The sequence below is a fragment of the Lactuca virosa genome, chromosome 8, assembly GCF_052849685.1.
Source record: "Lactuca virosa cultivar CGN04683 chromosome 8, Lactuca_virosa_CGN04683_v6, whole genome shotgun sequence".
Classification (NCBI taxonomy): Eukaryota; Viridiplantae; Streptophyta; class Magnoliopsida; order Asterales; family Asteraceae; genus Lactuca; species Lactuca virosa.
In genome coordinates, this window is record NC_136433.1 from 248,124,008 (window position 1) to 248,196,096 (window position 72,089).

The following is a 72,089-nucleotide window of genomic DNA, read 5'->3' on the forward strand; positions in this document are numbered from 1 at the left end:
TATTGTATTAACGCTTTAATTATTGTTTGTTACTTCAGGTCTATCTGATAAGGCACCGGCCAGTTAGGACAGTCGAAAGGGCAGGATCATTTTAGCATATAGCCGTTCTAGAATCCAACAACCCAAATCGACATGTCTATCCTCTCACCGCTCCCGTAAGTAGTCCTTCAGTAGAATAATTAATAATATTTTTTTATTATAGGCTAAGGGATATACCTAAACCTAATAGAGTAGGCCCTAAACTATAGACGTGCTTTCCTAAGAAAGTACTAGTTCACTATAGTTAATAGCTCTGATACCAATCTGTCACACCTCGGCCGTCGGCGGAAACACCGGGTGGTGTAACGTCATTCCTCGTATCACAGTTATATAACATACCTTGAACAGTACTAAAGAAAATACATACCTTTATTGATAATTGAAAGTTACATAACTGTTTTTCTAGAACCTATTACATAATATCCGACTATAGCATACTTCTTAATGAACAGAAAGGTAATAGTAAAACTCCTCCTGTTCGAATACATACCAGCTTTTCAAGTTCCTGAAAACACATGCATTTTAAAATACGTCAACATAAAGTTGGTGAGTCCACAGGTTTTGACTCCATATGAAAATAATACATTTTCCAAGTTCAAAAGTATAGTTTTGAAAGTATCATTTTGACTCTCCAACATTTAGTATATATATATATTAGGTATAATAGTTTACTTATCAATTAAGTGTTATACCTAAACATTTCTTGACCCTAAGGTATAAGTAGGGGGAAACTTATACTTTAACATTAATACTTGTATACGACAAAGTATAATGTTTCGAACAATTTGCTACCATGAGCCTGTAACTGCTGCTACGACACAATACCTCTGATAAAACACACTCATGATTTCCATGAGAAATAATAGACTCATGATTTCCATGAGAAACAATACACTCATGATTTCCATGAGAACAACATCGTACGCTTCATCGACGCCGGAACAATAACAAGTAAAATGATAGTTCGTCACTTGCTTATGGTTGAGTGTAGCTAACAATCACAAGTGGGGTGGTCAACCCGTATACTAATTATACACGACTTCCTCGCTCACACGGGATTAACGGTTACAGCTCAGAGGATTTCCACTAAGATCCTTAATCTTAGTTGATGAATACAATTACTCATGTAGACTTCGACGGCTTCCTATAGCTCTAACAACAAAAGCATTTTCATGTCTAAAACCCTAAGTTACTAGACTATGCTTTTAAACATTACTCTTAACTTCATATATCATTTAGGCAGTATAACAGCTATAACTTGAAGTAAAACCAGGTTTTATCTTGACATAAAACCAATAATAACAACAACATATAACATATCAAGTTTTATCTTATCATAAAACTAACAATAACAACATATATCATACTAAGTTTTATCTTGACATAAAACCATTAATAGCAACATACTTTATAAATTAACATATAGAACTTCCGAATATAAGTTCGGAACTATATTGCACACAACATATATATTGAATCCTAAGTATAACTCAAGATCCACATTTGTATAATAACATGCTAATAAGTTGATAATAGTTGTATATATTCAAAATATTATATTTAGAACAACTATATCCCGGTTAATATAACTGTCTATGTTGATATCAATACACTATCATATAGACATAATATTATCATGTATACAATATTTAGCATGCGTTTTCCCCCGAAAATATTAGAAAGTGGGGCCGTGAAACTCACCCTAGTAGCGTGATTTTATGTAATCTAAGCAGAAACGGTCAGCGGTACGAGGTCGTTGGGGCTCGGGATGCAAAATGGCCTCCAAAAACGAGATAGAGAGAAGAGTTTAGGTGGAGAAGTGTTAAGGTCGAATTTGATATTTATAGGCTGATTTTTGGCCATTCACAACGTGAACCAAGCATGCTCACTTCGTGAGCTCGATCCTGCTCACTTCGTAGACCCGCCATTTGGTCCCTAGCTTCGGATGGTGTCCCTTTGACTCCTCACGGCATGAATCAATCCTTACTCACATCGTAAACTTTTGGTTTATCAGTTCGTAGACTTGCCATGCGCCTACTAGCTCCGAAATCTGGCCTTATGACTCCTCACCTCGTGAACATCTATGTTCACCTCGTGAGTTCAGTCAGATTAGGGTTTCTGACAACTGAATCTTCAGAAGGTCGTAACTTTCACATACGAACTCCATTTTTGACGTTCTTTATATGCACGCGTAGGTATTTACGAGTACTACAACTCTCTTTTAGACTCCAATAGCTAATTCTAAGTATATTTTAAATTCCTCTTATTATAGAGATTTATATTGTTCGGTTTATCATAACTTCTTCACACGAAGTTAGATTTAGACGTTTTCTATATCTTTGGAATCGTATGGACATATACTTTGAGTTGTATTATAAAGAAAGTTCATATTTGTATTAGAATTTATCATGAACTACATAGTAATATCATCACATTACTAATCACATTACATAATTGGCATAATTACATGTGATTGTTATTGACCTATTTTGACTAGTGTTACATAGTCCTTCACATAACACCCAATATGAAATAATAAGGCTAGGACCCAACAAACTATTTTATAACTTGGAAGAGGGATCCCGTAATCCAAGCTACAAAATATTTGAAGGTAGGTAAATGACGATTTACCAATTTCCACCATGAAAAAAAAAATAAATTATTAAGTTTTAATTGGATTGAAACTCCTAGATCTTTTGAGATTCATTAAACTTTCAATGGCATGTTTAAATCTCGATTGTGCCCTCTCAATTTTGTGACTGGGATGCCGAGGATCACAAACAAGGTGTGAATAACCATGCAAATTAACTTGGTACCCTTAACTTTATCACCTAATCGATGTGCCGGTTAACCACACGCGCTCCACCAATCTATGATAAACATTAAGTTACCCTTTGCCACACATTGTCAGTCCCATGTTAGTGTGCCGGTTAACCACACATGCTCCACTAACGACTTAACAAAGGTGCAAAGTGTAATTTCATGGGTTAGCACCATTTCACATTTTCCTAAGTAACTAAGATTGGAAATTTATAAGTGTTTAGTTACTTAGTTTTTATCATTATACTTTTAATGAAAGGAGAATTAGAGTCCCATCCTACCTGTTCGGCTAACGACCCTCCACCAATCAAGGAAGCGGTGGGTGAGAGTGGACACCCATTAAACTACCATTTTATAGGCAGTAACCTTATACCCCCTTAGAGACTGGCTTCGTGAATGAGGCCTACTAACGGTAAGATTGACTTTTATCTTATACATAAATATAATCATTAACCTTTAATATTATAATAGTATAAGGGTTGAATTTTAAACTTTTAAAATTCTAGGGGTTTTTTGGAATTGAAGTATTAGTGTGTGTGAGACTTTACAAATTCCAAAACTTGAGGGCAAGTTTTGAAACTTTTCAAAACTCTTCAATTTCATAACATATGAGTTTAATGTAGGTTTTAAAACTTTTAATGAAGAGACTGTTGAACATCCATAACTCGAGGACAAGTTATGGAGTTCATAAAGCTATTTATGAGGAACAAGACTCTTCAAATGTGTAACTTATGGTTTTAATGGCACTTTAACTAAAAGGACTTTTGGTTTTTCCATAACTTGAGGACGAGTTATGGAATCCATAAACAAACATCAAGATCATCAATTCAACTAACAAGCATGTCAATAAAAACTATGATCTAGATTAAACTCATATGAACAAGACAATTCAAATCAAACAATTTTCATGTAATTAGCCTGACCATTAAACTAATACAAAACATGAAACTTTTGACAATTATCTTTTGAATTGGATTAACATGATCATTACCACATCAAAAACAAGTTTATAAGTTCAAAAACAGCTTAGGGTAATGTTCCTAGTCCAATTCCAGCCAAAAAACTCGAAAATCTGCATTCTGGGAGACCAACTCGTCGAGTTCTTCAAGGAACTCGTCGAGTTCATGCTTTAACACATGAACTCGTCGAGTTTTTGGCTAGAACTTGTCGAGTTTTCAGTATGGGCAGATTCTTGGCTTTGAAAAATAAGTTGCAACAAGTATAATTGAAAACAGCCCTAGGCTCTGATACCACTGATGCGTTTTGAGCATTCTAACACTCCTAAGGTGTACATGCAACCATAAATACCTTGGATCTATGTTTTCTCTATTATACATGCAAACTTGAAGTTTCCAAGGTATTACCCTAACTAGCATATAATCATAGGTACTTGTATAACAAAATTAGATAGAATTACATACCTTTTTCTTGTGGTTGATTCCTTGGAGCTTTAATAGCTTAGCACCAATAATGTGAATGCCTCAAGTGGAATCACAAATCACTAAAACAACTTGGAAGAACTTGAGAGAATATGGAGCTCACTAAAATCGGCCACACCTTCATATCTCACACACTAGTGCCAATTTTATGAGCCAAGGACTCCTTTATATAGTATGCATGATTAGGGTAAACCCTAATACCCATGACTTTTCACATTACTTAGGATCCATGGCTTAAAATCTCCATGGACTATCCATGGACTTCCATGTAGGCTTAACCCATCCTAAATAATATTAGCCCATACTATATGAGTCCATATTTAACTAGTCTCTTTTTGATCACTAAATTAATTCCAAATTAATTCTTGATCAATACTAATTAAATAATATGATTTCATATTAATATATTAAAATTTATAATATATTAATAAATCATAAATATCCTTTTCTCATAAGTCTATCCATACAAATTGTTCTGGTGAAGTGCAACCCAAATGGACCATGTCGGGTCGGGTCAAGTACATATCAATTATAGTTATGGACTTAGACACTAATCCAACAATGTGTAGTGATTTGTTAGATCTGTATCCCGGTATGTAGGATGATGCTATGTGTAGTGATCTGTTAGATCTGTATCCTGGTATGTAGGATGATGCTATGTGTAGTGATATGTTAGATTTGTATCATGATAGATAGGATGTTGCCATGCTGTTATGATCTATTAGATCGGTATCCCGGTAGATAGGATGTTGTTATGCTTATTGAACTTTATGATTTGTGCTTGCCCGTTGATTGATTATATGTTTATGAGTTATGTATATGTCGACATGTGTATGATTGGGTTGAAGCGGACCTGCTTTGTGCTGAAGGCCAACCGACCCACGATGTCCCGGATAGACTGAAGGCCAATGGGGCATACCAGTCAGGCCGAAGGCCCGGAGAACGGTCCAGACAGGTTGAAGGCCCGGTGAGGCGGTCCAGACAAGCTGAAGGTTCTGAGAGCATACCAGATAGACTGTAGGCCGTAGGGGCGTTCCGGTCAGACTGAAGGCTCTGTGGGCGTACCAGATAGTTTGTAGGCCGGTGGGGAGTTTCAGTCATGCTGAAGGCTATGTATGCATGCTGTTATTTGTATATGTTATCTGTTTGGGTGTTGGTACTTTGAGGGAACTTATTAAGCTTCGTTCTTACAGTTTTGGTTATGGTTTCAGGTACCTCAATAGACTGTGACAAGGTGAAGGCATGACCCTTAAACATCCTCGCGTTTTGGACTTATGATTTCTGGGAAACTCTGATAATGTGAACGTTTTGGAAACTATGATGAAAGAGATTCTGATTTTTAAATAATGTTTTAGGAACAATGTAACGACCATAAAACTCGAACCAATTTAAAACATTTTATTTCATTTCAAAACCATTAGGTTCATACATCTTGTTTTCAAAATAGTTTAAACATCAGAGTATCCCCATAACCACATCACATAAATCATAAAACTTGAGGAGCGGTACGATCACGCCTTCGCCTTGCCACGATCTCCTGAAGTACCTGAAACAATAAACTGCAACTGTAAGCCCGAAAGCTTAGTGAGTTCCCCCAAAGTACCCATACACATATAAACATACATACAACAAAGAACAACATGCAATGGGTCCAATCAACCTTCCGGTTGGAATACCCCTGGCCCTCAACATTTGGGTTGGAATGCCAACATACTACGAGCCCAATCATCCTACCGGGATGGAATACTCTCGGCCCACAACCATCGGGTTGGAATGCCCATACACCTATACATACTACTACAACTACTATGGGTCCAATCATCTCGCAAGATGGAATACCCCAGGCCCCTCAACCATCGGGTTGGAATGCCAATCTACTATGAGTCCAATCATCCTACCTGGATGGAATACTCCTGGCCCACAACCATCAGGTTGGAATGCCCCACCTCCTATCATACAATAACAACTACCATGGGCCCAATCATCCCTCGGGATGGAATACCCCAGGCCCCTCAACCATCGGGTTGGAATGCCAACCTACTATGAGTCCAATCATCCTATCTGGATGGAATACTCCTAGCCCACAACCATCGGGTTGGAATGCCCCTATACTAGCAACATGTATACATAACAGGCAACCACATAACATTCTACAGAATCAACATACTAGGGCCCTATCATCCTACCGGGATGGAATACCCTCTGCTACGGCTCAACATGCATATCCCACGGGTAACCTCCTACCAGCGTACATAAGGCAATACCAACTACAGGTCTATACTCATAACCACTACCCAACTACCAGGGTGCTGATCCAACAGAACTAGCCATCACTTAACTATCCTATCCTCTAGGATACTAAGCTAACAAAGCATATCCTCATATCATTATCCTATCTACCAGGATACTAGCAAGCATATCTTCACAAAACATAACAAGCTCTAAACAACAATTCAAAGGGTCGGCCTTGGTGCCTTAGACCCTTGAGTACAGTGAGGATAACTCACCTGAAACGAAGAACCGAACCACGAAAGTACACACCCGAAGCACTTCTCCAAACTCCAACACCTATTGCCATCAATGGACCATTGACATAAATAACCAATTTACCAGAATACCCTCGGGGTCAAAGTCAAAGTCCTGGCCAAAGTCATCCTTCCTGACTGACTCTACTCGCCGAGTCAACCCGTTGACTCGTCGAGTCCTTATACTCTGAAAACTCTTAGAACACGACTCAACTCGCCAAGTCACCCCAAGACTCGTCGAGTCCAACGATCTCCGAGTCCCATCCTACTCAACTCACAGAGTCACCTCCTGACTCACTGCTTCGAGGCTTAACCAGAAGAGATTGGGGTTCTGCGACCAGACTCGCCGAGTCCAAGGCAATCCTCAACAGACTCGTCGTGTTGTTCTTCCAACTCGCCGAGTCCATGCTTATGTTCATACAACTCGCCGAGTACACCCATGTGACTCGCCGAGTCTCTCCAGTTCTCAATCCATACACTGGCTTTTCGAGCCATGCAGGGGCTCCAATCCATAGATCCACTCTTCTATAGTATAACCCTCACGTAAAGTAGCAAACTTTACGTGAAACCAAGGAGCTATAGGCCCAAAACACTCTAGGGCTAGGGTTTATGACAAAGGGGCATCACCAACAACTCATTGACATAAGCTTTATGACATTCTGGACCATTACAAGCCTAGATCTAAGGTAGCAACCTCAGATCTAAACTCCAACCTCGAAATAACTCTCAATCATACCAAAAATGCCCCAAATCTCATACATAAGATAGATCTAATTGCAATAGAGCCAAAACATCAGCTTATTACCTCAAGGACGACCTCCCACTGAAGAATAGTCCAAATCTCTGCAAATCCCCTTGATCCAAGCTTCTTGATCTTCAAGATCTCTTCACCAAAACCACTTATCTAGGCTCCAATTTGCTTCCAAGGGCTCTCACTCACGATTTAGGGTTTCTGGATCTCAAAAGGGTAGTAAAGAGGCTAAGGGAGGGATATAATGTTCTTTATATAGGGCACAACCCTCGGGATTAGGGTTTTTCTCTCTTCAGCACCAACTCGTCGAGTCCTAGCCTCCGACTCGGCGAGTTGGCCACTTAAACCGTGACCGAATCCCGCTCCGACTTGGCGAGTAAGCAGGCCTACTCGTCGAGTCCCTTTCCTTAATTTACACTTTAAGCCCTTCAATAATACCTTTGGAATTTGGGATGTTACAAACATCGGTTTTCGTAAATATTTCTATAGAAAAAATATTGTTTTGAAAAGTTTAAATTTTTTGAAATTTTTTGGATGTTACACCAAAGGCCCTAAGCCTTATGATGACCGATCTTCGGTTCACATCCTCGAATTAGGAATCGATTCAGAACAGGGTGTTACACTCTTTTTCTTTTTTCTTGTTGAAATCTTGATGAATATTGATCATATGTTGTTGAAATCTTACTAAAAATTTTTGTTTTACCTTTTTTTTCGTTTTTTTTGTTTATTCTTGCTGAATTATTTTTTTCGTTGTTTTTATATTGAATAATGTTAATTTCTTGCTGAAAAATATTATTTTTTACTGAAATATCATTATTTTTTGCTGAAATATCATAAAATATTGCTGAAATGTTATACATTATTAAATTTTCGGAATTAAAAAACTATTTTCGGTATATAAAATCAGTTAATGTTAATTTTTTTAATATCTGCAGCAACATGCAGATGTTAAAAAACAAAGACGCTTCTTATTACAGTCAGCAGCCGTTTAGTCCACTTCTTCTGCTACATAAAGTTGCAGAGTTGTTCTGCAGACTTAATGAATTTTTGCTTAAAAAATCAAACAACACCTAAAAAAAATAATTGTTTAAGGGTATTTTTGGTAATAGAATGCACCCCACTTCTTACTAGTTGGCAAGGGTTCGCTAGTGGACGTGTTGAATGACAGCATATCCATTTTTCTCTTTGAGTTGTTGAATTACCTTCGTGACCTTAATGGACAAAAAAATTTCAAGCTTCATCCATGGTTATTTGTTCACCGTTTTTTGATGAACACGAATTCACTTTTTATTTTTTATGGTAGGGCATCCGGTCATGGTGATTGTGGAAAGGAAGTGGTGGGTGAAATTTTTAAATCTGATTTAACTTTTTGAATGATAATTTAAATTGAAAATAATAATAACAATAAAATAAGGGTAAAATAGTAATTTAGAATCATGAAAGAAAATAAAACTATGCGACTAACCACTCATTAAATACAACCATAAGGTTAAGGGAAGTGATAACACTCATAGCATCTTGTCACATCAGCTTTTTGAATGCCACCTCATTTTGCTCTATTTAGCATCTAATATTAGCATGGTAGGGAGTGGTAACACTCCTAGCACTCCCTTTTTTTATTTTTTTTTAATTTAATCAAATTACTTTATTTTAATACATAAAATTTTTTAGGTACAACTATTAATCAAATTTTATGTTTTTAAACCACCAACAAGTAATATAATATAAATCAATTACATGAAAATAAGTATAATATTTAAGTGCAGGGTCTTTTTGGTAATTTCAGAAACTTGATTTGTAAGAGAAATTAAGATGGGGTGTGATGTGTAAATATGAGATTTGTGGAGGTCTATTTCTATCAAATTCAGATATTCTAATCTTCTTCCTCCCTGGAACTAATTGCAGCGACAAACTCACCCATTTTCCATTTTCGAGCTAAAAAATTGCGATTTTTCCCCAAAGCAAGTGAATAACTCAAAGTTTGTGGAGAGGAGATTGAGGGAGGCAACAGCGAAGGTGAATCACGAAAAAAAATAATAGAAAAAGGAAAGAGCTAATCAGATTTAAGCTCTTCATTCTCTCTTATGTCGTTAGCTTCCTGACGAGTTCTTCCTGGCGTGTCCTTTAGCGAGCCGGTGGGGATGGAATAGCATCTAATAGCGAAACTTTTGGCGAGAGGGGTGGCGAGGCCACTCCCTCAAGCCTAAGGATAAAAAAAACAAAATTCATAGACAAATCCCATCATTTTATCATTTTTTATTTTATATAGCTAGTTGTGAGACCCATATATTATATGAGTTAATTTAAAAAAAATAATAAATATAAATGTCAAAATATTTGAGAACTTTGAGTTTATAAAAAAATAAGAAAAATAATGAATTATTATAATTGAAATGTTTTTATCATTTAAATTTTAAAATATAATTTAAATAAAAAAAATTAATGAATGAGTTTTAAAAACAACAAGTCTGAACCATTTAGACCATCTCCAACTCACCCCCATTTTTTCCTCCAAAAATAGAATAAAAAATGGGGTAAATAGTGTTTCATCTCCAACCCCACTCCATTTTTTACCCCATTTTTAACCCCAAAAAGTATATTCCAAGTATATTCTATTATTCAAACTTAGATAGATTATCAAACACACCCCTCTACTAATTTAGTTTTAACAAATATATAATCTATATTTTTTCATTACATTAATATTAAATAAACAATATTATATTTATAATACACTTATAAATAAATATTATACATGCATTTATAAAAATATTACACATACACACTTTTAAATAAATATTATACATATATTTATATAAATATTAGACATACACACTTTTAAATAAATATTATACATGCATAGATAACATATTTATGCGTTGGAATAAATTTCCCACAAATGATCAACTAACGCATCTGTTAACTACATGTTTATTAGTATATGATATCGTGTTTGTAAGATATATAATTTAACTAAGCTTTTGTAAATACGTTATAGTGTTTCATGATTTTAATATGCATTTCATTTTTTATATGAATTCGACAAATAAAAATAAATTTTATATTTATGATTAATTAATATAATTTATTATATTTCATAATATTATAAATATTAAATATTATATTTAAATTAAATCTAATAGATAAAATAAACTAGAAATGTATAAATATATAAAATCAGGGACTAAACCCGACAACTGAAACTTCATCCCCATATTTGGAGATATGAATAGTATCATCCCATATATGGGGTGATACTATTCATATATCCAAATATGGGGGAGAAATGGGGTAGGGTTGGAGAAGAAGGGGGGGGGGGGGGGGGGGGAAATGGAGGAAAAAATGGCATTTGGGGTGGGTTGGAGACGCTCTTAGATAGCCGTGAAAGACCCATTTTACCCTTGAGGCCTTGACCTCTTCACTTTTCCATTGACTATGACCTCTTCAAAGCAACCACCCTCATCATCAGCGCCTCCTCTCCGGTGTGTCACCCTCACATCGACGCTTCCCCTCCAGCGACTGTGGGTGTGTACAAGAGAGAACTCCAAGAACTGAAGATGCCGCGTAAGACCTTCATGGGTTCATTTTCCCAATTAGGTCTATAAGAGTTCTAATTTTGATTGTGATAATTCGCATTTCAGGTTGCCGCTGCAAAAACAGTTGTGATAATTCGCATCTCTTGTGTCTAATTTGAACTCGCTTCTTTTTTACTGCCTCATTGATGATAATTTCATTTGCATCACTTGTATTGATGATTATTCAAAAGCAGTTACTTCTTTCAAGTGCATTTTGGTTTAGAAATTTAGCAAATTAATACCAACATTGTTCCATTCCTACTACTTGTTATGAAGTTCAGTGTTTCTATGAGAACTCTGAAGTTGACTCTTAACGTTCTTTTAACATCAAAACTCGAGGTTCATACAAAATTTAATACGCAATTTTGAAATTTATACCAAATATCAAAAGGATGAACAGTGGATAACTTGATTTGATTTATGGAAGACACCAGTGTCTTAGTCTCGTGAAAGACACCATTTTTGCTTTTAGTTTTTGCTGTTAACTGCCAGGTTCGTCGGAGACACCATTTCGATCACAATACAGTAAATTTAACCCAAAAAGTAGAACCAATTGCAATTTTATGGCTCAATCTTTTAGGTTCATTTGTGCTTCATGATATGTTCTTGATTTGCTCAATCTTTGTGACTTGATGATTAATTATCTGGAGTATCTTCTACTAGGAAAAGGACTTTGAAACACTGGTTACTACTCAGTACACATGTAAATGCTAAAATCTTTCAGAACTTCATATATTTTTAAACAATCTTTGCTTGTCATAATGTCCCCTTGGTCAAGGTATTGCCAATGCTATTTGTCTACTACTTGCCAAAAAGCATCTAGCTGCCAGATACAATAAACCCCATGCCAAGATCGTCGACCACTACACGTAAGATTTCAAATCTCTTTTCAGTTATCATAAAAATTCAATCTTTTTTACAAAATATTTCTTTTTTTATTCAGATATTATATTCTTGGAGATGGTTGCCAAATGGAAGGGATTGTAAATGAAGCATGTTCACAAGTTGATTGCCTTTTATGATGATAACCACATCTTGATTATTAACTGAAGCTTGATTGGGTTTGATTTGGAAGTTTGATCCTTGTTTGTGAATTTGCTATAGAAAGAGTAGATATTAACCCTGATTTGATTGCAATAACTTTGTATTCTCTTCCTTTTGATGAAAAATGCTTATATATCATTAGATTTTAGAACCCGTCAACTTCACAACTTGTTGGATAGAAAGGTAAAAGTGTCACTTTTATTTTTCAGCACAACAATTTAGAGGTCTAACCAAACAATATATTTTCATTCGTTATTCATTCAGAGCCTCTAAATCATTCGGGCCTATCATTCAGAGGTTGTCAAACAACCCTTTAGTTTATACTCTTTTAGCATAAAAATTATGTATTTTTGTTATTTATATGTTTCTAGTAGTATCCAATATTAATATCAACCAAGAAGATATTAAAAATTGTTATACGTCAGTAGATTCTCTTTATATTCTAAATTTATAAGTTTGTGTAATGTAATAAAGGTATAAACTATTATTGGAAATGGAATGAAGAAAAAAAATATAGATTTAAAAATGAAACCATGAAAATTTTTCAAATGAAAATTAGTATGTAGTTTCTGGATTGGTGGGACCATAATCCCAGCAGATAAGAGCTAACCAATTTTTACAAAGAAAATTCAAAGGGTCCTAATAATCTACAAACCTTGCAAAACTCCTCTCACCTGTTTAGCTTAATTCAAAACTTCAATACAGAATACAACTGTTCTTAAAGAGAGGAAGAAACAAGATGTCATATGCACATGTCCAGATGTTCATGGAAAAGTTGAAGCAGCTGATGTACTGCAATGATATTCCAGTTATCAACAACCCAACAATCATATGTGAAAGGCCTCAATTCCAACTTCTTTATGAAGAGCTTGACTCCATGATCCAAACCCTTTTCAACCACGAACACCAAGATCTACACAACTTTGAAGAAGTCATAAAACTGAAGAAAAGATTCAAAGCTGCAGCTGAAGAGGCAGAAGATATTGTTGATATTTTTCTATCTGCTGTCCACTGTAGAAATAACAGATATTTCCCTAGATCTGATGTCTTTCAGCCCTCTCTCCACCTTGAGGTTGTTATGAGATCAATCAGTTCTATCAAGATGGAATCCATGACTACCCACATCGATAACATGAAGATGGACTCTTCTCTGAAAACTGACACACTGAAAATGCAATCTGCTGGAACTTCCCACAATAGAAATTCAAGGGGTTCGAAGAAATTATTGAAAAAAGTCGTTGTGGGGTTTGATCGTGATGCTGAGATAATACGGGACAAACTTGCTGAAGATCGAAAGCAGCTGAATGTGGTATCTATTGTTGGTATGGGTGGAATAGGTAAGACTACCCTTGCTAACAAAGTCTTCACTGATCCTTTTGTTGTTTATCATTTTCATGTCCGTGGATGGGTCACTGTTTCACAGACATATGACAAGCGGGATCTGTTGATTCAAGTTCTGTCATCCATAGATGATCAATTAGAGCTTAAGAAAGCATCGTACTCTCAACTTCATGAAATGCTGCACAGGAGCCTATACTGTCAGAGATATTTGATTGTCATTGATGATATCTGGAGTAAAGAGGCATGGGATAAGTTGAAGTTGTTTTTCCCTGATCATAACACTGGAAGTCGAATTCTGCTTACTAGTCGTCTCACAGAAGTTGCTGCACATGCAAAATCACATGGACTCATTCATCATTTACAACATTTGACAGAAGAAGAAAGTTGGAAGTTGCTGTGTGAGAAGGTGTTCCAAGGAGATGAATGTCCCAAATGGTTGATTGATCCTGGAATGCAAATTGCAAGAAACTGTCACGGATTGCCTCTTTCTGTGGTTGTGATGGCAGGAGTTCTAGCAAAAGAAGCAAGGAATAAAGATTTGTGGGTAAAAATTTCTTGCAGTGTCCAATTGTACATTGCTAGTGACGAGAAAGGATGTTTGGAAACAATAGCATTAAGTTACGACCATCTGCCTCTTCACTTGAGAGACTGCTTTCTCTATCTGGGAGGGTTTCCAGAAGACCACAGGTTCTATTCACCAGAGTTGCTTTGGTTATGGATGGCTGAGGGATTTATACAAGAAGATGGTAGTCGAAGATTGAAGGAAATTGCAAACGGTTACCTGACGGATCTAGTTGACAGAAATCTTCTAATTGTAGAAAGAAGGTATGCTACGGGTGATGTCAGTGATTGTAAAGTCCATGATCTTGTGAGGCAGGTATGTGTGAAAAAGGGAAAAGAGGAAAGATTCTTCCTGAAAATAGACTTCCCACCATCTAAACATCATCTCTATGAGGTAATTATCACACATAAGCAACGCCGTGTGTTTACAAATCAAGATATCGACATTATGAGTTTGTCTTATCCGCCCGCCCCAAGTATACGATCGCTTGTGTGCTATCAAAGGGAAACAACCTTAATCGACAATATCTCAAAGTTTTTCCATTCCTTTGCACTTCTTAGGGTGTTAAATCTAGAAAAATGTGAATCGAATGATTTTTTACCCGGTTTAGCATTACTAGTTCACTTAAGGCACCTTGACATTTGGCTGTCATCATTCCCATCATCAATATGCAATTTATGGAACCTTCAAACCCTCATTGTTAGAACAAGTTCTAGTTCTATGGTTTTACCTAGTAACATATCAGATTTGGTGAATCTGAGGCATTTAGTCTGTAACGCAGATCTTTATCTTCCTTCTATTGAAAAACCGATGAAATTGGAAGCTATTTCGAATGTGGAGTTGGGAGATGGGGTAGATAATTTTCAGAAATGTTTTCCCAGGATCAGGGATCTTTCAACTACTCTTTACTCTGATGAGGAAAATGACTTTGAAGTACTCCATCACCTTCAACTATTGATTTTAATTGGGCCCGGTTACAGCAGAAGGAGATCAGTTGAGGGAGAATTTCTGAGAGGTGAACCAAACCTGGGAAAATATCACATTAGGTTCCCTGCAACACTGAAACAACTTGAAGTTATAAGGTGTGGTCTACCGTGGAGCGACATGTCGATCATTCAATCGTTACCTAATCTTGAGGCTCTTATAATAAAAGACAATGGCTTTGAGGGAATCCTGTGGGGGGAAACAGATGAGGAGCAGTTTCAAAAACTAAAATTCTTAAGACTTGAAGAGTTAAATATCAAACAATGGGAAGCCTCAAGTATCAACTTTCCATGTCTTGAACAATTAGAGGTGGTGAATTGCGTTGATCTTGAAGAGATATCCCTTGAATTAAGGGACATCTCAACGCTTAATTATATTGACGTTTTAAATTGTGGTGCTTCTCTTCTGGAATCCCTTCAAAAAACACGACAGGAGCAAGATGATGCGGGAAACTATGAACTGAAGATCTTTGTTGATGGAAGTTATATGCCCTCCTGTGAACCCAATCATGACGATTAATACATTTTAGTCGGAGTCACAACTGACACCATGAATGTTTAGTACATAACTTGTTGGTCTGTTTGCTACCTAGTACAGTGTATGTTGGTATTCTTTACCCAAAATATGGTATTGTTCAATTTGAGTTTTTCTCTTATCTGGTTGAATCTTTGTTTTTAGTCAAGTCTTTCTTAGTTGAGCTAGTAGTGAAAGAATAAGGCAACTTGGCATTATTTGTCTTGTATGACAGAAAAAATCTACTCCAACACTCTGAATTAAACATCCCTTGGGAGCAAATGTTTCAGTTAGTTGTGAGTTTATTAATGTTGACTGCGTTCTTCCTTCCATCATATGGACCATGGATGACTTTTGCTCTTGTGTTGAGAAACATGGCCTCAAAGCAAGATAGTTTTTTTTTTTCTTTCTAAATATTGAATGCAACTCTTTGATATGCAGAAACAAGATGCCATATAATGGAAATTCATTTCAACACTTTTTAAATGAGTTAAATTCTTGATTCAAAACATAAAGTAGACAACTATATAAACCGTGTAAAAAATCATTCGATAGTATTTTGGTTTATATATTTTGGTTTGTGCAGTGCCAAATAGCCTCTTTTTACCCAGCACGGGTGTTTTTGGATCCGTTTTGATAGTGTTTCGGTTTATTCGATTTTTTAAAAATATATAAACCAAAATACACGTAAGTTGGTTTAATTAGTTTCGATTATACGGTTCGGTTAGCCGATTAAACCATTTATAACAGGGTTGTGGAATAAACCAAAATACAGAAAAATTGCAACCCTAGTTTAGCATTAAAAACACATGCATTCTAGAAAATTTGTGAAGTAAAATTTGACTTACAGTTTTTACATTTTACTAAATGTTTTAACATTTAAGAAATTGCAAAGTAACCCAAAAACCGAATAACCCCAACCAAATATAAATATTAATCTAATTGCTTATTCGGTGCATGTGAAATACTAAAAAATTAACTAAAACCGAAATGAAATCACCCAAAAACTGAATCGCCCCAACCAAGTAACCCAAGCCTTATTTAGGTTAGGCGAGTTATTGGGTTTTGTTTTATTATGACACCCCTATAAAACATGAGAATTGGTATTCATTTCTTCTAAATCAAAACTGACCCTTTGAATGTTTAGTATATGCATTATTTAAGCATGCTAAAATACAGCTTAGAGCACTCGCAACATTTATTAAGAGGTTCATAAGCAACTACACATGTATGAACAACAAATTGGGCTACAAGGGAAATGTGGGAGTTCATCTCCGTTGGCTTGCCCACATTAATCTCATGGAACGGAATCTCCGATCACAGTTCCATTGGGATCCGCAAAACCTAAGCATATAGTAACCATTCAAAAGTAATTTCATTTTCAACCCTCTTGAAATCAACATCTTTCCACAATCTACATAAGATAAAACCATATTACACATTATCCAAATAGTCCCCCAAGTCTAAACTATTTGGTGTTAAAGAATTACATACATCAACTTACACAACACCGGACACAATAAAAGTGAGCAAATTCATTAAAAACTATATAATCTCGGCATTCACCATTGAAAAGTCAAACTTTCTTCCCATTTTCCATTCGATTCATCACTAAAAATCTTGTGCACAAAGTTATAGAATGGAGCATGCTTTTTGATCTCTTCGTTTCTTTTTCTTCTTTTGCTTTGGTGGCTGAAGAACCACTTTAATGGTTGCATCAAAAGCTGCCTTCACGTTCTGCAATAACCATGTATGTGTGCAAAAAGACTTAAATACCCTTGCATTGCATCCACATCATTGAAAATAGTTTCATTGGTGTCTCATAAAAAATGTAATTTCTTTCATCTTTACATGTCCCATAAAAAAAATTGCAACTTTAATTTTGGTATTTGCCTCACAAATATTATAACTTTTATATTCCAAACTCTTGAGGTAAATTACAAAATTACCCTACTATTTTTAAGGATATTTAGACCTTTGACTAATAGTCAAACATTGGAATTTCATGGGACAAATATAATACTAAATGAGCATAAGTATGACATCACCTGTTGTGTTTTTGAACTACACTCAATATAAACCCAATATAAGCAGGGGCACCAATTAGCTTCTTCAACCCCTATCCCTATGCAAATATAAATAATAATAATAATATCATTATTAAGTTAATATTAAAAACTATTCGAGGTATATGAATAAAGAGGCCCTCTTTCTTAAACATTATTCATCACATCTCAATGGTGGTTTTGTCATTTAAGAGAAGTTAACTTTCAAAATAAATTGCATAACGGTTATGAAGTCAACTTCACACCCACAGGACTATTAGATTTTATAACTATAGGCATTTAGGAGTCGACCTGTTACTATAATAATCATAGAGAACATAATAATTCAGTGGGTAAATTCACAAATCGGTGAAAGTAATTTGAGCTATTATGTATTTTCCTTTTTTTTCCAAAACCATGAAACATAGAAAAATCGTTTTTTAAATGGCCAAAAATAGTTAAGTGGCTAAAATATATAGAATGAAAATACAAGTGCTTTTCTTTACATTCCCCTTTCACAACTTCAAATATAAAGTAAACAAGATTTAGGGTATGCAAACCATAAGCAGTGCATTGTATGAAGATTAAGTCGATTTAAATGGGCTTATTAATGTGTGTAATACTAATACATTGAAAACTATTTTTCCATATTAATATGTGAAACTATGAAGCATGTAAGGGGCCACTTGGATGTTATTTCTTTCTTTTCGGCTTAATGACTTAATAGAGGCAGTTTTAATTGGGTAAGCTATATATCAGTGTTTCTTGAGTAAATTACATGAATGGTCCCTATGGTTTGGGGTAATTTACACGTTTGGTCCCTAACTTATTTTTTAACTCGGAAGGTCCCTAGTGTTTGTTTTTGTTGCGCGTTTGGTCCATGTCTTACCTAAAAAGACTATTTTACCTTTGATTTTTTTAATTTATTTAAATAAACACACCCCCAACCCCACCTCCACCTCACTTTACCTTACCTTACCTACCCTACCTTATTTAAATAATTTAAAAAATCAACGGCACAATAGTCTTTTTAGGTAAGACATTGGCCAAGCACGCAACAAAAACAAACAGTAGAGACCTTCCGAGTTAAAAAAATAAGTTAGGGACCAAACGTGCAAATTACCCCAAACCATAGGGACCATTCGTGTAATTTATTCGTGTTTCTTTTTTCTTTTTTTTTTTTTTTTTACTTTACACAGAAAGTCATAAAAATGAGACTTTTCACATTAAGTCCTAAACTTTTTACAAATTTGCCCCTGTTTATATTTTTTTTCTTTACATTTACTGTACCTGAGCTGCAGTTATTGGAATCGCACCAAGATGATTACTCAAAATCTGTTTATCATCTGGAAGATCTAGAAAAGATAAACATTTAGTCAGTATTGGATGGTATTTTGGTCATTTGAGGTCATGACTTGTCGACATTGACTAATGCCTTGTAGTCTCTCTCTTTTATAAAAATTGCAAAAATTCGATTTTTTGGATGCTTAAATTGAAAAGCATCCCATTTTGGCAACCATTCTTCATCACAAAAACAAAAGTATTAGAGGGTATTTTGGTCATATGATTGATAGTCTCATGCAAAATGATAGAAAGAACAGGACAATAATTGCAATCATTCATTTTGTTAATTAAATAAACATTTTATAAATGAAATGATTCACCGAATGTACTATTGCTAATAAAAGGGTAAAATACAAGAAATAGCAATGTACTTTCATCTATTTGTGTATTGTATTTATAGCATCATTCTTTCATTTTTTCCTATTACAAAATTGCACTTCCATTTTTTTCTTATTAAGGCATTATAGTTGGAAAAATCTCACTAATTTTAACGGTAAAAGTTGATTCCATTATGTTGTGATTCCCATTTTTTATACGGTATGCATGACAGCCGTTTGGATGTTATGGTCCTATTGCAATGCTTTGGTTTTTAAAGATAAGAAGTTTAGTAAGGATATGATTGTTGATTCCATTATGTTGTTCTCGCATAATTGATTTTTCCAAAGACATTTTAAGGCTTGGAGGGACTAGTTTTCGTGGCTTAGGAACCTATGGAGCCTTAATGCTTTCTTTTGTATTGTTTTTTTGATAGCACCTAGCTAGATTCTTTTTTTATAAAATTACTGTTGTTCAAACAAAATAGCAACACGAATTAGTAATGAAGATCTTATTTGTGGTCCCATGGAGAAAGCATAAGTTAGTAACTTACTTTTCAAACAACAGAGTAAGACATTTACAACCAACTATCATGTTCCTTGAAACTCCCACAAACACATCATGAAGAAAAACAGGCTCTACCAAATCAAAGACAACTTATTTAAATTGAATGAAGAAACTCTTCATGATGTGTCTGTTAGTAGGCAAACCAAAAGAAGAAAGGAAATATACAAAGAGGGAATGGAAATTCAAACATAAGAACTTAAGCTTCAAGGTACAGATAAATGATTAATCTAGTATATTATCCCTAAAATTAAGAATAGTTTCTCATAAAGCAATAATCAGCCTCTGAGACTATATGATACATAAACTACTGTTAATAATAAACTTGAATTCCACTTCTTGGGACATTGAATGTCCGTGAGTCATGTGCTTGCAGATCAACCTAACCATAGGCAAGCAGAAACAAAAATTTTAGTTTTTCAACGAAGAAAAAACGATCATACACAAACTACCAGTTGATAATTAGAGGAATTGAATTAGGCTAAAATCAACTAAAACTCAGAGTCAAACTTCGTTATAGACTACTACTGATATGCAGGAGGGGGAGAAACAAGATGATGATGATGTCTATGAAGCAATGAAGAGGGCTTATAAGCATTCAACACAAACTTGTAAAATAAAAGGAATTACCATACGGTTTCAACACTCCATGTGGCTGTTCAAGCTTTCTCTCCTCAAATGGGTTATGTATTCTTCCTTTACCATTCGCTGTGCTTTTTGTATCAATTTAGTTTTTTTTCTTTCTTCAAAACGGGGTGTTTGGATTGAATTACAGAGGTTGCTAAGGAAGGATTTGATGGGAATGAAGCTGAAAATTGGGTTGTATAAGTCCTTGACATGCCCAAGGAAAGTGCACATAAAGTGTTTGTAAAAATGCACAAGAGAGAACAAGAGGTGAGCATGAGGACCACAGAAGTCAACATGAGTTTTCACAGGTTTATCTCCATGGAATTGTTAAAGTTTTCTCTTTGAGATTCCTTTGCTTACTCTGTTTGGAGGTTTATCAACCCGTAATTGTGTGTGTGTGTGTGTGTGAGAGAGAGAGAGAGAGAGAGAGTGTGTGTGTGTGTGTGTGTGTGTGTGTGTGAACTTTTACCTAAGGTCTTGAGACAATAATTGTTAATAGTTACATCTCTGTTGTTCAGCTTGTTTTGTAGGGGGAGTAGTTCTCTAAACGTATTCAAAATCAATCAGATGCACATGAATGTACTACAAAAATTGCAACAACAATAGCAGAGGGTACTAGAAGCAATACAAAAACAGCATATCACAACAAGTAGAAAATTAGTTTATTCCTTTCTCGTCAAAGGTAATAACAATGAAGTAGAACCATTATCAGTGGTGCCCAACTCATTTCACCAAATGTTTTGGTACGACTAGGGTAAGAAGTTGTTCTTTTTGAAAATAGAAGTTTCCCTTGTGTTCGTTGTTAATTCAATATGTGATTTTGACTTGGATTTGGTTTATTTTCATATATATATTTTGTAAATATAGCTAAAAGGCGTCTCATGTAAGACTACAATGGTCTTACTCAAAGGTTATGGGTCTAACATCTTATTTCTGGGACTTGTCATTCTTTTTTCCTTTTTAAAGAACTAAAAATAGAGTTCATGAGGCCTGTGACAGATTTGCAATTGGTTCTGTTTTATGTCACTGTAGAATGGCTGAATTGAATCTTTGTCTCCTTCAGTTGGTGCTGATATGATGATCGATCATGATCCATGCTTTTTTTTATTTGCTCAAAAAAGCATATTTGCTAATTCTCTCAGTCATACTCATAAAGTGATTCAAGCCAAGGCATAGTAATTAATGTTGTTGGTGTGGCAAAAAGATAAAAGTTTCACTGTTTGCAGATGCTGATTTTGCTGTGCAGGTGTTGTATTAATAGTATCTAAAGCTCTCATCAAAAGATATCGTCTAGGTGCTAATTCTCGGGTGCTGTTAATGCCTTCTGGAATATATGACAAATGATAGGAGACTAAAGTACCTTTTTTCTTATATATTATTAATAAACATCTTAAATATAATCTATGCTAAAGGTTACATATTTTAATGATAATGCTAGCAATGTTTTTTTATTGCTTTAGTGACTCTGCAGAAATAGCAATGTACTTTTGTTATTTATATGTTTCTAATAGGATCTTATATTAATATCGATCGTGAAGATATATTAATAATTGTTATAAGTTATAGATTCTGTTTATATTCTAAATTTATAAGTTTATATATAAAATGCAATAATGGTATGAAGTATTATTTGAAATGGAATGGAGAAAAAAATAATTAAAAAGTGAAAAGTGAAACCTTTACTATGTTGTTGGTGGATTGTAGGGACCATAATCCCATTCTGCAAAAAAGAAAAAGAGCCAACTTATGTGAAAGGCCTCAATTCCATCTCCTTTATGACAAAGAAAATTTAAAAGGGTCCAAATAATTCACAGAATTTGCAAAACTGCTCTCTACTGTTTATCTTAATTCAAAACTTCAATACAGAATACAACTGTCCTTCAAGAGAGGAAGAAACAAGATGGCATATGCAAATATCCAGATGTTCATGGAAAAGTTGAAGCAGCTGATATACTCCAATGATATTCCAGTGATCACGGATAATCCATCAATCTTACTTGGAAGGCCTCAATTCCGACTTCTTTATGAAGAGCTTGGCTCCTTGATCCAAACCCTTTTCAACCACGAAAACCAAGATCTACACGACTTTGAAAAATTCAGAAAGCTGAAGAAAATATTCAAAGCTGCAGCTGAAGAGGCAGAAGATATCGTCGATATCTTTCTGTCCACTGTCCACTGTAGAAATATCGGATATTTCCCTAGATCTGATATCTTTCAGCCTTCTCTCCACCTTGAGGTTGCTATGAGATCAATCTAGTCTATCAAGATAGAGTTCATGACTATGAGCATCGATAACATGAAGATAGACTCTTCTCTGAGAACTGATAGACTGCAAACACAATCTGCTGGAACTTTCCACACTAGAAATTCAAGGGGTTAAAAGAAATTATTGGAAAATGTCGTTGTGGGGTTTGATCGTGATGCTGAGATAATAAGGGACAAACTTGTCGAAGATGGAACGCATCGGGATGTGGTCTCTATTGTGGGTATGGGTGGAATAGGTAAGACAACTCTTGCTAACAAAGTGTTCACTGATCCTTATGTTGTTTATCATTTTCATGTCCGTGGATGGGTCACTGTTTCACAAACATATGACAAGAGGGATCTGTTGATTCAAGTTCTGTCATCCATAGATGATCAATTAGAGCTTGAGAAACCAACGGACTGTCAACTCCGTGCAATGTTGCACAAACGCCTAATGGGTAAGAGATATTTAATTGTCATTGATGATATCTGGAGTACAGAGGCATGGGATAAGCTGAAACTATTTTTCTCTCATCATAACATGGGAAGTCGAATTCTGCTTACTAGTCGCCTCACGGAAGTTGCTTGGCATGCAAAATCAGATGGACTAGTTCATCATTTACAACATTTGACAGAAGAAGAAAGTTGGAAGTTGCTGTGTGAGAAGGTGTTCAAAGGAGATGAATGTCCCAAATGGTTGATTGAACCTGGAAAGCAAATTGCAAAAAACTGTCACGGATTGCCTCTTTCTGTGGTTGTGATGGCAGGAGTTCTTGCAAAAGAACCAAGGAGTGAAGATGTGTGGCTAAAAATTTCTTGCAGTTTCCATTCATACATTGCTAGTGACGAGAAAGGATGTCTGGAAACAATAGCATTAAGTTACCACCATCTGCCTCTTCACTTGAGAGACTGCTTTCTCTATTTGGGAGGTTTTCCAGAAGACTACCCGATCTCCTCACCAAGGTTGCTTTGGTTATGGATGGCTGAGGGATTTATACACGAAGATGGAAGTCGAAGCATGGATGAAGTTGCAAACGGTTACCTGATGGATCTAGTTGACAGGAATCTTCTAATTGTAGAAAAATGGTCTGTTTTGGGTAATGTCAGACGTTGTAAAGTCCATGATCTTGTGAGGCAGGTATGTGTGGAAAAAGGAAAAGAAGAAATTTTCTTCCTGAAAATAGACTCCCCACCATGTAATAATGTTTGTGAGGTAATTACCACATATAAGAAACGCCGTGTGGTCACAAATCAAGAAATGCACATTATGAGTTCGTCTCTTCCGACCACCCCAAGTGTTCGATCACTAATGTGCTTTACTAGGAAAACAACCATAACTGACATTATCTCAAAGTTTTTCCCCTCCTTTTCACTACTTAGGGTGTTTAAGTCTAGAAAAATGTAAATTGCTTTATTTCCCCCCTGGTTTAGCATTACTAGTTCACTTAAGGTTCCTTTTCATTTGGTTGTCATCATTCCCACCATCAATATGCAATTTATGGAACCTTCAAACCCTCATTGTTAAAACAAGTTCTAGTCCTATGGTTTTACCTAGTAACATCTCAAATTTGGTGAATCTGATGCATCTAAGAAGTAATGCAGATCTTTATCTTCCTTCAGTTGGAAAACCATTGAACTTGGAATTTATTACAAAGGTGGAGTTGGGAGATGGGGTAGATAATTTTAAGAAATGTTTTCCCAGGATCAAGGAACTTACATCTACTCTTTACTCCGACAAGGAAAATGACTTTGAAGTACTCCATTACCTTCAAATCCTGACGTTAATTGGATCAGTTCAGCGCGAATTTCGCAGAAGTGCACCAAACTTAGGAAAGAATCACATTATTAGGTTCCCTGAAACACTGAAAGTACTTACATTTGTAAGGTGTGGTCTACCATGGAGCAACATGTCAATCATTACCTAATCTTGAGGCTCTCATACTAGAAGACAATGGGTTTGAGGGAACCCTGTAGGAAACAGGTGAGGATCAGTTTCAACGGTTAAAAGTCTTGAGACTTAAGAAGTTAAATATCAAACAATGGAAAGCCTCAAGCATCAACTTTCCATGTCTTGAACGATTACGGGTGGTGAATTGTGTTCATCTTGAAGAGATACCCCTTGAATTAGGGGACATCTCAACGCTCGAGTCTATATACATTTTGAATTGTGATGCTTCTCTTCTCGTATCCCTTCAAAGAATACGAAATGAGCAAGATGATGTGGGAAACTATGAACTGAAGATCAAAGTTGATGGAAGGAAAATGCCCTCTTGTGTACCCAAGCATGATGATTAATACATTTTACTTAATTGTGGAATTGCTATTGATACCATGAATGTTTAGTACATTATTAGTTGGTCTATTTACTACCTAGTACTCTGTTGGTATTCTTTACCCAAAATTTCAATTTGTTTTTTTCTCTTACCTAGTTGAATCTTTTGTTTAGTCGAAGTTGTCTTAGCTGGGTTAGGCGTGAAAGAATAATGCAACCTGGCATTATTAGTCTTGTATGAGGGAAAAGATTTGCTCCAACCGAATGAATTAAGCATCCTTCCAGAGCACATGTTTCAATTGGCTGTGAGTTTATTCCTGTTGAATGCATTCGTCCTTCCATCATATATATGGATGACTTGTATTCTTGTGTTGATAAACTTGATATCAAAGCAAGATAGTGTTCTTGTTTTTTTTTTTTTTTTTCCTAAATCGTGAATGCAACTCTTGATATGCAGAAACAAGATGCCACATAATGGATCTTCATTTTCAACACTTTTTTGGATTACAGAAATTCATGATTCAAAACTTAACGCAAACATGCTGGAGTTAATCTTACAATAAGAGAATTACACTACTAGAAAATAGAGCAACAGCGACAGAATTTTAGTGACGGAAAATTCCGTCGGAAAAAAGCAACAGATTTCCGACGGATTTCCAACAGACAAATTACTATGATATTAGCGACGTTTTTTGCGACGGTTTCGCAACAGAATAAAATTGGTCAGTAATCCGTTTTAACATCCCGACGGTTTACCGACGGAAATCAACAAATTTGAAATTCCGTCGGAAATCCGTTAGTGAAACTCCATTTTCTTTTTTACTTTTTTTTTTAAATGGCTGGGGCAATTTGGTAAATATACATGAATGTTGCTGAGAAAAAGAACGTGTAGATTTTGCCCTACTCTCACTTTCGCTTTCTCTTTCTAGTTCACACGATACTCTTGCTCCTCCCACCGCATCTCCGATCTGCAAGCTGGCTACTGCCTCCGCCAACGACGTCACCTCCGACATCACCTCCGCCGTCACCCCGGGCAGCAAAGCCCTCCAGCTACTCCAAAGTCATCGACGCATCATACCTTCTCCCTCCCACTGCCGGTCCGACCTGCAACCCACCTCTGTGAACGACGACCAGCATCGCCTCACTATCTTGCCGCCACCACCATCGTCGAAGTTGTTGTTGTAGCTGGTGGACCTTACCATTGGATCCGATTTCAGCTTTTTTTTTTCTCTCCAAGTTGTGGTAAAAAAAACCCTAACTTATTTTTTCTATTACATCGATTGAGTTTTAGGTTTATATTTTTTTCTTAATTGGATTATCAGATCCTCAATTAGCATTAGAATATATTCAATCAGATTTTGTTGATAAATAGTCAAATAAAAGTTTGATACTGTTATTCAAGCTACTTGAGCCATCACTTGTATTGTATATGCTATGAATTTGGAAATTCAAATGCGTTTCTTTGCCTGTTGAACTAAGGGGGTGTTTGGATAGGAAAAAAAGAGGTGCTTATTGTTTATTCCCACAATAAGCTAACTTTAAGTGTTTGGATAAAATCCAGCTTATTAAGCTAAATAAGCTAATTTTAATAAGCATCTCTTCCCATGCTTATTGCTTATTGCTTATTCCCACCACAAATAAGCTAATAAGCAATAAGCTAATAAGCTAATCCAAACACCCCCTAATGTGTTTCTAGTGGCTCTGTGATGCTCATTAAGGTTGACAAAGTCCTTGCTACTAACTACCTTAAATTTGGGTCTAGAGCTTCTTCTCTATGTTTTTTCTTTTTCTAGGTTTGAAGAGCAGACATGATTGATGGTACATTTAATTCATAGTAGGGTAAATACATCAAATGATAACAATTCTTGTTAATATACGAATTGGTTTAAGAATGTAAATGGCAATGTGGGAAAATTTTATCTGTTAATGTACAATTTTATGTTTTTACTTGTGGATGAACATGCACTGATTGTATTATACTTTTTGTTCATTCGTTTGGAGATTCCAATCAGTGGTATCATAATATAAGGTAGTTCATTTTTTTCAAATGTACATCCTGCATTGAAAGTTGTATATTCTGCATCCAAAATTCTACTTCTTAGAAATAATTGTCTAATGCTTTGATCCCTTTCACCAAGTTAATTAAATTCTCAAACCACATTGTTGATACCACAGATTCCATTCATGCTGATCTTGATTGAACTACTTTGTATTCTTTTTATCTGTAAACCATTATACTTTCAAGCATTGTCTCTTTGAATTTAAATTGTTAATCGGTTCTGATCTTGCAGAGGTTTAGGTGCTCAAAAGACAATCAAGGTCAGTTTACTGTCTCTTGCTTCCTGTTTCCTTTCCTGAATTCGCTTGTTTATCTTAATACTATGACAAAAGCGAAAGCCATTGATAGATCTTGAGATGCTAAAAGAAACTCTATTCCTCTGTATCAGAAAACAAAATGCATTTTTTTCTGCTAAAAGGCTCTAAAAGTCTGAACTAAAATTGCACTCTGTAATTATCCTTTGCAATGTGTATTTTGAATAACTTGTATATCTTTTTTAGGGATTTAATTCCCATATCATCCTTTTCTTGTAGAGCTGCATTTGTTCTAATTCACATGGAGGATGACATATTTTGATATATTCATATTACATCTTTAAGAGCCATTAACCTGAGGTGCTAAATAGTCATTGGTTTTTCTTTGCATTCTGCTTAAAACAAACTGTGGTCATTGAATAATGCGGACACGTGGCAGTTGTCAATGAGATTGTAACACCCAAAAATTCAAGCCAATTTAAAACTTTTTAAACAACCCAAAAGCCATTAGTTATTACAAACTTGTTTTCAAAATGTAAAATATCAGAGTATCCCAGAAACATAGTCATAAAAAGTGAGGAGCTGTACGATCACGCCTTTGCCTTGCCACGATCCCCTGATGCACCTGAAACAATAAACTGAAACTGTAAGCCCGAAAGCTTAGTGAGTTACCCCCAAAATACCGATACACATACAGTCCACATAACCATGTCAACAATAACATATCATAATAAACTGAACAGAACAGCACATAACGGGTTCACAGCCCTACAGACTGAAATACCCACGAGCCCACAGTACGAGTCTCCCTTAGCCTGTAACTGGAATGCTCCCGAGCCCACAGTACGAGTCTCCCTTAGCCCGTAACTGGAATGCTCCTACGGTTTGTTGGTTACCGCACGAAGCAGTACAACCTCAGCCCATCCCATATAACAAACACATATCATAACCACTAAGCATGCAATATTCATATAACAACACAGGTAGTCCTACAGATCTACCTAACTGACATAACCACTAGCATGCACAGCTAACTCATACTCAACATAACCAATGCCAGGATAACATATCCAATGGGCCGGCCTTGGTGCCTTAGACCCCTTAGTATAGTGAGGATAACTCACCTGGCATTGCTGAAGTCCCGCAGATAAAACTCCAGCTGCTGGTTGACAGGTTCCCGAACTGTCAACATCAAAAAATACCCAATTAATAATTGGGTTCCAAGCCCAAGGTCCAACTCACACTACAAGAGCCCAAAAGTAAAATAATGGGTCAAATCCTAACGTATGGCCCAATTTTCCAAATTGGGCCCAGACCCCTACATGGTCTTTCCTTAAGGCCCATTCAGTTATTCCAATCCAATTCACATGGCCCATTATCACATAGTCATAAAGGCTCAATTATGGCCCATCTATGGCCCAATTTTCCAAATTGGGCCCAAGTCCTCACATGGGCCTTATCGTAAAGCCCATCTAATTACTTTGGTCCATTAACTTGTTCTTGGACAACCCATCAATAGTCCAATCACCAAAGCCCACTAGGAAGGCCCAACTCAAGGCCCATGTGAAATTAGGGTTTCACATAAAATGACAATTAGGGTTAAGTGTTTCTCACTTAACCCATTAAGGACTTAATCCATTAAGTCTCTCACTTTACTAAATAAGTCATATGGTGTGCTTGGGCTTAATACACCATTCCATTCCAATGGCCCAAATGTGGGTCCCGATAAGTCCAAGCCTAAAATCCCAAAATTAGGGTTTTCACATGAACGACGATTAGGGTTAAGTGTTCCTACTTAACCCATTAACGACTTAATCCACTAAGGACTTAATCCATTAAGTCCAATATTGCTTTAGGTTAGATTGCCAATGATTATTAATTATTATTTTAGGTTTAATAATTAATTCTCGTGTGTGCCCCAAACGATTCCCACGATTAGGGTTTTATGCCCTTAGGGTTTTCCAAACCCTAATTAGAGTTCCCAACCCAATACTAGCCCATTAGTCCATTGGTTCTGTGTGCCCCAAACGATTCCCATGATTTGGACTGTTGCTGAGACTACGTAAGTATATTATTATTATTATTATTATTTTTATAACATTATACTTTCATTTCTTTCTATTTCAATATTTTACTTTCAATTAATTTTCTTATATTATCAAATTCAAAGGCATTGTCCTTTGAAAATTCTACTCAACTGTAGCTTTGTTTTTAAATGAACAAATCAATTAAAGTATGTTACTATTTCTTACATCGATCCTTTTCTTTATCAACTATTTATTTATTTTTTTACAATTTATTGGTTGTAGGTGTCTTTAGTTACTGATCATGTTAGTGCACAAGACACAGGAGCAAAAGCAGCAGACTTTGATGATGATGATGGTGGAGGTTTGGTGAGTCCATATAATTCTAATTTTGTTTAATTTATTTATTTAAAACAATCATGCTTTTAATTCATTATTATTATTATTATTATACAGGCACTAAATGCTCAATCAAGAGCTATGCTAATGTCAAAACTTGATCGCAGTGGTATTACCACATGGTACGTTTAGAGTCTTCAATCTGTGTTTTCTAAGTGGGGAAGGGGTATTTTTGTCTTTTGATATTTTTGGATGGTTCTTTGCAGTATTCCTGGGGCTCTTGGAGCACCTATAGTTAATGGATCTGGTCCAACTCAAGGCATGGATGTGGCAGCAGCTACAATTCCCATTTTGCCCCGACAATTTGTTTCAAAGCCAATTGGAAACCCTAACGAGTGTTTGCTGCTAAAAAATATGTATGGCCCTGCTGCTGAGGTATCTTCTTTTCTTTCTCAAAAATAAATATTCACACAAAATATACAAGTTTATTATATTATTTCTTGGTTTGGAAGAAATTTATTTATTTAATTATTTTTTGCAGAGTGACCCAGAATTTGATTTGGACATCAAAGAGGATGTGGGAGAAGAGTGCTCCAACTATGGAAGGGTGAAGCATATTTATGTTGCCAAGTATAACATTCTTTTTATTTATTTATTTATCTATCTCTTTCATTTTATATAACTATAAGTTGTCAAAAATATGCATCATTATTCATTATTTCATATTCATATTATTACCTAATGAAAAAAGTACATAATTTAATAACAAATCAATTTATTATGTGAACAAAACAAACCATCTAAAGATATCTAAACAAGTTTGCCATGTAAAGAAGAAATGACCAGGGGCAAAATTGTCATTCTCTTAATATGGAAAGTGCTGGCTATGTGTATCTACGATTTGAGAGTGTAGATGCAGCCTCACGAGCTCAACAGGTGCCTAAAAGATGGTTTGCCCGCAGCTTGATTTCAGCAATTTTCTTGGTATTATTATTCTTTAACTTTAACAAAATTTGTTTCAGAACATGAACTTTTGGATGTTGTCAAGAAATCAGGCCAACAGTGTTGATTGGATCTTCAGGGGCAGGACATACATTTACTAAAAGAAGTTACTAAAGCTATTTCATCTTTTAACAAGGTAACATTTTATTTATACCCAAACTACCCTCCGATCAACAAAAATACACAAGAAATATAAAATAAATTATACATTCAAAATGCGAGCAAGATTGAACTGCTGTTATACGGAATTGGCATATTCCCTTTGCCAACAACTATACTTTTTCACCATTAATCGGCTCTAGCTAGGGTTACCAGCGGCGGCTTTAGGTTTTCCGGAGGGTGCAAACGTCGGCGATCCTCTTGAAGGATTGAACTACTTTTATCAGTGTGATTTATGATTTCTAAGTGTTATGCTTAACAACGGAATTAGGGCTTCAATAAGGAATTCAATAATAGGGCAACCTTGATGAAAGTAGTAGAAGTTCATAAATTTCTACATATCTCATACATCAGGGTAACACCCACCTATATATATATATATATATATATATATATATATATATATATATATATATATATATATATATATACATACTAGTAAGATACCCCACGCGATGCAGCGGCGCGGATAGTTCCTTCCGGCGGATAGTTTCCTTGCGGCGATTAATTTGTTTTTGGTGCAAGATAGTTCATTTCGGTCTATTATAGATTGTTTGGTGTAGATTGTTCCTTTTGGCAAATAGATTCTAGCAAGGTGCGTCGTTGCGGTTGGCGGTGACTTGTCTCTAGTAATGTGCATAACTACATAATATGACGGACAACGAATAGTTTCTTTTCGGGTGTCATCAATTGTTTTGGTACTTAATATATGATTATTTGGTAGATGTGTGCAAAAAATGAAACCGGAAAAAATATCGAAAAACGATTTGTTTTAAAAAAACATTATTATTTTTATTTATTTATTTATTTATTTTTTTGTATGAACCAAGACACGCTTTGACACCTCAATCTAAAAATCGAGTATTTTAATGTATGTATATTTTCAAAATAAACCCTGTAAATTGTCTATCTATTTTTAAAGTATTTTTATCCATACGGTTTTTACTCCATATATTTTAGATAAAACTATATCTGTATGCAATTTTTATAAAACATTAGTTATTTTGTTGTTATATTTTAATATTTTAAGTCCATTTTGTTGTTATACATGCAGCGACGAAAGTTGGTTTCATTCCGAAAAATATTTTCCATACAACAATTACTTTTTCGGTTAATAATTTTTGATTGTCGATTAATTTTCTTTCAGAGTTATGGTATGTTCTAAAAAGCATGCATCAAATCAAAAAAATATCATTAACGTTTAATTAATTTTAGTAATTTAAGGTGTTGTTTTGCGTCAAATATAAAAAAGTTTAACAACTATTTTATCATAGTTTACTCAAACTTACATTTGTCTAAATATCACATTGTATATTGAGCTGACTTTAATTTTTACGTACTTAAATTTTAAAACAAATATAAACAAATACTTATATGTATTTAGCAAAAAAAAAAAAAAAAAAAGTCTAACAATTACATTTAGTAGTACAAAGAAAAACTACAACAAAATAAAATTATAAAAAGTTAAAAACCAACTATGTAACAAAATAAAAAGTGTAATTGAATTTGTTATTTTGTTATATTACAAGGACCATTTATGTAATTCACTGTTAAAATGAAAAGGGGCCATTAATTTTTTTTATATTATCAAGATTTATTTAGATGATACTAAGAAATAAATTATGTTATTATCGAGAAAGGAAATGAATATTTGTTGTGCCTTTGTCAATTATATTATCGAGAAAGGAAATGAACAGTTTGAAATATTTATAAACTTTGTAATTTATAATTCAAAAAGAAATGATTGATTAATAGTACATGTTATTACAGAAAAAAACTACACATTAAACTTTTACAAAGTTACGTAAATATATTTTTCGTTATTTTTATAGATTTGTTTTATTTAGATATGCTCAATATAAAATGTAAAGGATTTGTATTAAAGTTTGCTTAATTATTTTCGAAAAAAATTAAAGCAACCACTAATTGACTAATTTTTTTTTATATTTAATTTGTTAGAACTTTTTATTCTCTTACTCTATGTGCATGGTGACGTTTGATTCGTTTTACCAAGGCAAAGAAATAACAACCCTTAATGCCTTCTTACCAAAAGATCTTTATTAGCCACCCTTATTTTTATCCAACTTTCAGTTTATAAAAGATGGATGATTTAGTATTTGTAAAAATTTTGTTGTAGTTAGAATAAATAAAAGTAAGAACATAGTCCATGAGTACTAAATGTAAAACAATTGCAAGATATCTCATACACATTACACGCCTTTTTTATAAACACACTTCTGTGGGAGTATATCCAAATGCATACATTCTGCTGAAGGAAAGAATGAAAACATGTATATTACAATTAATTAAGACTTAAATTGAAAAATATTCATTCATGTTTCACTTAAAACAAAATTACAAACTCGGATCCATGCAGAAATACACAAACTCGGATTAGAACTATTTTGCTATGTATATGGGTCATACAAATAGAACACAAAGCGGATGCAAAAAAATAGATCATGACCGACAAAGCATAGAGTTACATGCTACAAAAACATCAAGCGTGTACACATCTTTTTCCAGCTTCTAGAAATATCCAAGAAGCTCCTGCAGATGACTATGTGCCCCTGTAAAACTGAACAAAAAGCCTTCTCTTGGATATAGGGTGAAACTCTTACCAAAAGCAAATCATTTATAAGCTAATCTCGATAAATCGACCTTAAAAGCAAAAAAGATAAAGAAGTTGTAAGAAAAAAGCTAGTAAAATCCAATATTTGAGAACACAAATGTGTAAAACATGAATTTGTATCAACTTAAAAACGTCTCTTAGGAATCATAGATTTTAGAACACAAATAAGTAAAAAAAACAGAAATGAAACATAAATATTAACCTAAAAGAACTTGTAGACACTAAAACAAAACCTTTGACGTGATTCATGATCATTACTTGAACTCCACCCCTAATTTTCTCCTGTAAAAAGTCCAAAACAGCAAATTAAAACATAGATACAGTTAAACACACACAGTTAATATCGAAAGCTACTCAAATCAAAGTCTTACTTGGAACATATCGGTACCTAGGGCTTCATGGTTGTCGTGGGTTGTGGTGGTTAAGAGTGGCGGCGGTGCAGATCTAGGGCTTACAGGTACCGCTGAGAATCGGTGGTGTTTAGCAACAGTGTTTGACTGTGCGGATGTACCCGATCGTGATCGTGATAGCGATAACGACCTAGGGTTTCGAAAGCCGAAAATAGGTGGTGGTGTTCAGCGGCTACGTCGTCAGCATGGGTGGTCGTGATGAAGGTAGTTCGCATGCGGCGCATTAGGGTGTCTCGCAGGTGGTGCACAAAGGTGGCTCGCTGGTGGCGGTGCTAGCTGAAGATGGTGGCGGCAATGGTGGGAACTCTTTGTGTTTATAGAGATTATGTTAGAGAGAGAGTTTATAAGGATGTGGAATTGATTTTGGGTTTATGCTTTGTTGCCATGGAAGAGGAGGCCAAAGGAATGGCCGATGTTATGTATATATAGTGTCATATACATATTCTTGATTGGTCAATAATATTTCACAAGGATCACCATCAATTTTTAATCACAACCATTAAAATAAATCCAATGGATCAAAATCAATCTCCTTATTTTTAAGATTTTAGTCTTAAAAACCTTTGGTTTCTTATTATGTATGTATTATAAAGTAGTATATATATATATATATATATATATATATATATATATATATATATATATATATATATATATATATATATGAGTAGGATCAAATGAGAACACCAAAAAGGTTGAGAATGCGAGAACAAAGTATATTCATTTGCGATTCCATGTATTCATTTGTGGAGAAATGATAAATTTTTATGTCTTTAATTTCAATTGAAGAGAAAAGGCATATTCATGTTGATTGTGCGTAAAACTTTATCATTTCTCCACAAATGAATACATGGAATCACAAATGAATATACTTGTTCTCGCGTTCTCAACCTTTTAGGTGTTCTCATTTGATCCTTTCCCTATATATATATATATATATATATATATATATATATATATATATATATATATATATATATATATATATATATATATATATATATATATATATATACATACCAGGTTAGATGCAACCCAATGTACTTATACCAAAAAAGAAGTTGAAGCCCAAGAGCATAGCATTTGATGCAAAAAGAAAAATAAAATCAAAAGACGGGTATCAATACACTTATATATCAAATTAATTTGGAAAGAAATGACAATAAATATATCGTTAATCAATTACATTTAAAGAGGACACCATTTCAGAGTAAACTTAACCCATAAAAGTAGAACAAGATTGCAATTTTATGGCTCAATCTTAGCTTCATTTGTGCTTCATGATATGTTCTTGATTTTGCTCGATCTTTGCAACTTGATGATTAAGTATCTGGAGTGTCTTCTACTAGAAAAAGGACTTTGAAACCACTGGTGTTGAAGTTACCACTACCACTTGACACTGGTTACTACTCAGTACACATGTACAATCTTTATTGAAAATGCTATTTATTGGTCTACAACTTGCCAAGAAGCATCTAGCTGCCGATACAATAAACCCCATGCCGAGATATTCGACCACTGCACATAAGATTTCAAATATCTTTTCAGTTATTATAAAAATTCAGTCCTTTTAACAAAATGTTTCTTTTTTTATTCAGATATTGTATTCTTCGAGATGGTTTTCAAATGGAAGGGATTTCAAATGAAGCATGTTCAATTGCAGGCCATTGGGGTCTTCGAAAAGTTGATTGCCCTTTATGACGATAACCACATCTCGATGATTTATTGAAGCTTGATTTGGTTTCCTTTGGGTTTGATTTGGAAGTTTGATCCTTGTTTGTGAATCTGCTATAGAAAGAGTAGATATTAAACTTGATTTGATTGCAATAACTTTGAATTCTCTTCCTTTTGAAGAAAAATGCTTATATATCATTAGATTTTAGAACCTGACAACTTTACAACTTGTTATCTTTCTATCCGCTGTCCACTGTAGAAATAATGGATATTTCCCTAGATTTGATGTCTTTCAGCCGTCTCTCCACCTTGAGGTTGTTATGAGATCAATCGAGTCTATCAAGAAAGAGTTCATGACTTTGAGCATCGATAACATGAAGATGGACTCTTCTCTGAGAACTGACAGACTGCAAACGCAATCTTCTGGAACTTCCCACACTAGAAATTCAAGGGGTTCGAAGAACTTACTGGAAAAAGTCGTTGTGGGGTTTGATCATGATGTTGAGATAATACACGACAAACTTGTTGAAGATGGGAAGCATCTGGATGTTGTCTCTATTGTTGGTATAGGTGGGATTGGTAAGACTACCCTTGCTAACAAAGTGTTCACCGATCGTTTTCTTGTTTATCATTTTTATGTCCGTGGATGGGTCACTGTTTCACAAACATATAACAGGCGGGATCTGTTGATTCAAGTTCTGTCATCCATAGATAAAGAATTAGAGCTTGAAGAAGCAACGGACTCTCAACTTCGTAAAATGTTGCACATGAGCCTATACTGTAATAGATACTTAATTGTCATTGATGATATCTGGAGTACACAGGCATTGGATGAGTTGATGTTGTTTTTCCCTGACTATAACACTAGAAGTCGAATTCTGCTTACGAGTCACCTCACTGAAGTTGCTTCACATGCAAAATCACACGGACTCATTCATCATTTACAACATTTGACAGAAGAAGAAAGTTGGAAGTTGCTGTGTGAGAAGGTGTTCCAAGGAGATGAATGTCCCAGATGGTTGATTGATCCTGGAATGCAAATTGCAAAAAACTGTCATTCATTGCCGCTTTCTGTGGTTGTGATGGCAGGAGTTTTAGCAAAAGAACCAAGGAATAAAGATTTGTGGCTAAAAATTTATTGCAGTGTCCATTCGTATATTGCTAGTGACGAGAAAGGATGTCTGGAAACAATAGCATTAAGTTATGACCATCTGCCTCTTCACTTGAGAAACTGCTTTCTCTATCTGGGAGGGTTTCCAGAAGACTACCGGATTTCTTCACTATGGTTGCTTTGGATATGGATGGCTGAGGGATTTATACAAGAAGATGGAAGTCGAAGCTTGGAGGAAATTGTGAACAGTTACGTGATGGATCTAGTTGACAGAAATCTTCTCATGGTAGAAAAATGCTATATTTCAGGTGATGTCGAAGTTTGTAAAGTCCATGATCTTGTGAGGAAGCTATGTGAGGAAAAAGAAAAAGAAGAAAAATTCTTCCTGAAAACAGACTGGGCACCATCAAAACATCATCTCTGTGAGGTAATTACCACACATAAGCAACGCCGTGTGATCACAAACCAAAAAACCGAGATTGTGAGTTTGTCTCGTCCGTCCACCCCAAGTTTTCGATCACTTTTGTGCTATCATACAAGAACATCCTTCATTTACCATATTGCAGAGTTTTCCCATTCCTTTGCACTCCTTAGGGTGTTAAGTCTAGAAAAATGTGAATTGATTAATTTCCCCTCAGTTTAGCATTACTTGTTCACTTATGGTTCCTAGAAATTTGGCTGTCATCATTCCCACCATCAATATGCAATTTATGGAATCTTCAAACCCTCATTATTAGAACAAGTTCTAGTTATATAATTTTACCTAGTAACATATCAAATTTGGTGAATCTGAGGCATTTAAGCAGTAATGCGGATCTTTATCTTCCTTCTATTGAAAAACCGATGAAATTAGAAGTTATTTCGAATGTGGAGTTGGGAGATGGAGTAGATAAATTTCAGAAATGTTTTCCCAGGATTAAGGAACTTACATCTACTGTTTACACTGACGAGGAAAATGACTTTGAATTACTCCATTACCTTCAGATATTGATGTTAATTGGGTCGGGCTACAGCAGAAGGAGATCAGTTGAGCAAGAATTTGTTAGAGGTGAACCAAACTTGGGAAAGAATAACATTAGATTCCCTGCAACACTGAAAGTACTTACACTTGAAAGGTGTGGTCTACCGTGGAGCGACATATCGATCATTCAATCGTTACCTAATCTTGAGGTTCTTGCAATAAATGACAATGGATTTGAGGGAACCCTGTGGGAAACAGGTGAGGAGCAGTTTCAGCGACTAAAATTCTTGAGACTTGAAGAGTTAAATATCAAACAATGGGAAGCCTCAAGTATCAACTTTCCATGTCTCCAAGAATTAGAGGTGGTGAATTGTGTTGATCTTGAAGAGATATCCCTTGAATTAGGGGACATCTCAACGCTTAGTTATATTGACGTTTTAAATTGTGGTGCTTCTCTTCTTGAATCCCTTCGACAATTTCGACAGGAGCAAGATGATATGGGAAACTATGAACTGAAGATCATAGTTAATGGAAGGAAAATGTCCTCTTGTGTGCCCGAGAATGATGATTAATACATTTTACTTGATACCATGAATGTTTAGTACATAATTAGTTGGTCTGTTTGCTACCTAGTACAATGTCTGTTGGTATTCTTTACCCAAATTTTGGTATTGTTCAATTTAATTTTTTCTCTCACCTGGATGAATCTTTGTTTTAGTCAAGTCTTCTTAGCTGGGTTAGGAGTGAAAGGATTAGACAATCTAGCATTAATTGTCTTGTATGGGAAAATATTTACCATAATCAAGCATTTCTTTGGAATACCTGTTTCAGTTAGCTGTGAGTTTTTCATTGTTGAATGCATTCGTCCTTCTATCATATAGATGAGTTTTATTCCTGTGTTAATAAACCTGGTATCAAAGCAAAGATAGTGTTCTTTTTTTTCTTTTTCTTTTTTTTCTAAATCACTGAATGCATTTGTTGAAATGCAGAAATCTAAACAAGATGTCACATAAATTAGGGAACATTCATTTGCATTAGGGGATATCAACACTATTTAAATTACTGAAATTCATGATTCAAAACTTAAGGAAGACAATTTTTGCACCAAAGGTAAGATTTGTGCAATAACAAATACCCTCTTTTTTACCAGGCAGGGGGTTATATTTGGATCAGTTTAATAGGGTTTTGGTTTACTAAGTTCAGTCTAATATTTTCAAAGTCAATACATCTAAACTTTTTCTTCTTTAAAATACAATACACTTTTGTATGTTTCATGTTTCCAACAAAAAGGTAATCATGGTTTTGAGAAAGAAACTCTCCTTTAACCTATCGACATTATTTCTATGGAGAGAAATTCAGCTACAAGGGAAACGTGGGACACCTAGGAAAAAAGGCCATATGCAGCTAATGAAGAACCATGAGACTAAATTACATGGGATGCTCTACATTTGCTTTTCCACATTAATCCCATGGAACGAATCTCCAATTATAGTTCCATCAGAATCTGCAAAACCAATACACCCTAAGCATATAGTAACCATTCAAAAGTAACTTCATTTTCAACCCTCTTAAAATCAACATCTTTCCACAATCTACATTAGATAAAACCATTCGAATGACAATTAATTTGTAATCTTTTAACCTAAAAAATATTATGCAAGGTTATTTAGGCATTTTTCTTTGAAAATCTATCCAACTCACTGTACTTCTAATGCTATCTTTACCAAGGCATTTCATTTTCAAAAATTCTACTCAATTATGGCATTATACTTTGATTTTTTTTCTTATTAAGGACTACTTTGAAAATTCAACCCAGTTCTAGCATTGTACTTTGATCTTTTTGCTAATAAGGTGTTTTACTTTAAAAGTTCTACCCAAGTATAGCCTTGTGCTTTAGATGTTTTCTTCTCAAGGCATTGGTTTAAAAAAATCTACCCAATATAGCATTCTACTTTCAATGTTTTCTTACTAAGGCATCATAATGGTATACTCTACATTTAGAACACGAGAATTAGGGCAGAAACTACTTGATTGTAGCCGAATGATTATAAATTATCTGTCATTCGAGAGGACAGGCTCTCTGAAAGGAAATGAATTTCCCAAACAATCAAAAGCTAATTTCTAACCAACCTCACCCCTATTTATACTGTTGCAACAGATAAAGAACAGACAAAATGAATATATATATATATATATATATATATATATATATATATATATTTACAGTGGTCCCATCAAGAAAGCATAAGTTAGTAACTTATTTTGCAAACAACACAGTAAAACATTTACAGTGAAATGAAAATAAAAACTGTTAGCCTTATGGGTATTAAGTATAGGACAGCATCAAAATAATTAGTCAACTAACTGTAGTTAATAGCCTTTTCCATGTGGTTAATTATTGTATTATTAGCAAAGGCACACATGACAACTTGTCGTGACATAGATCATATTATTAAGTGAAATATAACCAAATACCATACGCCTGCAAAAGATAAACTTTTAGGAATTAGAATTTACAATCAGAAAAGAGGGACATGGTATCTTACTTGTACTCTGCACAAATTGCACAATTTCACCGAGTGTTTTTTATTGGTTAGACTTCCTTTGATGTGTCATGTGTCAGAGTAGTAGGTAAACCATACAAGGAGGAATTGCCAGACCAATTATCATGTCCCTTGAGACTCCCTTGAACTGCATGATGACAAGATATCAAACACATCATGAGTAAAAACAGGTTCTACAAAACTAAATACAACTTATTTAAATTGAATGAAAAAACTCTTTATGATGTGCTTGTTAGTAGGTAGACCAAAACAAGAAATGGATATATACACATAAGGAACAGAAATTCACACATAAGAACTTAAGCTTGAAGCTACAGAGAAATGATTAATCTAGCATATTAGCCCTAACATTAGGTATAGTTTCTCATAAAGCAATAATCAGGCTTTGAGACTATATTATACACAAACTAGCTGTTAATAAACTTCAATTCCACTCCTTCTGTCCAATTCTGTGAGTTCTATCATGTGCTTGCAGATCAACCTAATCATAGGAAAGCAGGAAACGAAAATTATAGTATTTCAAAGAAGCAAAAACGATTTTACACAAACTAACTGTTGATAATTAGAGGGATTTAACCGATTTAAAAGAAGCCAAAAACGAATATTGAACAGCTCAATTTCATTCTGTTCACTTATAACATCGAACAGAGTGAGTTATTTCATTGAACGAGTAACAAATTGAACTACGAAAGCATTGAATTGGGCTCACAGTTCTGGAAAAAAAGTGTTGCTGGCGGCCAACCGGATGAACTGCGGTAATTCTAGGGCTCGGCGTAAGTTTGACCGTAACTTCAGTTTAGAGATTTAGTTGGTTTGCTTGGTAACTTCTGTTTTGGGCCTATGATTGAGTTAAGATTATATGCGATGTTTGTAACTTGTTATGGGCTCACATTATATTAACGTTTTCGTTTTCCTTTGTTCAGTCCTGCAATGTCATTTAACTTTAAGTAACCCATCTTACAGCTGTGGATCCATATATATACACATTCAGATTTCAGACCAGTCACCAGTTTCATCAATTAGACCACTTCATTAAAATCAACTAAAACTCAGAGTCAAACTATTTATATTGACATCCCCACGACAATGATTAAAATCAACTAAAACTCAAAGTCAACTTCGTTAATAGACTACTACAGATCTGCAGGAAGGGAAGAAACAAGATGGCATACGCAGATGTGCAGATGTTCGTGAAAAAGTTGAAGCAGCTGATATACTCCAACGATATTCCAATCATCAAAATACCATCAATTGTACGTGAAGGGCCTCAATTCCAAATGCTTTATGAAGAGCTTGGCTCCATCATCCAAACCCTTTTCATCCACCAAAACCATGACCTGGAAAACTTTGAAAAAGTCACAAGTCTGAGGAAAAGATTCAAAGCTGTAGCAGAAGAGGCAGAAGATATCGTCGATCTCTTTCTATCCACTGTCCACTTTGGAAACTATGGCTATTTCCCTACATCTGTCTTTCACCCATCCTTGAACCTTGAAGTTGTTATGAGATCAATCGATTCTATCAAGATGGAATTCATGACTATGAGGATGGATAACATGAAGATGAACGCTTCTCAAAGACCTGGCACACTGCAAATGCAATCTGCTGGTGGTGCTGCTGGAACTTCCCACATTAGAAATTCACTCGGATCAAAGAACGTACTGGAAGAAATTGTTGTGGGGTTCAATCGTGATGCTGAGATAATAAGGGACAAACTTGTTGAAGATGGAAAGCATCTGGATGTGGTCTCTATTGTTGGTATGGATGGAATAGGTAAGACTACCCTTGCTAACAAAGTCTACACTGATCCTTTTGTTGTTTATCATTTTTATGTCCGTGCCTGGGTCACCATTTCACAAACATATGACAAGCGGGATCTGTTGATTCAAGTTCTGTCATCCATAGATGATCAATTAGAGCTTAAGAAAGCAATGGACTCTCAACTTCGTGAAATGTTGCACGGGAGCCTATACTGTAAGAGATATTTGATTGTCATTGATGATATCTGGGGTACAGAGGCATGGGATAAGCTGAAGTTGTTTTTTCCTGACCATAACAATGGAAGTCGAATTCTGCTTACGAGTCGCCTCACTGAAGTTGCGTTGCACACAAAATCACACGGACTCATTCATCATTTAAAACATTTGACAGAAGAAGAAAGTTGGAAGTTGCTGTGTGAGAAGGTGTTCCAAGGAGATGAATGTCCCGAATGGTTGATTGAAGCTGGAAAGCAAATTGCAAAAAACTGTCGTGGATTGCCACTTTCTGTGGTTGTGATGGCAGGAGTTCTAGCAAAAGAACCAAAGAGTAAAGATTTGTGGCTACAGATTTCTTGCAATATCCATTCGTACATAGCCAATGACGAGAAAGGATGTCCGGAAACAATAGCATTAAGTTACCACCATCTGCCTCTTCACTTGAGAGACTGCTTTCTCTATCTGGGAGGGTTTACTGGATCTCTGCACTAGATTTGGTTTGGTTATGGATGGCTGAGGGATTTATACAAAAAGATGGAATTCGAACCTTGAAGGAAATTGCATACAGTTACCTGATGGATCTAGTTGACAGAAATCTTCTAATTGTAGAAGAATTATCACTACAAGGCATAAAAAAGGCGTTGTGTTTTCCCTGTCCGTTCGATCAGTATTTCATCCAACGGTCGTAAAGGCATAAAAAAGGCGTTGTGTTTTCCCTCCAGGGGTGTCGCCGCTAATGCCTTTCTTGTCGCCGCTAATACATAGGCGTCGCCGCTAATACACGTCGCCGCTATTGCTTTGCGTCAGATAACCCCCCCCCCCCCCTTCGTTCTTTCTTGTTTCGTCTGCCTCTTTCTTCTACAATCCTCCCAGCGCTTTCCCTGTCGACTCCGACCAGCCACCACCGATTGCTGCGACACACTCGCCGCCGACCGAACATTCATTACCGGCGACAAGTCCTTCATTGTCCAGCGACCAAGAGGGCATCCAACGACACAGCTACTTTTCCGAAAAATTGAGCAATCTAAGGTCAAATTCTTTCCCTAATTTCTATTCTTCTTCTGCTTTAATGTTAGTTTTAGCATTGATTTATATGTTTTCTAAGAGTTTGTTTGGTTAGTGATTTTGAGGGCCACCAAGACCTTCTGTGTTTCTGTGTTTTGATGTTAGTTTATGGATTTTGTGACATTATATACATGTTTTCTCAGATTTATGCAACTATTGCATAATTGATTTATGTTTATGTACATTGTGATGTATTGGGATGAAACTGGAATTAAGCATTGTTTGTATGATTCTGTATTTAGATTTATACTTTTGTATGAAATTGAAATTTTATGTCTAAAAGGTTATAGTTTGCATTTATTTTGGTTAATTATATTTGTAGACTTTTAAAGTTCTCTAAATGTTATATTGTGTATTTATAGTTTGCATTTATTTTGGTTAATTATATTTGGTTAATTACAAGAAGAAGAATGTATTTTGGCTAATTATATTTGTAGCATGAAGAAAATGATCCACAGAGGTATTATGATCAATTTCTTACCATTTTTTTTGAATTATTACACTTTTAAAGTTCTATAAATGATATTTTTTATAAAGGTTATATTTGTATAATGAATTTGTGCATGGAAAAAATTGAACAAAAAAGTAGGATGCAATAATGGAAAAAAAAGTATGATGTTATATTGTAATTTTGCAGGCTATATATGGGGTTTAGTTGTGTGATACTCTTCTACGTGATGACGGATGTAATGGGCTTTGGACATGGAGGTGATGGAGCCGGGATTCACCACCTCTAGTAGGCTTTGGTCGTGGACAACACGAACATGGTGGTCAGTCTTATTATAATATATTTATTAGCTATTTTTATCCATTTATTATAAGCTATCGTGACTAATATTTTTAATTATATTTTTCAGCTGAGCTCCCTAAAAAAAGAAGAGGCCTAGCAAAAAACATCCAACTATCAAAGCTGATACGGGCAAACAAGGGAAAGCCTGTGGATTTGGATTTCGATAGGGAGTTGACATATTCCCCTGTCGGGAACCGTGGTAATTGGTTTACCCGTGAGATTGGGAGGTATATGTGGATGAACATCCCTTTGAACGTATCTGGTTGGGACAATGTTTCCCCCGCTTTAAGGAATGCCACAGTGGTTCATCTAAAGGTAACTTGGATAATATTTTAAGTTTAGTTCTGATTGGTATTTAACTAACTAACTTTTTTGTATTTGTAGAATAAGTTTGATTTAGATAAGGTTAACTTGGATCCCGAGCGTGCTCAGTTGTTGCAGAGCATTGATGCGACTTTGCAAAGAGTTTATAGAGGCCGGGAAAATAAAGCGCATACTTATTTTCAGAATGTCGGGGGGCTTACAGATATCCCAAGGGCATTAGCCAACGCCCCCGATGGTATGTCACATGAAAATTGGGCGCAAGCAGTCGAACATTTTCAAACTCCTGAATTTATAAAGCGTTCGGCGTCAAACAAAGGAGTCCGTGCACAACAACAAGTTGTAAACAGAGGGGGATCGTGCTCGTATAGCAATGCATGTTTCAAAGAAGTAAGCTATGATATATTTAACTATTTATTTAAATTATAATTAATCTAATTTTTAATGTTAAATAGGACATCGCTCGAAATGAAGCATTTCGTAAGGCCGATCACCAAGGGGTATTTAGTAGTCCAGCAGTCGAGCAACAATACGTAAGCGGTTAATTTGTATTTTTATATAAGTGTTTATATCGTCAAGGGGTAGTTAATAATCTAATTTTTACGATGTTTATCATTTTTTGAAAATACCATTTTGCTTTACTCCTTGAGATCAGTCAACAGACTCAAGCTTCTTCTGAAGCCAACGGTCTAACACCAAAGGATACACAAAATTGTTTTGAAAAAATATTGGGTGTTCGACGTGGCCATATTAGAGACATCGGGCGTAAACCTTCTACGGTTGTGTCGATGTACGACTAGGAATAACTACTGACACAGTCGCCGCCACAATCACAGGTGACAAGACTATTTAATTTTGGTAATTGTTTCAAATGTTGGTAATTGTTGGTTTAGTAATAGTTTCAAATTTTTGTAATTGTTAATTTGATAATAGTTTATATATTGCTAATTGTTAGTTTTGTTATACTTTGCTTGTATGTGGAATGTATATTTTGTATATAGAATGTTATAATGCTAGTTTAACTTATAAGACTATGCTGTTTTATTTGTAGTTGGAAATGTTTTAAACAATGTTAAAAGTCCGGCATGTAGTGCTGTACTTGAAGATTGGTTTCGTTCGTTGCCACAACGAAATGAAACTGGAGGAAACGAGGAGAGCGATGATGACGAGTAGATAGTTGTAGGATTTTTTTATGTTTTGTTTGTACAAGTATTTTAGACTAGTATTTTCGATATTTTGTTATATGTTAAATCGGACGAGTATTTTAATCGGATGTTGTATTAATATTTTGGAATGGAATGATGTAGGATTAGATTAATTAATATCATACCAGTTTTTATACTTTTTATATGGTTTATATATATATATATATATATATATATATATATATATATATATATATATATATATATATATATATATATATATATATATATATATATATATATAAAGGAAAACACCAATACCGGCGACGTCTTTAGTGGCGACAATTGGTTATTAGCGGCGACGGTGCTTTAGCGGCGGCACGAACTTATTAGCGGCGACGGTGTTATTAGCGGCGACAACCGGCATTAGCGACGACAGTTTGATTATTAGCGACGAAGGATCAGCGACGACGCTTTAGCGGAGATATGTCGCCGCTAACAGTTTTAGCGATGACAAACCCCAGTTTTAGCGACGACGCTTGTCGCCGGTAATACTCTAATTTCTTGTAGTGTATATATTTTGGGTGATGTCAAATATTGTAAAGTCCATGATCTTGTGAGGCAGGTACGTGTACAAAAAGGAAAAGAAGAAAGATTCTTTCTGAAAATAGACTCGCCACCATCTAATAATCTTTGTGAGGTAATTACCACATATAGGCAACGCCGTGTGGTCACAAAGCAAGAAATCATGAGTTTGTCTCATCCGTCCACCCCAAGTATCCGAACGCTTTTGTGCAATCATGTGGAAACAACCTTAAGTGACAATTTCTCAATGTTTTTCCACACCTTTGCACTTCTTAGGTTGTTCGATCTAGAAAAATGTCAATTGATTGATTTTTCTCTCTATTTAGCATTACTAGTTCATTTAAGGCACCTTAAAATCTGGCTGTCATCATTCCCAAGATCAATATGCAATTTATGGAACCTTCAAACCCTCATTGTTAGAACAAGTTCTAGTTCTACTATGGTTTTACCTAGTAACATATCAGATTTGGTGAATCTGAGGAATTTAATCTGTAACGCAGATCTTTATCTTCCTTCTATAGGAAAACCGATGAAACTACTTGAATTTATTTCGAAAGTGGTGTTGGGAGATGGGGTAGATAATTTTCGGAAATGTTTACCCAGGATCAAGAATCTCACATCTACTCTTCACTCTGACGAGGAAAATGACTTTGAAGTACTCCATTACCTTCAAATATTGAGGTTGATTGGGTCGGGCTACAGCCGAAGGAGATCAGTTGAGGGAGAAGTGCTCAGAGGCGAACCAAACTTGGGAAAGAATCACATTATAATTAGGTTCCCTGCAACACTGAAACAACTTGAAGTTATAAGGTGTGGTTTACCATGGAGTGCCATGTCAATCATTCAATCGTTACCTAATCTTGAGGCTCTTGTTATAATAGACAATGGCTTTGAGGGAACCCTGTGGGAAACAGGTGAGGAGCAGTTTCAACGACTAAAATTCTTGAGACTTAGAAAGTTAAATATCAAAAATTGGGAAGCCTCAAGTATCAACTTTCCATGTCTCGAAGAATTACAGGTGAAGGATTGTGTTAATCTTGGAGAGATACCCCTTGAACTAGGGGATATCTCAACACTTGAGTCTATTAAAGTTTTCAGATGTGGTGCTTCTCTTCACTTATCCCTTCAAAAAATACGACAAGAGCAAGATGATGCAGGAAACTGTGAACTGAAGATCATAGTTGATAGAAGGGATATGCCTAGTACATAATTAGTTGGTTTCTGTATTTGCTATCTAGCACAACGTTTGTTGATATTCTTTACCCAAAATTTGGTATTATTCAATTTGTTTTTAATTAATTTTCTCTCACCTGGTTGAATCTTTGTTTTAGTCAAGTCTTCTTAGCTGGGTTAGGAGTGAAAGGATAAGGCAACCTGGCATTAATTGTCTTGTATAGTTGTATGAGAAATATTAACCATAATTAAGCATCCTCGGGAAGACCTATTTTAGTTTGTTTGAGTTTTTTTATTGCTAACGACATTCTTCCTTCCATCATATGGATGACTTTTGTTCTTGTGTTAATAAACTTGGTATCAAAGCAATATAGTGTTCTTTTTTTTCTAAATCATGAATGCAACTCTTTGATATGCAGAAAGAAGATGCCACATAAGGGAACTTGATTTTTCTAACGTTTTTTAAATTACTGAAATTCCTGATTCAAAACATAAAGCGGACAACTTGGTGCCAATGGTCAGGTTTATGCAATGCAATTACCCTCTGATTGTTTATCCGGCAGGGGTGTTTTGATCCGTTTAATAGTGTTTTGGTATATAAACCAAAATACACATAAGTTGGTTTAATTGTTTTTGGATTATTCGGATCAGTTAACCAATGAAACCATTTCAAAATTTCAATTCTAGATTTTTTTACTATAGGATAATAGGGGTGTGGAATAAACCAAATACACATAAGTTGCAACCTTTAGCATTAAAACCACATACACCTTAGTTTAGCATTATTTTTATGATCATGGTTCCCAGAGGCTATAACCTAGTATTTAATATATAACTAAGAGCACCCATAACATTTATTAATAGGTTCATAAGCAACTTACACAAATATGAACCACAAATTGAGCTACAAGAGAACACTCCGCATTAACCAATACACCCGAAGCATATAGTAATCATTCAAAAGTAATTTCATTTTCAACCCTCTTAAAATCAACATCTTTCCACAATCTACATAAAACCATATTACATATTACCCAAATAGTCCCCTAAAGTCTCAACTATTTGGTGTTAAAGAATTACATATATCAACTTACACAACACAAAACACAATAAAAGTGAGAAAATTCATCAAAAACTATATAAAGGCCACAGTGATCAACACTTGAGCATTCACCATTGAAAAGTCAAACTTTCTTCCCATTTTCCATTCAATTCATACTAAAAATCTTGTGCACAAAGTTACAGAATGGAGCATGATTTTTGACCCCTTCGCTTCTTTTTCTTCTTTTGCTTTGGTGGCTGGAGAACCACTTTAATGGCTGCATCAAACACTGCCTTCACGTTCTGCAATAACCATGTACGTGTGCAAAAAGACGTAAATACCCTTGCATTGCATCCACATCATTGAAAACAGTTTCATTGGTGTATCATTAAAAAAAAAGCAACATCTTTCATCTTTAGATGTCCCATGAAAAAAATTGCAACTTTTATTTTGGTATTTGCCTCACGAATATTATAACTTTTATGTTCCAAACTCTTAAGGTAAATTACCAAATTGCCCCTGCTGTTTTTAAGGATATTTAGACATTTGACCAAAAGTCAAAAACATTGCAATTTCATGGGACATATATATTATATACATATAAATTGAGCATAAACATGACATATCACCTGCTGTGTTTTTGAACTACACTCGATGTAAGCAGGGCACCAATTAGCTTCTTCAGCTCCTCTCCCTATGCAAATATAAATAATAATATGATACAGATATATATGAGTGTTTCTTTTCGACTTAACACAGAAAGTCATACAAATGAGACTTTCCACATTAAGTCCTAACCTTTTTACAGGTTTGCCCTAATTTATTTTTTCTTTATATTTCCCTGAGTGCTCTCAAATATTTTTTTAAACATCATTTTAATTGGGAGTCGTTTGTATTTGTACCTGAGCTGTAGTTATTGGAACCGCACCAGGATGTTCACTCAAAAACTGTTTATCATCTCGAAGATCTACAAAAGATAAAATATTTAGTCAGTGTTGGAGGGTATTTTGGTCATTCGAGGTCTTGACTTGTCTAAATTGACTAATGACTTGTTGTCTCTCTCTCTCTCTTTTATAAAAATTGCAAAAATTCGATTTTTAGGATGTTTAAATTGAAAAGCATCCCATTTTGGCAACCATTCTTCATCACAAAAACAAAAATATTGGAGGGTATTTTGGTCATTTGATTGATAGGTTAATACAAAGTCTTGGAAAGAAAACGAGAGTAATAGCAATTATTAATTTTGTAGTGAATGAAGGTTGAAAAGAATCTGTAAGTGGTCAGCCCAAGAAGTTACCTTGAGTTGACTTGGGTCAGCCCAAACTGTTTTGGGTTAAATGACCTAGTTAATACCCCAACTGTTTGTAGGCCCATGTATGTTGCTTATATGCTAATTTCAGCTGTAGAAAGAGAAAGGAACGTAAGTCTTGTAACAGGGGATAATAAGTGAGGTAAATTGCTTCTTAACCTAATACAAAAGTTTTCTCTCTTCTGTGGATGTAAGCAGGTTATTGTTGAACCACGTTAAATCTTTTGTTCTTCATTCTCTATTTACTTTCTTTATCTTGGTTGTTGTCATTGCTTGTTCTTGGGTCTAAGGGCAAAACGGGAATACAAACAGAAAGGTTAATTGCTGTCAAGGTTTATTTTGCTGCATTTGGATTCTATTTTTTCTGCATTGTTTTGCTGAAACAACAATTGGTATCAGAGCTTAATATCAAATCCGGGTGGTAGAGCTCAGATTTGAGGTATTTAGGTGGTATTTTGTGTTCTGCACACAAGGTGTTCGATAAAAGTCCTGAGAGAGGCAGATTCTGAAACAAGCGGGTAAATGGCATCTACAAGCGGAACGGTTAAAGTTGGGAAGTATGAATTAGAGAAGTTCAATGGGAAGAATGATTTTTCTTATTGGAGGATGCAAATGAAAAATCTATTAATCTCACAGAAGTTACACAAGGCTTTGGCGGGTAAGACAAAGAAGCACAAAGATATGTCCGATGAGGATTGGGAGGAGTTAGATCTTGAAGCACGAGCATCGATCATTTTATGCCTTGAAAGGGATGTTGCTTTCTTGGTTGGTAATGAAGAATCGGCAGCTGCGGTGTGGGAAAAGTTAGAAGCAAACTTCATGACGAAAACTCTAACAAACAGGATCTATTTGAAGTCCAAATTGTTTACTTGCAAAATGGATGAAGGTTCTTCAATCCGGGAACACATCAGTAAATTTGATAGGTGTATATCAGATTTAAAAGACATTGATGTGAAGGTAGAAGATAAGGATCAAGCACTTTTACTACTTCTTTCGTTGCCAAAGTCTTATGAGAATCTTGTACAAACATTGATGCTTGTGGGTGACAGTCTTACGATAGATGAGACTAGAACGTCAGTTCTAGCGGATGATCTTCGAAAGATTGCAACCGGTGACATGGCTGCTGCTAGTGGTAACAAAGACCATGCACAAGGATTGTTTGCAAGAGGTAGAAGTAATGAGAGAGGAAAAGGCAAAGGAGGAAAGTCTAGATCTAAATCTAGAACTCTTGCTGAAAGGCGGTGTTTTAAGTGTGGCGAGCTTGGACATTTCAAAGCAAACTGTCCTAATAAGAGAGTAGGATGGAACAAAGAAAAGAACAACAACAACAACAACAACAACAACAACAACAAAGGAAATGCACAAGAGAAGCAAGAAGCTAGTTATGCCTCGGGAGAAGAAAGCAACGATGATTGTTACTTTGTCACTTCTGATGAAGAAATTTATGGTAAATGGATTATTGATTCAGGTTGCTCGTACCATATGTGCCCAAATAGGAAGTGGTTTACTAACTATAGGAGCTTAGATGGTGGAACCGTGGTAATGGGAAATAACCATTCCTGTAAAACGGTTGGGCTTGGTTCTGTTAGAATCAAAATGCATGATGGAATGGTTAGAACTTTGTTGGATGTGAGACATGTTCCTGAGTTGCGAAAGAATCTCATCTCTGAAGGTGTATTGGACTCCGGTGGGTGTAAGATAGTTACATGGGAAGGATTGAAGAAGGTTGTTCGTGGTTCTTTGGTTGTAATGAAAGGTATTCGTCAAGGAAACCTTTATGTTCTTTCAGGTACAACTGTGATAGATGGCGCAACAGTTGGAACAAATGGTAGTGGTGGTGACCCATGTGAAAGCACTCAGTTATGGCATAGATGGCTTGGGCATATGTCCGAAAAGGGTCTTGATCTGCTTAGTAAAGAAGGTTTGTTGAAGAACTTGAAGAAGCCTTGCATGGATTTTTGTGAGCATTGTGTGTACGGTAAAGCACATCGGGTTCAGTTCAAATCAAGCAAACACAAAAGCAGAGGAATTTTAGACTATGTGCATACAGATGTTTGGGGTCCGGCTTCAGTCACTTCCAAGGGAGGTTCCAGATATTTTGTCACTTTTGTGGATGATCATTCTAGGTATGTTTGGATTTACTTTCTGAAACACAAGAATGAGGTATTTGACACGTTTAAGAAGTGGAAAGCAATGGTTGAGAACATAACAGACAAGAAATTGAAGACACTTCGATCTGATAATGGTACAGAGTATACAGAAGGTGCCTTCAAGAAATTTTGTGATCATGAAGGAATTGCTAGACATTGGACGATAAAAAAAACACCACAGCAGAATGGAGTCGCAGAGAGGCTGAATCGTACATTGCGAGAGAGATCAATGTGTATGCGATCATATGCTGGTTTGGGCTGAGAATGGTGGGCAGAGTCAGTTGCTACAGCTTGCTACATTATCAGTCGGTCTCCTCATGCGTCTCTAGATGGAAATGTACCCTATAGGGTATGGTCAGGGGAACATGAGGATTATGAGAAACTCAGAATCTTCGGGTGCACAGCATATTATCATGTTAGTGAGGGAAAGCTTGAAGCAAGAGCCAAGAAGGCAATTTTCTTGGGATATGCATCAGGTGTGAAAGGCTATCGTCTTTGGTGTTTGGAAGATTTCAAGTTTATAATCAGCAGAGATGTTACATTTGATGAGAACTCCAAAGTAGCTTCTTCAAAAGCTACGGTCCCAAATGGTGATGACATTGAGACGGTTAAGTCTCAAGTAGTTGATATAGAACCTAAAAGCAAACAAGGTTCTAGTCGTGTTCACGAGGAAGATCATGGTGGTATTCACGATGATATTAAACATGAGACGGTTCAGCAAGAAAATGTACACGAACCAGAGGAACAAGAGCTCGGGGACAATTCGGTTTCTACTAGGCCAAGGCGAGCATATAAGAAAGTTCAAAAGTTGGGGTCTGATCAACCCTTGAAACACTACAGACATGCAAGTTTGGTTGAGTATGTACTCTCGATGGAGGAAGATGAGCCAGTCTCCTTCATGGAAGCTATTCAGAATGGCAATAATGAGAGTTGGTTGGCTGCTATGGAAGAAGAGATGGAGTCTCTTCGAAAGAACCAAACTTGGGAGGTGGTCCCATTACCCGTAGGAAAGAAAGTTATTGGTTGTAAGTGGGTGTACAAGAAAAAGGAGGATTCTTCCGAACTCGGTGGTACAAGGTACAAGGCAAGATTAGTAGCAAAGGGGTTTGCACAAAGAGAGGGAGTAGACTACAATGAAATATTTTCTCCGGTAGTGAAACACACTTCCATCCGAGTATTGTTGAGTATTGTTGCTAATGGTGATTTGGAGCTGGAACAACTCGATGTAAAAACCGCTTTCTTGCACGGAGAATCGGATGAGGAAATCTATATGCATCAACCTGATGGATTCAAGGTTGTTGATAAGGAAAGTCAGGTATGTCGCTTGAGGAAATCACTATATGGATGGAAGCAATCTCCTCGACAGTGGTACAAGCGATTTGACTCTTTCATGCTGAAGCATGGGTTCTCCAGAAGTCTGTATGACTGTTGTGTTTACATGCGGAAGCTTCATGGAGGTGATTATATCTATCTTCTTTTGTATGTTGATGACATGCTTATTGCTTCGAAGAGCAAGGTGGAGATAGATAGGCTGAAATCTCAACTTGGTAAAGAGTTTGAGATGAAGGACATGGGAATTGCCAAGAAAATATTAGGTATGGAGATAAGAAGAGAGAAGACGAAACATCGATTGTTCTTGAGCCAAAAAGGCTACATCGAGCAGGTCATTGCGAGGTTCGGGATGCAAGATGCCAAGCCAGTGGTGACTCCATTGGCTCCACATTTTAAGCTCTCTAGTAGATAATCTCCTTCTACAACAGAAGATAAGACGTACATGGAGCGTGTGCCTTATGCCAGTGCAGTCGGCAGTCTGATGTATGCCATGGTGTGTACACATCCAGATATTTCACAGGCGGTCAGTGTGGTCAGCAGGTTCATGGCGAACCCAGGGAAGGCACATTGGGAAGCTGTGAAATGGGTCTTGAGATATTTGAAAGGAACCACTGATATTGGTTTATGCTTTGGTGGAAATACATGTCGAATTACTGGATTTGTGGATTCAGATCATGCTTGTGATCTGGATAGATGTCGATCTACTACTGGTTATGTGTTCAAAATACATGGTGCTCCAGTTAGTTGGCGATCGATGCTACAAGCAACAATAGCGCTTTCTGCTACAGAAGCTGAGTATATGGCTATAACAGAAGGTGTAAAGGAAGCGCTGTGGTTGTGGGGTTTTTTAGATGATTTAGGGTTTGAGCAAGATTATGTAGACTTGTGGTGTGATAGTCAAAGTACAATTCACTTAGCTAAAAATCAAGTTTATCATGCTCGTACCAAACATATAAATGTCAGATATCATTTTGTGCGAGATGTCATAGAGGATGGTGATATTTCTCTTATGAAGGTGCACACTGATGAGAACCCAACAGACATGTTAACCAAGGTGGTACCAGGTGGCAAGTTTAAGCATTACTTGAACTTGCTTAGTATTAATCAGTGTTGATTGCCCTTGAGGGCAATGACATTGCAGGGCGGTGTCAGGGTGAGGTGAAGTTTTCACCCGGTGAAGTGAACTACGGTGGCTTGATCCCGGATGTGGGTACGTAGGCAACCATGGTCAAATGGTGCAGCCGGATTGAGTTTTACATATCAAGGTGTGCAACTTCTTGTTTGGTGTATCGTACAAAATTTTGAGGTCTATCAAATGTTGTTCGAGGTGGAGAATTGTAAGTGGTCAGCCCAAGAAGTTAGCTTGAGTTGACTTGGGTCAGCCCAAACTGTTTTGGGTTAAATGACCCAGTTAATACCCCAACTGTTTGTAGGCCCATGTATGTTGCTTATATGCTAATTTCAGCTGTAGAAAGAGAAAGGAACGTAAGTCTTGTAACAGGGGATAATAAGTGAGGTAAATTGCTTCTTAACCTAATACAAAAGTTTTCTCTCTTCTGTGGATGTAAGCAGGTTATTGCTGAACCACGTTAAATCTGTTGTTCTTCATTCTCTATTTACTTTCTTTATCTTGGTTGTTGTCATTGCTTGTTCTTGGGTCTAAGGGCAAAACGGGAATACAAACATAAAGGTTAATTGCTGTCAAGGTTTATTTTGCTGCATTTGGATTCTGTTTTTTCTGCATTGTTTTGCTGAAACAACAGAATCTAACCAAGCTTTGTTCCAACAAGGATGATTGGAACACCTGGTGCATAGTGCCTCAATTCAGGAATCCACTGAAAATTTCAACAAATATACAACAAATCCATTAATTATTACATGAACAATTTTACTCATATTTTCCAAATTTAATTTCATGAATACACACAACTTAGTAAACAAATACTTCGAATAAGTTGGATGTTAATGTTAGAAACTTAGAATAGTAATAAGTTAATTAAGAGAATATTTTATTAACGAAATGATACACCGAATATACTCTTGATAATAAAAGGGTTAAAGTTGCTTTGTATTTAGAGAATATTGCTATAAGTTGATAGATTCTTCAAAGTACAATACAAAAATAGGAAGAAAAAAAAGAGATGTTGTAATAAACCAAATCTATGGAAGTATATTACTAAATCTTGCATTTAAAATTTAAAAAGCAATATCAAGAGTAAATTACAAAAATGGTTTCCATGCTTTCTCATATTACTGTGTTTAGTCCAAACTTGTAATTTTTCCCAACTTTGGTCCTTATTTCAAGGTTTCATATCGATTTGGTCCCTGGACCTTGAAATAAGAACCAAAATCGATATAAAATCTTAAAATAAGGACCATTATCGATACAAGACCTTAGAATGAAGACCAAAACTGAAAAAAGGTTACAGCTTTGGACTAAACACGGTAAAAATCAAAAAGCACAGGGACCATTTCTGTAATTTACTTACTCCAATATAATCATTAAAAACAGAATCACCTTTTTAGAGACTTTCTCATAGCTGGCCTTGCTAATTAGGGAAAATGCAAGTATGAAGACATCAGCTCCACGATAACTCAAAGGTCTCAATCTGTTGTAATCTTCTTGACCTTTTTTTTTTTTTTTAAAGTAACATAACTTTTTTTAGCAGAAAAAAATTATTAAAAAAAGATATATACACCAACTTATAATCAATTAAGGAATCAACCTGCAGTATCCCACAATCCAAGATTTACAGTGCTCCCATCCACCACAACATTTGCACTAAAATTGTCAAAAACTGTTGGCACGTAATCCTGTTATTGTCATTAATAAATCAAGATAGTCAACATCCAGTCAAAATCATGCATGAAATTGTTGTAATTTGTGGAAAAAAAAAAACACATTTTCTACAGCTTTTGTCACAGGGTTATATGCAAGAAACACATCTTTCATTTATAATACAGAAATCAATGAAAATGTGTTGCTATTGCTTGCATTTGGCCCTTTTTCACAGTAATTAACTATATATGATTCTAAAATGCAAAGGAGTTACTTATCATTTTTGGTGTGAAAAGAAAATAAAATTTTAATTCTTGATCTTGTTTGATGCAAGACAAAATCAAGAAAGAATCCACATGATGCTGAAAGAAAGAAAGAGAAAGAATCCACTTGATCTTGTTTGATGCAAGACAAAATCAAGGAGTTACGTAATTTTCTGTTTAATTCGATAATCAGTTTCTTTAAGCAACTCCTTACCCACTTCTCCAAAATAAATTATTTTGACCCAAAATAATAAAAAAAAATGAAATATTAGACTTAGTTTTCATCAAACACTCAAAATTGATTATTGAGACTTCAAGTACCTAAACTAAACTGATAAAAAAGAGAAAATACGTTGAACTTTTCTGTATTTTGACCTTTTCCAAAACTGGTTACCCAGGAAAAAAAAATTAAACGCTTAGAAAATCTATAATGTTTAATCACTATAGACAACAATTAAGTAGCTATTTCTATAGAACTCATATCATTCATTTTTAAATTCACTTTCAGTTTAATTTGGGTGTTTAGGTCAAATTAATATCCCTGATGTTTGATTTCATTTTAATGCAGTTAAATGGTTCAGATGGCTTAATCGTAACATATATGATGATTTAAACCTGGTCGTAGTGTTTGAGATTGCTTTTTAATCTAAAAAGTCTTTTTCAATAAAATGACTTTTTGTCTTATAGTTTTTTGCAAAAGAAAGTTTTAAAATGTGTTTGGATTATCTTTTGAGGGAGCAAAGACTAAAAAGCCAAAAGTCACAATTCCCCACTTTTAAAATCACTCATTTTTCTTTTTGCCAAAAAGTCATTCTAAAAAGACTTTTAGAATTGGCAAACACATTTTCAAACTTTTAATTTTTTGGAAAAGCTAAAAGTTCAAAAAGTCATTCTGAAAAATAATCTCAAACACCCTCGTATAATAACACAAGCTGAAGATCCTAACTTTATTCCAATCAATGATTTAAGAGGGTAAGAATTATTACCTTGCGCGGCTATTATATAATTAAGGAGATTGGTAGGCTTCAAGAATATAGTCCTCTTCAGAAATCGCAAAATCTTTTTTAAGTCTAGAATAAGAACTTCCCTAAAAAAAAGACAAAATTTTACAATTGGTCCTTGTGGTTTACAGAATATCACACTTTGTGGACTTCCTAGCAAAAAGTCACGCGAATGGTCCTTAAGGTTTCAGCTCATTGCGCGATTGGTCCTTGACCCTAACCCCGTCACTTTTGTACCGTTAGTGCAAGGGCAATTTTGTCTTTTCATCTCGCAGTCACCATAACCAAATGGAACTTTGTTTGCAAAGACTTCAACAAAAGACTGATTTTTATATAAAATCACAAATGCAGGGGACTCGTTTTTTCAACACCACCAAATGTACAAAAAGAAGGGTACGATGTTTTGTTCATCTGATTATCAGATTGGGAACGGGATGAACAAGAGCTGTCGATGGGAGCTCCTCCGGCGGTGTTCGATCGAGAAAAGAAGGGAGAAGATCGGAGGCAGCAGCCGGTTGTGATGGCAGTCAAGTGGTGGTTTGATGGTTCAACAATCGCGATAGGAGGGAGGTCGGCAGCGCACGGCTGCTCCATTCTTCTTCTGGTCCGATCGTCTTGAAACACAAGAGGGGAAGGACAGGGAACGGGATTCTCCGGTCTTCGTCTTTTCGAGTAAGGAATGAACGAAAGAAGGAATCGGGGGGGGGGGGGGGAAGGGTTCTTCATCTCCTATCTGGTCGAAGAAGGCAAACACGGAGGAAGTCAATTGACGTCGAACACCACGGCAGCAAGAGCTGCTCCGGCGGTCTCTTGTCTGTTCGTTTCTGGCAACCACGAAAGGATAACAAAAAAAGAGGTAGTGGTCTTCGTCTGAGCGACAATGAAACGAATGAAGGAAAAAATTAGGAGGCGTTCGGTGGTGGATTACAAATCACAAGAAGGGGTGGTCGATTTCCGACAGTCTTCAACTTCGATTTAGACATCGATAAGGCCAATTCGGTAGTAGAGGGTAGACACGATTCCAACCGGGGTGTTTGGATTGTTGTTCTAATCTACAAGAATAATGGAAGAAGGAGAGAGGCTGCCATTTTGAGAGTTGTGAAAAAGTGATCAAATGAAAACATAGCAATATCTGATTTTCCTGGACAAAATTACCCCTGCACTAACGGTACAAAAGCGACGGGGTTAGGGTCAAGGACCAATCGTGCAATGAACTGAAACCTTAAGGACCATTCGTGTGACTTTTTGCTAGGAAGTCCTCAAAGTGCGATATTCTGTAAACTACAACCAATTGTGAAATTTTGTAAAAAAAAATGTGGTTAGCGGATGTCTTCGGCTTCAGCTGTCAAGCAGCCATACGGTCCGGATATAAGGCCCAAAATGTGTATATGTCTTGTTCCATCCTTTCTTGGCCCACCTGAAGTCTTGAAGATACAAATCAGAAGAATGAGTTGCCGATCTATTTAGAAGTAAATAGTGTTTGGTATTTTATTTAAAAATAATTTATTACTATCAGCTTGGATAAGTTAAAAAAATGTTTGACCATATAAAACTGATTTTTAAACTAAATTCCGGTTAACCTTTTAAAAATGATTTCAATAAAATAGGATTTTTAACTTTTTAAAATTTCTTCTAACTTTTTAGGTTCTACAAATACCCCTTAAAAATATATATAAGCTAAGACAAACACTTTTAAAAAAAACTTATTCGCTTATTCATTTTAAAGTAATCCAAACACTTTTAAAAAATTTATTTTTTGGTCACCATAAATTAAGTTTTTTTTTATTAAGTCATTTTGAAGTTCAAAATAAAATAAAAAAAAAACACCATCTTAATCTAGGCCTTCGTTTTCTTACCACCTTAATATCCATTTTACCCTTTAGCAATTATTCTTGATATTCCCATCTATTTCACTACTAGTTTTATTGGCACCTAAAACATGGGTCAAAACCATATATTCTAAAAAGTGAATATCACCATTTTGTTTGACACCCAAATTGAAATGACATTTAAACAATATTATAATAATAAACTTTATTTTATATATTATTTGTTTACAAATTTTTTTATCACGTTTTCTTTTTTCTTTTTAATTTATGATATATATATATATATATATATATATATATATATATATATATATATATATATATATATATATGGATTTTTTATTTTATATCTTATTTTAAATTTTTTATTTTTGATTATAAAGAAACGAAATATGGTATTTTACGTAATTACATCAAAATTGATGAATTTAAATAAGTATACAAAAAAATAACTTATTAAATAGTTTTAATTTTTTTTAGAACGGAAAACATACATGTACATTTTAATATTATATATAAATGTTTTTATAATAAAATTAAAATATGTTTATATTTACCATCAAATTAAGAGAAAATACAAAAAAAAATGCTGCATCATCCTTGTTGAATCTTCTTCTATGAAGGCTACAAAAATTAGTTGTACCAACTACTTTGTCGAACACATCCAACCTTTTAATTTTATTTTGTATAACAAACATGAATATATGTTTGTTCATATTTGTTTGTTTAACTTTAAATGATAAACAAATAAACACGAAAAATTAAACAGATTTTTTAATGTTCGTGTTCGTTCGTTAAGAAATTTGGTGTGTTCATGTCCATTATGTTTGTTCGTTTAGTGGATAAATGGACATAAATAAACATAAATGAACACAAATGAATATAAACGAACACGAACACAAACGAAAGAGGGGAATACAAATTGTAGGTATCGGGTCTGTTTAAGCCTGAAATCCAGACTGTTTTGTCATGTACATGGGAGTGACTTGCTGTTTTAATTATTGGGTGGGACCCTTGGGCGAGACACATTTATAGGTTTATTGGGCGAGTCCCGCTATGGTCTTTGGTATCTGAGGAACTCACTAAACTTTATGTTTACGGTTTAAAGTTTAAATGTTGCAGATCTTTTTGATGGTACAGGGAAGACCACGACGTGATTGCATCACATTTGCTATTATGATTATGAGATGTTTCCCACTATTCATTGTACTAGTACTCTGATTTATGTTTTGAAACAATCGAATGTTGCATTTATAAATAAAAGACACGACTTCCTTTGATTTTAAAATGAAACTTTGATTTGAAAGTTTTGCGACGTTACACAGTTAGGTACAGCTGCGACAACCACATATCGTCTAAGGACTAATCAGAAATCAATACAAGCCTAATCAAACATGGAAAATAAAGACAAAAATTATTAATACGAGACTAGTCAAACATAATAAAAGACAAAAATTATGATTGTTTTTAACAAATATATTTTTATTATAAAAAATTTAATTTAAAGATTATAACGTTAATAAGTAAAAAAAAATGTATGGAGACATTACTAGAAACTAAAGTTATATAATTATAAATACTGATATAAAAATAATTAGTCTAAATTAAAAAAAATGAAAATAAAGTTTTTTAATTGTCTTAAATAAAAGAAAGGAAAATTTCACGTTCACATATTAGTACAAATATCATCATCGTTAGTTAAATATCCTCTTATTTTCTGGGAAGTGATTCGTACACAACAGTTTTTTGCCATATACAACAATTCATGCATTATATAGTTTTACAATACAACATTTTAAAACATCAATTGTTGTGTATGTAGAAAAATTGTTGTGTACGGATCAACTCCCATATTTTATTCCTATTTATCCTCTTAGCATATCAAATGGTGACAAGTAGATGAAATGATTATTAATTTTATTAATTGTGTAATTAAATATGACATATGTTAATATTTAATACTATAAGAAGATAAGTAGGAATAAAATATAAAATGATATATATAATTTTTTTTTATTATCTTTTTTGTTTGATTAGACCAATAATGCTTTTGACTTTTTTGAATGGTTTTACTATGGGTGTAGATAGAATGGCGGGTATTTATTTAAATTATGGTCTAATTACCAAAAGCATAAAAATTTTAATGCACGCTAACTACTAAAATGTTGAACATTAGAATATGCATAGATTAATTATTTTAGAGAATGGGTATTGACCGATATTTAACTTTATGCCAAAAGTATGAAACTTCACAATATATTCATCAAATTATAAATCTTTTAAACTAACAAATATTATGGAGAGTTGTGCTCGAAATATGTGGCTGCTATATTTTCCAACAGTGTGAAAATACAAAAGTTACGACAAAAAATTTAACATTTTGTATTTATATGGCTCACAATCGCTTAAGTTGATATTGCCATCACCTCGCCTTTTTAAGTATATTGGCTCACAATCGCTTAAGTTGATATTGTCATCATCTCGCCTTTTCAAGGAGTCAAAAACATGTTTTTGAGTAAAACCAAGGCTCACAACGTGACTACGGAAGGGTCACGATGTAAGGAGTGATTAAATGAAGATGCTGAATTAGGTTGAGCTCACGACGTAAGCAATAAGAGCTCACGACGTGACATGCGTTGCAGCCCAAGTGTAACATCTTGTTTTGAGACATTTTCATTGTTGACCTTAATATTAAGATTTATTGCATATTGGTCCCTAAGTAAAAGAAAGGGTGCATTAGGGCTCATAATGGCATTTTGGTTAATTTGGACTTTAGGAGTACGCTGAGCGTACGTGTGTACGCTAAGCGTACTAGGGCACGCCTTAGTACGTTGGGTGTACACCTCGTACGCAGGGCGTACGTGAGGTTCATGCAAACCCTAATTTTTAGGGTTTGACTCATATTTAAGCATCATTATAGCCTCACATCTCATTCTTATTCAGCCTCCTTCTGTGAAATCGATTCCCCAAGCAATCCTAAGAGCAAGAGAGCATTTTGGAGCCTTTAGAATGGTTAGAAGTGTCCTTGGAGAAGAAGTGGGTGGTGTGGAGAGCTTGAAGTTAGGAAAGCACTTGGGATCCGAGGTTTCTTTCTTGTTGGCAAGCTTCAGAAGGTAAAAAGCTTGCAACTATACCACTCTATCTTATAGATCTAGACTTTTGCTCTTTTAAGTCACTTTTTGATCCCAAAATGGTGAATCTTGAGCATGTCATGTTCTTGAACCATTAAGACGTCCTTTTAGACCTTTGGGAGGGCCTTGAGTCATAAAAGTGAAGTCTTAATGGTTGGTTTTGCTACATGCACTACGTAGAAGGTCTTAACGTATTAATATGTTGAGTTAAACACTTAATGGACATGCAAAGTCATAAAGTTGTAAACTTTATGACTCTTGAGGATATTTTAGCCATGGATCTGAAAGTTGGACGTAGGAGCTTAAGGCATTAAGCTCTTAATTAGGTTTTGTGGAGTCTAGGTGTACGCCCTGCGTAATCTGTGTACGCAGCGCGTACGTGGTCAACCTCCCCGATGGTGGTCAATGCTCGAGTAGGCCCTATGTACCTTCAGAGTATGCCCCGCATACGCATTCTGAGTTAACTCGACTGGGTTGACTCAGTTGACTTTGACCAAGGAGTAGTTTGGGCTTTTTGGATGGTGTTTTAGAATTTGTCATTTGGATGCATAGGTCACAGTTAGAGCTGAGATTCGAAGTCGGGACCTCATTAGCTATTATTCAGATCGAGAGGTGAGTCTTCCTCACTATACTTATGGGTCAAAGGCACTAAGGTCGGCGCATTAGATTAGAAATCCTGTTATGTGATAGTATGTTATGCTGATGTAGTAATCTGTTAGATCTGTATCTTGGTATATAGGATGATGTTATGCTTAGTGATCTATAAATATGGCTGGTTGTCTGTTGACTGATTATATGTTAGCTGTTATATGTGCACATATTTTGGTTGGTGGTTGAGGCTTTACTGTTATGTGCGTGAGCCAACAATCCGGGGGCATTCCAACCAAATGGGTTATTGAGCCCGACGGTATTCCATCCCAAGGATGACTGGACCCATTACATATTGGCATTCCAACCCGATGGTTGACTGGGCCTGGGGTATTCCAACCCGATGGTTGATCGGACCCATAATGAATTATAAAGTAACTAAATCTTTTTTACAAAATTCCCAATCTTAGTTACTTTAGGCAAAAGTGAATTTGATGCAATTCCATGAAATTACACTTTGTACCCTTGCTAAGACGTTAGTGGAGCGTGTGTGGTTAACCGACACACTAAATGGGTCCTAAGCAAAGGTAGCGAAGGGTGACTCGATGTTTGTCATAGTTCGGTGGAGTGTGTGTGGTTAAACGGCACATCAAATAGGTGACTATAACATTGGGGGCACCATGTATATTTGCATGGTTATTCACACCCTGTTTTGTGACCCTCGGCATCCCAATCACAAAACGAGGGGCATATCGAGATTTAAACATGCCATTGAAAAGTTCAATGAATCTCAAAAGATCTAGGAGTTTTCAATACATTTAAAACTTAATCTCTTTTTCGTTTTTCATGGTGGAAAATTAGTGAATCGTCATTCACTTTCCTTCAAATGTTCTGCAATTTGGATTACGGCATCCCTCTTCCAAGTTGTAGAATATTGTGTTGGGTCCTAGCCTTAATATCTCATTTGGGTGTTTTATTAAGGACTCAATCAATCAATCAACTAACTTGAATTTTCTCCCGTTTTGTAGATGTCAAAGTATGACAACTATGGTCTTCCCAAATCCCTTGGAACAAGCTTTCCACATGAAGATGATATTCCATGATTCGATCGAGGAACAAGAGATCATGATTCACTTCCTCCACCTCCTCCTATTGTTCTCCCTAACCCACAAGTTCAAAGGCTTGAAAAGTTCAAGCTCACTCAAGCCCTTTTGGCAAGTAAACATGAAGAAGGAAAGTCAGTGTGTGCACATGTCTTAGAGATGAAGTATCACATTGATAGGTTAAGAATGTTAGGAGTCATTGTCTGTGAGAAGCTAACTGTTGAATGGGTTCTTCAATCACTTCCAGACTCATATAGTAAGTTCGTAAGTGAGTACTATATGATAGACCACGACGTGACCCTCATCGATCTCACCTATTTGCTTGTTGCTGCTGAATCAACAATGATTTGGCGCACTGGAGAAGCAAAGTTGATTGGTGGATCTGCCTTCCAAACCTCCATGGACATAGGCAATGGCAACAAAAGGCATGCCATGGTCGAAAAGTTTGATCATAAGAGAAAGGAAAAGTATGAGGTAGTTCCGTGTGCTGTTCCAAAAGAGTCAATTTGCTTTTATTGCCAAGAGAAGGGGCATTAGAGACGAAGCTGTCCTGTCTACCTGAGAGATCTAAGAGATGGGAGAGTCAAGACGTATGGCTCTACTTCAGGTAAAATCCGTTAACTAACTCTATAAGTTCCTATTTTTTGATTCTTGATACATTATGTGATAAGATTACATTTTTGATGTTTTAGAATCGAAGAAAAGAGAGGAAGCTTAAAGGAAGAAGTGAGCTGAGTCTGATCGTGAAGAAATGGATTTCGATCGCATGATTCGATGATTGGATTTTTGGAGCTGCTACTCTTAGAGTTAGGATAGATTGCTAAGAAATGTAATAGCATAGTTTTTCAATTGAGTTGCGTTGTAAGGACAAATTTTTCCGCAATAAAATAAATTTTGATTTTGTCTTATTTATTTATCCTTGCAATGACATGTATGAAAATTTGATGTTTAAGTATTTCTATCATTAGCAATGTTGAAATGGAAGTGATTCTTAGTTGTGTTATTTATGGTAGTGTCATAATTTTCTAAGTAAGGAAAGATTCCCATCGCCCAAGTTTCAATTGGACAAAAACTTGGAATCATACAACTTGTATTGTGTGATGTATGGAAATCTTGGTACTTAGGTAATTAAGACTAATTCCTTGTTCACATAAGTATGTGAGTCAACTGAAGGACTAAAGGAACTAGTACACAATGTTGGGCACTAGTCAAGTCCACCATAAATAATAATAACATTATTTGTCATGATTTACTAAAAGTCTAGTAAATGTGGTTATACTTACAAGATGAAGTGTAATTCTGAATCATTGAAAAGTTTCAATGAATGGAAGAACAAATAAGTAGAATCAATGAAGGCAGAAAGATTAAAAGTTTCTCCATTCTAAGAAGAAGGGAGAGTACTTTTGTATTGTGTTTTTATGATCGTCTTGGTAATCGTAGGAACCATGTTACAATTCATCCTCTAAGGACACCTTAGTGCACTAGTTTGGCTAAGAAGAGGAGTCGAGAATTGTTGTAGTGGTTAAGTCAATAAGATGTATCGTACTTCGTTCCAAAATCAAGTCTTAGAGTCATACTCCAAGATTGTGACTTGAGTGACATAATCTGAAGTAGGAATGTTCTTACACTTGCACATTTTGGTAAGTTGTGATGTATTGAATAAGACAAAGACCAACTAGTACCAAATTGCGTGTAGGTTTTGTCTTGATATAGACACACACTAACTTTTGGATATTTGTTTTTGTCAAGAAATGTTTCTTGATAACAGAATCTAATATGTCAAGTGGTCAGTAGGAGTCTAAAGATCTTGAAAAAGTTTCAAGAACTAATCAAGAGTAAACCTATTAAACACTAACATACGACTTGAGGATTGTAACCTATCGTGTTGACGCATTCTTGTTTCTATGCCAATCCAGTTGGGTTGATTATGCATATGAGTTCTACGAATTCTTAAAAGACTGCATAAGTCAAGCACCTTGTTCAATGAAAGTACATTGACTGGCATAGGTGAGCTGCTAAATAACTTGGAAGCAATGGTGGGACCCTTGATGGAAAGAAATTAAGTATGAACAAGTTCTATCCATAAGAGTTTGGATTTGTCACAAACATTATCTTATGATTATGGTTGTGACAGATTCTCATGGATAGGAACACATGCACCATAAAATCTAAGTGTTATAAGTTTTCTCTCCTTCATGAAAATGATTGTGAGGAAATGCTTTCACTAAGAGGGATTTTAAGGAGATAGCGATTATGTAAATTGCATTCTCAAATTCGATTATGATTACGGCATCCCTCTTCATAGTTCGAGTTGTGAGATTTGGCGATTAGTCTGAACATTTGGGACTTAGTAATATAAGTTCTAAATTAGTTTAGACACACATGTGAGCTGTCCAAGGAAAGGTGTATGAGTTTGAGAAGCTTAGGTAAAGTCTTATCGAAGCACATCGTATTGGAAATATGAACTTTGGAAGTCAATAAGTATTGTCTTCTAGAAGTCCAACTGTTTTCTGAATACGTGTCAAAGCTAGTAGGAGCATAAATGTTATGATGGAATGGATACAATCATCATGATAGTGGGAGCATGATTATTATTTTAAGTGTTGCAAGTTGGCAATATTAATTATAGAAAACAAAAGTTTCACTTTGCAAAGTTGCAGGGGTTGAAAAATTGTTTTGCTATAATTAAGGGAGAGAATGTTATACTTCGTTTCCAATCTAAAAGCTTAGATCGAGAAATTTTAATTGATTTTAGTCAAGGATATATTTATTAATTGCATTCTCAAAGTTCGATTATGATTACAGCATCCCTCTTCATAGTTCGAATTTTGAGAACACGACAACTAGAAATATTATGGCAATATGATAGCAAGAAACTGGTAAAGTATCACGTTTTTCATTATGAATCGTATCCCATACGCTTCGGGTATAGGATCGATTGCATATGCTGTAATATTAGACCGTTCTAAAAATTTTCAAATGCCTAGGGCATTTAGAGGAAAAAAGGGAATAGAACCGTATTTGACTAAAATAATTAAACAACTGTCAAGGACAATCTAAGGTTCGCCAAGGATTGGTCGCTTGCGGACAATTGGAAGTATAGTCATGGATGGACCGTATTGGCATTATTATGAATAGATAAGATTCTATTTAGAATGAGTTTTCATATGGCAAATATGGAAATGTTTCCTTATTGGGAGTTGGACGTTAAGAATCTATGTCTAGATTAGAAACTTCTATGCAAGAAGGATGTTCAAAGGAATATACTTTGAATATGAGACTTCATGACTATGGAAATGTCTTGTAACAATCTCCAATAGAGCACTTTGTAATTTCATTGGCAAAGTCTTGGTGACTTTCGCGCTGTAATATTACGAAAGGACCGTTGCATAAAATGTAAGAATCTAACATATTCTAGTAGTGGCGAGAATTTTGTATTCTTACACTAATTGATTTGGATTAGGAATTGTGAAACGAGCATCATTGGAAATGTGTTCATTTGATCTATTTTACAAAGACCATAGGTAAACATAGTGTGCATGCTTGGTGCATAGGACAACTGTTGTTATAATTCAAGTAAGAGGTTGATTACCCGAAACAACAAATAATGAGTAATCAATATGGAGATTAAATAAAATGTTTTATTTATACTCAAAGGTTTGGGGCCATATAGGATTAGTATTATTCTTGTGTTTCACTTTGCATGTTTTGACTTCCTAAATAATAAGATTATTCAAACCCTACACAGTCGCTCATACTTTAGAAATAGGTATGAATGAAGACTGTCATGAATCCGTCTGTAGATTGTCAAAAGTCTTTAGACATGGCACAAGTTTGCTGTAGAGTTCATGAGTGCTGCTATAAGATTAGAGTATTGGATTAAACCCACGCTCACTTGGATCGCTTCATGGATTTTATCACGAGTGATTGGTGAGACGATAATATCTTATATTCTTGAAACCGAGATGTGTGAGTTGTATCTTGCGAGTCGGTTACACATTGATAATATGTAAACGCACCAGTAACTTGGTGTTATAATACGTATTGTTGTGTGTGATTCGGTGAGTGAGTACAAGCAAGCATTGAGTCAAAGTTTATCCGTTCCTTTTATCCAAAGTGGGATAAAAGCGATATCTGTGGGCCCCTCGATGATTTAGTGATGACCCCCTAAGCGCTTGGCCAAGCCGGGACTAAGTTGATGTGTTCAACTGTAGTCTGTTGTCAGTCGTCATAAATCAGAAATCGGGAAACAACATGTGAACAGAGAGTATGATTAAAATCCATGTCTCAGTTCATACAATATCTAGAATGGAGGAATATATGATCCCTTATCTAAAGGACATGTTACTGATAAGATCAGAGTTCGACAACGTCTTTGAGAGCTACGATTGCTAATCGGATAATACTTGCATTTATAGTTACTAGACTTATCCAAGTGGGAGACTGTTGGATTAGTGTCTAAGCCCATCACTATATTTGGTAAGTATTTGACCCGCATCTGCATGGTCCTTTTGGGTTGCCTTCATCAAAGCAACTAGATAGGATGATTTATGAAGAAAGAGGTTAATTATGGTTTATTAATATATTAAATGAATAATATATTAATAGAGAAATCATAGAGTTTAATTAATATTGGACAAGAATTAATTAAGAAATTAATTATGTGGCTAAAAGAGATTAATTAGACTTGGGGGGGCTAATATTGTAATTATAAGATAATTGCATTGTGGGCTATAGATTCCTAAAGGGAATGGGGTTGGACGAAATCTATGGGAAGCCCATATGATTTTCTTTTAAGGGCCTTCTAGAAAGGTTCCACGGGTTGCTTAAGGCCTAAGCAGAGAATTAGGGTTTTTCCTGAAACCCTAGCAGCCCACACAAGTATAAATAGACCCCTAGGGATCCCAAAAACGTGGCTAAGTCTTTTGGTAGAGATCTTGGATAGTTTTGGTGCTCCTCTCCTCTTTCAATATAATCCTCTTGCTTATGGTGTTTGTAAACCATTAGAGGAGTGGCATTTGTGACTCTAAGCTCCAAGGAAACGAGATTCAAGCCATTCTATAAGAGGTATTCATCTAGATCTATTCTTACATGTTAATTTCGATATACATATGCTAGATCTAGGGTTTATGGCTTTGGATGATTATTGCATGTTCATTAGACAAACTAGATCGAAAGCTTTAGGGTTTGCTTTACACCATAGGAATGTTGTAGTGCTCATATCCCATCACATATGTTATATGTTTGTGTGTTGGTACATTGGGGGAAATCACTAAGATTTGTATTACGGATTTTAGTTATTGTTTTAGGTACTTCTGATGACCACGGGAAGGCGAAGGCGTGACCGTACACATCCTCTGTTTTATTGATAACGTCTATTTTATGCATATATTTATGACGTTTTCTTATTATTTTATACTATATTTTTATGCTATTTAGATCTAAAAGATACTTAATACGCTTTGAAATGTTAAATTACACTTAAAAATGGGAGTTGGAATGCAAAAGGAGGAAAAAGGAGCTATAAAGACGCAAAAAGGATGTTGATGGACAGCTTGACCCCTCGTCAGTATTTTGACCATATCTCATGACTCGTAACTTCGATTGACGAGATTCAAAATGTTTTGAAAACTAGACACAATTTCGGATGGCTTTCGCATGTTAAGAAAATGTTGATTCCAATCGAACTCATCGAGTTGGGTCCTCCAACTCGACGAGTTGATCAGAAGCTTCGTGATTCTTGACATTGACTTGGGGAATACGAGATTTTAATGAAGAACTCACTGAGTTGGTATCCAAACTCGTAGATTTGACACTGAAACTTATATATAGAGCCAAAAATTATCCCTAAAGAGAGATCTTACACCCTAGATTGATTCCTGCGATTATAAACCCCTAAAAAGTCGTTTTGAGTGTCTAGAAGGCGGTCGAAAGGCTATTAAGCTGATATGGAGCGAAGATCTGAAGGATTAGAGAGAAGATTCATGTTGGTAATTATGTATTTTGTTAACGTGAACATGTTTAGCATTCCATTATGATTATATATGCAATTACTTTCTGATTTTAGTGTTAAAACCCATTGTTTTGTCTTTATGATTAGATGAAACCTTGATTTATGGATTAATTGCTATTTGAATTGTTTTATTCGTGTTTAATTTGTCTTGTTAAGCTTGTTAAAATATCCTCATGTGTTAATGATAATTATTGATAGTTAATAACCAAGTATATTGAGTTACATGAACATCTTCTTGATTGCTTGAATCTTATAATTTTGTGAAAACAAGATCGTATGCCTAGTATTAGTGAACATGAACCTAAGGTTAACTAGAAAATAAGTAAGTTAATGTGTGAGCATGTGTGATGACCAACCACATATGGGTTAATTGAATCAATCAATATGATTAACTATTATTACAAGTTTTGCTTGATGTGAATTGAACATTGGGAAACTTGTTAGTTTAAATAACTGATCACTGCTTGAATTGACTTGTTTTCTAAAGGATTAATAATAGTGAACATGAACCTAATCATATTAGAAATCGTTGAACATGAATAAATAAATATGTTTGTGCAGTTATCCATGATTTTCAAGATGTAATTTGTCTAAACCAAAGTACCTAAAGAGATTTGTTTTCCAATTAGTTTATCGAGATTTGCTGATTAGTCATTTGTTGAGATTTAATAAAACATTTCTCTTTTATTGCTTTTGTGTGTTTTGTGTAACTTATAATCAAACATTCTAAATTAATTCACTACCGTTCCTCTTGAGTTCGACACCCTTTCTTATCAAAACTTTATTATACTCGATTGGGTTCACTACCTATAAGGTGTGGTTTGGATGCGATAAACTAGGAATTATAAATAAAAAACTAGTGCATTAAAAATACAAATCATTTATCTACTTTTGATCTATGGGATACTCTGATATGGAACAACACTTTGAAAACCATGATTTTGTTAGCATTCTATGATTTTGGGTTGTTTTAAAAAGTTTAAATTTGTTGTGATTTTTATGGATGTTACAAGTTGGTATCAGAGCCTTGGTTTGAGTGAATTGGAGGAACATCCATGTGAATCCAGTCTCAAATTGAGGAACTGCAATGGTTTTAAAAATGATTTTCGAAATTTTTTTCCAAAAATAATCAAGAAAGGATGCGATGTGTACGATCAGCCAGAGTCAGTAAGTAGACCACAAATTACTACACTGTTAATTGATATTATGATATGTTAGAACTTCATGCTAGTGATAGGCTAGGGAACTTCTGGAATTTCATGATAAAATTGTCTGATTAGATGATGTCTAGTTGCCTAGGGTTCTTTCTTATATGACATTGACATTATTAGTGTGGCCGCTTAGTGTGTGCACCATAGTTGTACATAATAAAGATTCTATATCCTGAGAATGTTATATTTAGTTTTACTTCCTATTCTTTTCTGATTAAGGGCTTAGATTAGAGTTAACTATTCGACTGTCTATGGGATCCAGCGTTATGTATGATTAGCATGAACTAGTGGCTGCAGGGTTGGTGGAAGTTTCATGAATGGGTGCAGTACATAGCGAGCCATCATGAGGAATGATTAGCCACTCTTGAGAGAACGAGGGAAGGACGAAGGTGTATCCAAGATGCTAGGATTTAGAGATCGAGAATTTTATATGAGGATCTGCCTGGTTTTATTGTGTCTTAGTGCCAGTCAACTCCACTGCTCGAATGCTTCTTGCTTTGTTCTTTGTGGGACTCACATTGATGTGAGCTAAATATCAAATGAATACACTAAGTACCATATGGAGGTTAAATAATCTTGGAGTGAAGGGTTTGGCCCGATTACGCAACTCTCGTTTGAGTCTAACCATTGTAGGGTTAGGTCCTTTAGTCGAAAGATTATTTAAGTTTTGTTTCATGTAATTGTATTCATGAAGTGCTTGGATGATATTGATTGGAGTCCTTTAGCAGCTAATCGCAGGGGAGGTGGGGAATCCTAGGAGAGCCTAGGAAGTAATTTAGTGCAGTTATTTTGTTGTTAAGCAGATATTGGGAGTATTATTACGAGTAGGTGTCTTAGAGGACCCAAGATGATTCTTAATGAAAATATGGATAAGTGTAGAAGGTAGTATTGGGCCTGTATTACTGAAAGCACAAAATCCATACTCAAATCAAGGAAAATTGTGGGGATTCTAATGGTTGGTCGGGGAAGATAGCATGGTTTGATACCATGATTCGTAGCAGTGGTTTCGTATCTATCAATCTTTTGGTTATGGTTGTTCAGGTATGAGGTTGGGTCTGGTGATTGTTTGGGGCCTCAGTGGTAATGTTGGTTT

General features: G+C 35.3%; 4 protein-coding genes, 3 long non-coding RNA genes and 2 pseudogenes across 12 annotated transcripts; 6 read left to right on the plus strand and 3 right to left on the minus strand.

The window, feature by feature from the left end:
• Window positions 1–10,991: 10,991 nt before the first annotated feature.
• On the plus strand, window positions 10,992–12,345 carry LOC145133936 (uncharacterized). The gene is made up of 3 exons (XR_013718832.1): window positions 10,992–11,138; window positions 11,216–12,018; window positions 12,093–12,345. It is a non-coding gene; the product is annotated as an uncharacterized LOC145133936 (long non-coding RNA).
• Window positions 12,346–12,841: 496 nt separating this feature from the next.
• On the plus strand, window positions 12,842–15,782 carry LOC145132782 (putative late blight resistance protein homolog R1A-3). The gene has a single exon (XM_079067682.1). The coding sequence runs from the start codon at window positions 12,933–12,935 to the stop codon at window positions 15,597–15,599; it is 2,667 nt and encodes an 888-aa protein (XP_078923808.1). The 5' UTR covers window positions 12,842–12,932; the 3' UTR covers window positions 15,600–15,782.
• A 6,506-nt stretch (window positions 15,783–22,288) lies between these two features.
• On the plus strand, window positions 22,289–25,288 carry LOC145128928 (putative late blight resistance protein homolog R1B-17; annotated as a pseudogene).
• A 608-nt stretch (window positions 25,289–25,896) lies between these two features.
• Window positions 25,897–35,784, plus strand: LOC145133394 (uncharacterized). 4 transcript variants are annotated; one of them, XM_079068341.1, is made up of 9 exons: window positions 25,897–26,246; window positions 27,296–27,323; window positions 27,597–29,710; window positions 29,798–29,862; window positions 29,947–30,115; window positions 30,222–30,310; window positions 30,514–30,616; window positions 30,703–30,818; window positions 35,482–35,784. In XM_079068341.1, the coding sequence occupies exons 4-8, from the start codon at window positions 29,822–29,824 to the stop codon at window positions 30,781–30,783; spliced, it is 483 nt and encodes a 160-aa protein (XP_078924467.1). In that variant the 5' UTR covers window positions 25,897–26,246; window positions 27,296–27,323; window positions 27,597–29,710; window positions 29,798–29,821; the 3' UTR covers window positions 30,784–30,818; window positions 35,482–35,784. The 4 variants fall into 4 exon arrangements, with proteins under 4 accessions (XP_078924467.1, XP_078924465.1, XP_078924468.1 ...); XM_079068339.1 differs by having other exon boundaries at window positions 29,627–29,710; XM_079068342.1 differs by having other exon boundaries at window positions 29,627–29,710; window positions 30,517–30,616.
• On the minus strand, window positions 33,148–34,295 carry LOC145128405 (uncharacterized). Its single transcript, XR_013716866.1, has 3 exons — window positions 33,845–34,295; window positions 33,676–33,755; window positions 33,148–33,502 (listed from the first exon to the last, which is right to left on the minus strand). It is a non-coding gene; the product is annotated as an uncharacterized LOC145128405 (long non-coding RNA).
• On the minus strand, window positions 35,062–41,066 carry LOC145133395 (uncharacterized). 2 transcript variants are annotated; one of them, XR_013718570.1, is made up of 3 exons: window positions 40,903–41,066; window positions 40,176–40,320; window positions 35,062–35,401 (listed from the first exon to the last, which is right to left on the minus strand). It is a non-coding gene; the product is annotated as an uncharacterized LOC145133395 (long non-coding RNA). The 2 variants fall into 2 exon arrangements; XR_013718569.1 differs by lacking the exon at window positions 35,062–35,401 and adding an exon at window positions 38,551–39,133 and having other exon boundaries at window positions 40,903–41,064.
• On the plus strand, window positions 35,878–38,329 carry LOC145133393 (putative late blight resistance protein homolog R1A-10). The gene has a single exon (XM_079068338.1). The coding sequence runs from the start codon at window positions 35,878–35,880 to the stop codon at window positions 37,309–37,311; it is 1,434 nt and encodes a 477-aa protein (XP_078924464.1). The 3' UTR covers window positions 37,312–38,329.
• A 239-nt stretch (window positions 41,067–41,305) lies between the features above and the next one.
• On the plus strand, window positions 41,306–45,669 carry LOC145129176 (putative late blight resistance protein homolog R1B-17). Its single transcript, XM_079063902.1, has 7 exons — window positions 41,306–43,195; window positions 43,869–44,001; window positions 44,089–44,336; window positions 44,406–44,732; window positions 44,798–44,875; window positions 44,998–45,178; window positions 45,394–45,669. The coding sequence occupies exon 1, from the start codon at window positions 41,357–41,359 to the stop codon at window positions 42,656–42,658; it is 1,302 nt and encodes a 433-aa protein (XP_078920028.1). The 5' UTR covers window positions 41,306–41,356; the 3' UTR covers window positions 42,659–43,195; window positions 43,869–44,001; window positions 44,089–44,336; window positions 44,406–44,732; window positions 44,798–44,875; window positions 44,998–45,178; window positions 45,394–45,669.
• A 2,532-nt stretch (window positions 45,670–48,201) lies between these two features.
• On the minus strand, window positions 48,202–56,031 carry LOC145131402 (rac-like GTP-binding protein ARAC3; annotated as a pseudogene). The gene is made up of 7 exons (XR_013717784.1): window positions 55,981–56,031; window positions 55,805–55,892; window positions 55,597–55,706; window positions 54,850–54,913; window positions 49,190–49,254; window positions 48,917–48,981; window positions 48,202–48,589 (listed from the first exon to the last, which is right to left on the minus strand). The product of XR_013717784.1 is annotated as a rac-like GTP-binding protein ARAC3 (transcript).
• Window positions 56,032–72,089: the final 16,058 nt, after the last annotated feature.

What these genes read in the sequence shown, in the direction of transcription:
- LOC145133394 (XM_079068341.1), top strand. Translation starts at nt 29,822, where the DNA reads ATGCTAATGTCAAAACTTGATCGCAGTGGTATTACCACATG. An exon ending in CGCAGTGGTATTACCACATG is followed by an intron (nt 29,863 to 29,946) that starts GTACGTTTAGAG and finishes GGTTCTTTGCAG; the next exon opens with TATTCCTGGGGCTCTTGGAG. An exon ending in TGTATGGCCCTGCTGCTGAG is followed by an intron (nt 30,116 to 30,221) that starts GTATCTTCTTTT and finishes TATTTTTTGCAG; the next exon opens with AGTGACCCAGAATTTGATTT.
- LOC145133393 (XM_079068338.1), top strand. Translation starts at nt 35,878, where the DNA reads ATGAGATCAATCGAGTCTATCAAGAAAGAGTTCATGACTTTGAGCATC.
- LOC145129176 (XM_079063902.1), top strand. Translation starts at nt 41,357, where the DNA reads ATGGCATACGCAGATGTGCAGATGTTCGTGAAAAAGTTGAAGCAGCTG.
- LOC145132782 (XM_079067682.1), top strand. Translation starts at nt 12,933, where the DNA reads ATGTCATATGCACATGTCCAGATGTTCATGGAAAAGTTGAAGCAGCTG.